Source organism: Castor canadensis, chromosome 8 (genome assembly GCF_047511655.1).
Source record: "Castor canadensis chromosome 8, mCasCan1.hap1v2, whole genome shotgun sequence".
Taxonomy (NCBI): Eukaryota; Metazoa; Chordata; class Mammalia; order Rodentia; family Castoridae; genus Castor; species Castor canadensis.
In genome coordinates this window covers 84250684-84322772 of record NC_133393.1, presented here as the reverse complement: position 1 = coordinate 84322772, position 72089 = coordinate 84250684, and positions in this window count along the sequence as shown.

Here is a 72089-nt window from a genome sequence, read left to right as displayed (position 1 = left end):
TAGCTACTCCACCCCCTCAGCTTTCATTTGAAACCTGTCTGAGGGAGAGGTCAGGGACGAGTGGCATCACCCACCTCCATGTAAGAGGGCATCAGAACCATGTGCCCTGTGTGATGTTAATCAACACCTAAGATGTCACAAAGGGGGACAAATCAAATCCAAACAGAATTCTCTCCACCTTTTAGCATTGAAATTCTTTCTGAAAGATGGTGGAAGAATGTCCTTCGGCCTAAATACAAACAAGAGCACTGAGAGCTGGTGGAGTGGCCCAAGATAGAGAGTGCCTGCCAAGAAGTACAAGGCCCCTGGTTTAAATCCCAGTACCACCACAACCAAAAGAAAAGAGAGAGAGAGAGAGAGAGAGAGAGAGAGAGAGAGAGAGAGAGAGAGAGAGAGAGAGATAGATTTAGTGAGAGTATTGAGGTAAAATATGGTTATTTGTCACAAAATAAAAACAGACTTTAATATTTCCAACAAATACACTTTCTCTCAGTTTGATGCATAAAATAATAAAATAAAATCATATTTACTTTAACATTAAAATGATAACAATTGAAAATAGTATTTTTAGATTGACAAGAAGACCAATCTTTCACCTGGGGTTCTACTCCTCAAATTATTTCTAGAGCTCCTCAACTCCATCCTGATGGTTGCTGGTCACCATGACCAGAAATATATTCTTAGGCCCCCTCCTGATCAGCTCACACCATCCCTGAAATTGTTTCTCAAAGCTGTTTTCTTTAAATAGCTATTGATTCCATGTTTCTACAGAGTTCCCTCTCTTAATGTTCAGACAAGGATGTTAATGACCACTTACAGCTGATGTAATCAGAAATCTTTGTTTTTGGGGTACCCTCCAACCCCTGAGTTTAACCTCAGCACTCATGCCTACTTCCTGGGAGGGTCCCACATGGCATAGGGGTAACAGTGCCTTTCACCAGTGAGAAATCTCTGTGTCAGGAACTTCAACCCCTCTGTTTCTTGCTTCCAGTCCAAGGTATAAACAGCCACAGTAGGAAACTCCCCTTAATACAAAACTCTTCTGCTCCCTTTCTAGCCTTGAGACACACAGGGAAGATGCTCTTCCATGGCTCACACAAGTCTAAGTCCATAGTTAGAAGTCTTTTGATTAAAGATAGTGTGTTGAACACATGCTTATATCCTCTCCCTTCTTATAGTCCAGTAAAGTAAAATAAAGAAGAAAACAACATGTTAAACACCCAACAAAGAGAATGGGAGGTAGGCTCTGGAGAATAACTACTTACACAAAATTCTAAATATCCCAAGTGAATGAGAGCTGTGAAATGAATTAAAAATGTCATTATTAGGAACACTCATACGGAAGCATATAGACAACATTGTTGTCCAAAGCTTTGGACAAGTGATGAATTGGAGATATCAGATATATTGGAGATGTCAGATATAGTGGAAGGCAAGAAGAAAGCTCAGAACTTTATTGACAAGGGATTAGTTCACAGTCTGGATATGGAAGAGTCAAACTCTACTCTCTCCCCATCCCACCCTTAACACTAAAACACCTAGTGTTGGCAGCTCGGTTTCTCCCTCAGGCTAGAGACTAGAGTTTCTTTTGGTTGGAAATTGAATGTCTTTTGAGAATCTATTTACACGCCCCAGCATTAGAGGTCTTTCCACACAGAAGATGATTTCCCAGCTGATAAAGCAAACTCCAGCAATCCACAAGTCTTTTCTTGCATACATAGAGCTCCAAACCAACTTTTCATTGCATGATTCTGATACATGAGCAACCAAACAAGGACTCCAACATACTTGAAGGAGCCCTCCAATGATACAGGGATTATGGGTGGGTGAACTAAAGAAAAAAGTGAAAATACAGGGAACAGAAGAGAATTTTTTTTTGTTCTGCTTTCTCCCTCTTGTCTGTATATTTGTTTTCCCCTTTTCTTTAACTTCTTGTTTTCCATCTCAGCTCACCCTTCCATTCTAAATATTACCATTGTTATTACTACAAGCTAGAAAATACTTAATTGCACACAGTACAGGGACAGTTACAACACCAAGGACAATGACAGGAAGACAGAAAAAACAGGGAAACCAGTTTCCCCACAGCAAAAAATTAGTACAGGAACCAGAGGGGAATGAAGAGAACAGAAACTCAGATCCAGACTCCAACAAAATGAAGATAAACTATGCCAAAGGACCCAATGAAGCCCACAAGAATTATTTAAAAGAAGACATACTACAAGTACTCAATGAGAATTTTATAGAGATGATACTGGATAGGGTCAACCAAAATGGACAGGAGACACTCAAGAAATTCCAAGACAATAAAAATAGAGAATTTGAAAAAGCAAAAGAAGAAATAAAGGAAACCATAGAAGCACTGTATAAACACCAAAGTGAAAGAGAGAACACAATGAATAAATGGATAAATGAACTCAGGACAAAAATAGACAACATTAAAGAAGAAAACTGCCAGGATATGGAAAACCTCAGAAAAAGAACAAAACAGAACTGCAAAACAAAACAAAAAGCCAATCCAGCAGAACAGAACAAACAGAAGACAGAATCTCAGAACTTGAAGATGAAATGGTAATTAAAGGAAAAACCGAAGAACTATTAATTAAACAACTCAAGACCTGTGAAAAGAAAATGCAAGAACTCACTGACTCCATCAAAAGACCAAACTTGAGAATCATGGGCATCGAAGAAGGAGAAGAGGTGCAAGCAAAGGGAATGCATAATATATTCAACAAAATAATAACGGAAAATTTCCCAAATCTAGAGAAAGATATTCCCATACAAATACAAGAGGCCTCCAGGACACCAAACAGACCAGATCAAAATAGAACTACTCCACGACATATCATCATTAAAACAACAAGTTCAGAAACTAAGGAAAGAATATTGAAGGCTGTAAGAGAGAAAAAACAAGTAACATACAAAGGTAAACCCATTAAAATCACAGCAGACTTCTCAACAGAAACATTAAAAGCAAGAAGAGCTTGGGGTGAGATCTTCCGGGCACTGAATGAAAATAACTTCAACCCCAGGATACTCTACCCAGCAAAGCTATCATTCAAAATAGATGGAGCAATAAAAGTCTTCCATGATAAGCAGAAACTAAAACAATATGTGACCACAAAGCCACCATTACAAAAGATTCTGCAAGGGATCCTGCACACAGAAAGTGACACCCAACTTAACCATGAAAAGGCAGGCAGCACCAAACCACAGGATAAGAAAAAGCAAGACAGTAGAGAGTAACATCAAGTTAGGTACACACAATCAAACCTTCAAACAACTAAGACAACTAAATGGCAGGAATCACCACATACCTATCAGTACTAGCGCTTAATGTTAATGGACTTAATTCACCCATCAAAAGACACCGTTTGACAAAATGGATTAAAAAAGAAGATCCAACAATTTGTTGCTTATAGGAGACTCATCTCACTGACAGAAATAAGCATATGCTTAGGATGAAAGGCTGGAAGAAGATTTACCAAGCCAATGGCCCCCGAAAACAGGCAGGAGTAGCAATACTTATCTCTGACAAAGTAGACTTCAAACCTACATTGATCAAATGAGATAAAGAAGGACATTCCATACTAATAAAAGGGGAAATAGACCAAAAGGAAATAATAATCATCAATCTGTACGCACCCAATGTCAACACACCCAATTTCATCAAACATACCCTGAAAGACCTAAAAGCATATATAAACGCCAACACAGTGGTTGAGGGAGACTTTAACACCCCATTATCATCAATAGACAGGTCATCCAAACAAAAACTCAATAAAGAAATTCAAGATCTAAAATATGCAATAGATCAAGTGGACCTAGTAGATGTCTACAGAACATTTCATCCAACTTCTACACAATATACATTCTTCTCAGCAGCCCATGGAACCTTCTCCAAAATAGATCATATCCTAGGGCACAAAGCAAGCCTCAGCAAATATAAGAAAATAGAAATAATACCGTGCATACTATCTGACCACAATGCAGTAAAAGTAGAACTCAACAACAAAAGTAAAGACAAAAAACATGCAAACAGCTGGAAACTGAATAACTCATTACTTAATGAAGAATGGATCATCGATGCAATAAAAGAGGAAATTAAAAAGTTCCTGGAAGTCAATGAAAATGAAAACACAACCTATCGGAACCTATGGGACACAGCTAAGGCAGTCTTGAGAGGAAAGTTTATAGCCATGAGTGCATATATTAAAAAGATTGAAAGATCCCAAATCAATGACCTAATGATACATCTCAAACTCCTAGAAAAACAAGAACAAGCAAATCCCAAAACAAATAGAAGGAGAGAAATAATAAAAATAAGAGCTGAAATCAACGAAATAGAAACCAAAAAAACCATACAAAGAATTAATGAAACAAAAAGTTGGTTCTTTGAAAAAATAAACAACATCGATAGTCCCCTGGCAAACCTGACTAAAATGAGGAGAGGAAAAAACCCAAATTAGTAGAATTAGGAATGCAAAAGGGGAGATAACAACAAACACCATGGAAGTCCAGGAAATCATCAGAGACTACTTTGAGAACCTATATTCAAATAAATTTGAAAATCCAAAAGAAATGGACATATTTCTAGATACATATGATCATTCAAAACTGAACCAAGAAGAAATTAATCACCTGAATAGACCTATAACACAAAATGAAATTGAAATAGCAATCAAGAGTCTTCCCAAAAAGAAAAGTCCAGGACCTGATGGATTCTCTGCTGAATTCTATCAGACCTTTAAAGAAGAACTGATACCAACCCTCCTTAAACTGTTCCACAAAATAGAAAAGGAAGGAAAACTGCCAAACACATTTTATGAAGCCAGTATTACACTTATCCCCAAACCAGGCAAAGACACCTCCAAAAAGGAGAACTATAGGCCAATCTCCTTAATGAACATTGATGCAAAAATCCTCAACAAAATAATGGCAAACCGAATTCAGCAACACATTAAAAACATTATTCACCACGACCAAGTAGGCTTCATCCCAGGGATGCAGGGGTGGTTCAACATATGAAAATCAATAAACGTAATAAACCATATTAACAGAAGCAAAGACAAAAACCACTTGATCATCTCAATAGATGCAGAAAAAGCCTTTGATAAGATCCAACATCATTTCATGATAAAAGCTCTAAGAAAACTAGGAATAGAAGGAAAGTACCTCAACATTATAAAAGCTATATGACAAACCTACAGCCAGCATTATGCTTAATGGAGAAAAATTAAAACCATTCCCTCTAAAATCAGGAACCAGACAAGGATGCCCACTATCTCCACTCCTATTCAACATAGTACTGGAATCCTAGCCAGAGCAATTAGGCAAGAAGAAGGAATAAAAGGAATACAAATAGGTAAAGAAACTGTCAAAATATCCCTATTTGCAGACGACATGATCCTATACCTTAAAGACCCAAAAAACTCTACTCAGAAGCTTCTAGACATCATCAATAGCTATAACAAGGTAGCAGGATATAAAATCAACATAGAAAAATCATTAGCATTTCTATACACTAACAATGAGCAAACGGAAAAAGAATGTATGAAAACAATTCCATTTACAATAGCCTCAAAAAAAATCAAATACCTAGTTGTAAACCTAACAAAAGATGTGAAAGACCTCTACAAGGAAAACTATACACTTCTGAAGAAAGAGATTGAGGAAGACTATAAAAAGTGGAGAGATCTCCCATGCTCATGGATTGGTAGAATCAACATAGTAAAAATGTCGATACTCCCAAAAGTAATCTACATGTTTAATGCAATTCCCATCAAAATTCCAATGACATTCATTAAAGAGATTGAAAAATCTACTGTGAAATTTATATGGAAACACAAGAGGCCACGAATAGCCAAGGCAATACTCAGTCAAAAGAACAATGCAGGAGGTATCACAATACCTGACTTCAAACTATATTACAAAGCAATAACAATAAAAACAGCATGGTACTGGCACAAAAACAGACATGAAGGCCAGTGGAACAGAATAGAGGACCCAGATATGAAGCCACACAACTATAAGCAACTTATCTTTGACAAAGGAGCTAAAAATATACGATGGAGAAATAGCAGCCTCTTCAACAAAAACTGCTGGGAAAACTGGTTAGCAGTCTGCAAAAAACTGAAACTAGATCCATGTATATCACCCTACACCAAGATTAACTCAAAATGGATCAAGGATCTTAATATCAGACCCCAAACTCTTAAGTTGATACAGGAAAGAGTAGGAAATACTCTGGAGTTAGTAGGTATAGGTAAGAACTTTCTCAATGAAACCCCAGCAGCACAGCAACTAAGAGATAGCATAGATAAATGGGACCTCATAAAACTAAAAAGCTTCTGTTCATCAAAAGAAATGGTCTCTAAACTGAAGAGAACACCCACAGAGTGGGAGAAAATATTTGCCAACTATACATCAGACAAAAGACTGATAACCAGAATATACAGGGAACTTAAAAAACTAAATTCTCCCAAAACTAATGAACCAATAAAGAAATGGGCAAGTGAACTAAACAGAACTTTCTCAAAAGAAGAAATTCAAATGGCCAGAAAACACATGAAAAATGCTCACCATCTCTAGCAATAAAGGAAATGCAAATTAAAACCATACTAAGATTCCACCTCACCCCTGTTAGAATAGCCATCATCAGCAACACCACCAACAACAGGTGTTGGCGAGGATGTGGGGAAAAAGGAACCCTCTTTTACTGTTGGTGGGAATGTAAACTAGTACAACCACTCTGGAAAAAAATTTGGAGGCTACTTAAAAAACTGGTCATTGATCTACCATTTGATCCAGCAATACCACTCTTGGGGATATACCCAAAAGACTGTTACTCCAGAGGCACCTGCACATCCATGTTTATTGCGGCACTATTCACAATAGCCAAGTTATGGAAACAGCCAAGATGTCCCAGCACTGACGAATGGATTAAGAAAATGTGGTATCTATACACAATGGAATTTTATGCAGCCATGAAGAAGAACGAAATGTTATCATTCGCTGGTAAATGGATGGAATTGGAGAACATCATTCTGAGTGAGGTTAGCCTGGCCCAAAAGACCAAAAATCGTATGTTCTCCCTCATATGTGGACATTAGATCAAGGGCAAACACAACAAGGGGATTGGACTATGAGCACATGATAAAAGCGAGAGCACACAAGGGAGGGGTGAGGTTAGGTAAGACACCTAAAAAACTAGCTAGCATTTGTTGCCCTTAACGCAGAGAAACTAAAGCAGATACCTTAAAGCAACTGAGGCCAATAGGAAAAGGGGAACAGGTACTAGAGAAAAGGTTAGATCAAAAAGAATTAACCTAGAAGGTAACACCCACGCACAGGAAATCAATGTGAGTCAATGCCCTGTATAGCTATCCTTATCTCAATCAGCAAAAACCCTTGTTCCTTCCTATTATTGCTTATACTCTCTCTACAACAAAATTAGAAATAAGGGCAAAATAGTTTCTGCTGGGTATTGAGGGGGTGGGGAAGGGATGGAGGGGGTGGAGTGGGTGGTAAGGGAGGGGTGGGGGCAGGGGGGAGAAATGAACCAAGCCTTGTATGCACATATGAATAATAAAAGAAAAATGAAAAAATAAAAAAATAAAAAAAATAAAAGAAGAAGCTACAGTTATCTATGGCACAGGCAGGTAACCTGGAAGAGTGTTGGAGGGTGTGTTAAATAAATCAGTCTGAAGTCTGTCCCTCTTAACAGGCGTAGAAAACAATTGAATTTGACATTCAGTTGATCAGTAAGTGTGAGCATCTACCCTCTATGTGTGAAGTTTATCCTGCATATGGATGAACTTACTTATTTTATTTTTAATGGCACGAGATCATTTTATTCAGGGTAGTAATCAATTTCATCTGTACATTGCCTCCTTTACCAAGCACAGCCTGCAAGATGAAGAATAAGAATTATAAGACTAAGAAATCATCCTCTCTCACAGACATTGAAAACAGATGCTAGAGACGAAATGATGGAAAACAGTAAAAATAAATACCATTTAACAGACTTGATAATGTTTATGGCTTACAAATCGCTTCACTAAATCACATTATCATTAAACAACCCTGTAAAGCAGAACAGTTTTACAGCTGCCCTTTCACTCCAAGTCAATGTTGATCCTACTGGAAAATGAAAAGATGTAAAGAGGTAACACATGCACAGAGTTTCCTGTGCCTGGTACATAAGTGCTCCATAAGAGATAGACACTACAATGAAGATTAGAGCCAGAAAAATTGAAAAAATGGACCAAAATCTGCCTTTTCTCTTCAAGTCCCTTCTTTCTGTGCATGCCTTTCTTCCTTCACCTCCCCGCACCCTTGTTCATTCTAACTTTTTTAGCACCTGGATGCCTAAAGTCCCCAAGGTATTTCCCAACTAGCTTTCAACTTTTACTCTTATCTTCCCATGTCTCTGCGATATAATATAATGTGACAATCACTGATATTGAACCTCAAAAGTATTATTTCAGAGTCCCTAAAAAGTCTTTAAGATAGGAAATTTCAATCTTTTTGCAAACTGAAAGGTATGAATATAAGTTGCAATTGCTGAGGTATTCAGGAAGGTTGGGATCTCTCTTGACATTTCTGATTATACTACGTAGGCAAATGTTTACATGCTTTGTTGTCCCAAATAACTTGCCACAGGACATCCATTTAGCTGACTTTTTCTCCCCTGACTTGCAGAAGTATGCCTTAAGGACTGAAGGAAGAAAATGGTTGCCATTGAGAGCTAAGCACTAACCTGTAGAGTGAACTTTCACTTTCTTTAAACAGAAAAACAGCTTTTAGCCTCTTTCATGGAAAACTCTGCCTCCTAGCCTGGTACCCAGCAAATTTTGTAGGTTGAAGAGAGAATAGTCAGAGCTTCATGGTAGACCCTTGGGTGAATATTTGCCTAGAATAAGTCTGATTCCCATATAAAGATCGTGTAGTATCTAATGTAGATGATGGTGTCACAGTGGTGATCACAATGGTGGTGGTGGTGGTGGTGTATAGATACACACCTATCAGAGACAGAAAGAAGAGAGCCAGTGGAATGAATGAGTTAGCTTATATATTTACATTTACAGAGCTATAAAATTCATCTCTTAAAAACATAGAAAAAACAAAACCAACTCTATTTTTTGGATCCTATTAAAATCATTTTCAGCCAAATAGTGCTTGTTTCACTTTGGTTTTACAGGGAATAAACTCATCATCCCATAGAGTTTGATGATTGTGGAGTGCTACTGTGATAAGAATGAACCATCTGCTGAATATCTAAGAGTTGTTATAGCCCAGATTCTAAGACAGAGCTTCATGTGGATTCAAATGATTTCAGAAGAATTTTTGTGATGAGAATTAACTCTAAATGGCCCATCTGCCATGGTCCAAATTAGAGCTGCCTCAGCCACATTAATCATACACCTCTGAGTAGAAGGAATCCTTGCAAGGTGTCAGTTCCAAGTGAATGTGGTCCCTGAATGCTTGATTGCTTGCTTTTATCCTATATGAGTTGCAGTTTTTCACCAACACTATATTAATGAAAGGGAAGAACCAAAGTGATCATTTACAGATGATCTAATTTTATACTCAGAAATCTGAAAGAATAAATTAATATGCTAGAATAAAGTGGCTAAATAATTAAAATCAGCACGTATCCTTGTGATCAAAAAGATGGAAACCTCATTCAGCCATAGTGATGATCTTAAAGGAGCGACATTGCCAGCCACTGCCCAGAGATAGCTTGTCATATAAACTCTCTCATAACCTCTCAAAGTGTGGGGGAGAATCTATATGTAGTTAAATTATTTCCTTTGAAAATCCCTCCTCAGCCTGCTTAAGAACAGACTGTCCAGACAGACTTCTTTGCTAGACATGATAATCAATTTATCTAGAAATTGTGCAAAACAGACACACTGTCTCAGACTATCTTCAGTTTTTTTTCTCTTCCCATCTTATAAATTCTGTTTTTTTCCTTCTTTCCTTAACAACAGTCTATTGATTATTCTTCCTCTTATGAATAAATGTGTATGCATATGATAAACTAAACACTATGCCTGTCAGTCACTACTTGGAAAGCATAACTTAAGAGATCACATAGGAAAAATGAGTCAATCAAAATTGAAGAGTATGACACAAGAATTTCTCTTTGAACACAAGAACTTCTCTTTTTTTAAAAAAAATAGTACATTGCTGTGGTTTTATTGCTATGTAACAAACAACCCCCAAACTCCTAGTGACTATGAACAACAATAGTCCCAGTGAGTTCTTTGGGACTTGGTGGGGTCATTCTTCTGCTGGGGGTGGCTCGTGCCATCTAGATGGTGGATGGGCTGGAATATTCAAAGTGGCTGTGAATTCTAGTTGGAAGACTAGAATCTCTCTCTCTCTCTCTCTCTCTCTCTCTCTCTGACTAACCTGGACTTAGCACATGATAGAAAGGCCTTCAAGTAGAAGTATCAATCATCGGCATACACCATGCATGCTTCTGTCTCATTGGTACAGTCAGTGTGTCAGTGTGGACAAGGCTATCACAGAGGTATGACTACAGAAGGCATGACATTTTGGGGACCACTAAGTGGCTTTCTCTGCTCATCCTTCAGTGGCATGAAATTATTCTGTAATTGCTAGTTTATTATCAAATTGTTAGTGCTCTGAGTTACAATCTTATATAGGTATCCTCAGAGCCTACCTTAGTACAAATATGCGTTGGATAAAGGAATGAAGGAATGAACCTGCTGAATAACACACTTCAGTCAGTGCTGGAAGAACTAAAGATGAAGCCAAGTAACATTGATTCTTACCCTGGTCTCCCTAATACCTGCACCTCATCCCTCCTGAGCCAGGTGTGAGATGTCAAAATATACAGAGAGAACTATCTTAAACTAAGCTCTGCCTGCATCTGTCACAGCTTTACAAGTCACTGGATTATGTCTCTTCTCACTGTTTTTAGAGAACATCTGAATGGTGCAAGCTGGCTAGTGTGGAGTAGTTTTGCATAGCAATTTTTTTTCTTTAATGAGATGGCTTAAGGAAAGAAATCTCACATTAGCTTGAGACTTCATGGATAAACGTGAGTTTGTACAAATGTGAGAAAAGCACAGGGAAGGTGGTGAGTTTGGGACAAGGCTAGCTGGGAGGACCAGCCATGCTGGAGAGGAGGCAATGTGACCACCAGCAGAAGATGGCAAGATGCGATTGTATCTTGTTAATCTGGAGAAGCCTGGTGAGACCAGCAAAGCAATCTGTCTTTGGATATTTCACTCATTCTTTTGAGAAGTGCTATGGTTGAGTTGAAAAGATGGTATTTCCTTACTGGCCTTTGTGATATGGAAGCATTTTCCTTCTCATGGTCTGTGAAATAAGACAGGCTAGATCTGGAGATTTCACTCTGTCCTTGGACTTCACTCCCAGGAAGATCTCCATGTTGGTGGGGAAGGTAGATTCCCTGACTCCAAGGAGATCACTGAGATCACCACTGCTTTCATCTTTCTTACATATATTTGCATATTCTTTATAAAGCCTTGTTTAAACAAACAGTTCTGCTATTTTAAAAAAAAGTCATTAAAAATCCTTTCATCTCTGGGGTTCTTTGACTTTTCTCAAAATTCACAGGCTTTTTTGTATGCTCAGTTATATGATTTCACTTTACTTTTCTTTCTAGAAAGAGAAAAATATGTAAATAAGTTATGTTAGAAAATCGATCCCTGGTTTTTGATGTTGTTTTGTGTTTATTTTGACATCTATTAGCAGTGGTTAGTTGGGTGCTCAGAATGTCAACTACTTCCTGGTTTCAAGGATGGAAATGTGATTTACAAACATCCCTTTGTTTCCCGTGAAAGTTGCTTTCCAAATTATCAATTTTAGAGCTATGGAGTCTGAAGACTAAATATACCATTTGTGTTTTATTTTCTCACCTATTCTTTGTTTTCAACCTTTTGGGTTCCTAGACTTATTAGATAGAAGATTTTTTGTGTGTGTTTGGAGAACAGTCTTTTGAAGTATATCTCATTGTTGATTTCCAGAATTCCCTCATGACTGTTGCGTGTGGATGTGCTTTCATTCATTCATTCCACATTTCAGTGAGCACCTGCTATGTGCCCAGTGTTCTAGGCACTGGGGGTACAACTTTGAGCAGGACAGTCCCTACCCTCGTGGAGTTTACAGTCTTCATGCACGAGCAAGAGAGGGAGACAAACAAAGAAGCCAATCAATCAGATACTTTCAAATAATGGGAAGCACTGTAAAGAGAAGGAACAATGCAGGGTGAAGACACTGTGTAGGGTATTTTTTGTTTGTTCTTTTGTTTTTAGTGGTACTTGAATTCAGGACCTCATTCTTTGCTAAGCAGACATGGTACCACTTGAGCCATGTCACCAGTCCTACAGGGTGGTGTTTTAGTGGAAAAATAAGGATGAATCAAAGAGCTGGAGCCATGGAAGAAGTCAGGGTGGGGAGAACGTCCTAAAAGAGGGAGCAACTGGAGAGGGGGTGGAGACTTATGCTTTTGAGGTGCGGAAAGAAGGCCACGAGGACTGATGATGACTGGAGGAAGGCAAGGATGGTAGCAGAGGAAGCTGGTGGGAGACCAGATCATGTAGAGGCTGGAAGGACATGGAAAAGTGTTTGGATTTTATTCCAAGTACGATGAAATTAACAGGTGTGAAGCAGAGTATGAAATAACTTGATAGCCATTTTAGAAGCTCACTCTGTTGGCTGTGTGAAGAATTACTCCATGCTATTGCCCTACTTTATAATCTGGAATTAACCTACCATCGACATGCTGATTTGTTTATTGTGTGTCCCCTCTACCCCCACGCGGCAGAGTGTATGTTCCTAACGTGATGGTTTTGCCTGTCTGGTTCCCTGATGAGCACCCGAGTGTCTATGACAGAGCCTGGCACATCGTGATGGCTAAAAACCTTTGTGGGATGAATAAGTGAATGCTCATTTTTATAATTAAGACTGAGAGTGATGTCTATGGTACACGAAAGGGTGACAAAGTAGGAAATAAAAAAAGACTTGGTAACCCTTTTCTAGCTGTACTTGGGGCCAAAGGGACTGTATGATTCCCTGCACATCCTCCACTCACCCCACATTACATAGGTGCAATGTGATGACAGTGATTGCTAAATCCATTCTCTCTCTATATATATATATAAATGCATATTATGTGTATAACACATATGAGTGATATGCATGTGCATGATACATAGAGCTGAAGGTGGGAAACACAGACATTTGACGTTGGGTAGGCCTGGGTCAAACTTCCTCTTCTTTCATGCAAGCTGGATTATTTTGAGTAAGTTATTTTAAATCTACCACACTGACTTCACACCTTTCTCATGAATGCATTCTGTGAGATGGTTACCCTGCTCTCTGCTTCCCTCCCAATGTGAGAAGAGTCCTGCCCTGGTGATTCAGTCCTAGGTATGGAAGGCAGTTGTGTTTGGTACCAGCTCCATCTCACCTGCTGTGTCTTGAGGCCACTGCATGGCATCCACAAAAGCATCCTAGGAAGGGTGATCCAGCTCAGGACCTGGGTTTTTGCTTCCTGAGAATGCAAAATCAGAAACCATGGTAATAAGCTGGGTGCCTGTGGCTCACGCCTGTAATCCTAGCTACTGGCAGAGATCAGGAGGATGGCAGTTAGAAGCAAGCCCAGGAAAATAGTTAAGGAGACCCTATCTCAAAAATACCCAACAAAAAACAGGGCTGATGGAGTGGCTTACGTGGTAGAGCACCTGTCAAGCAAGTGTGAGGCCCTGAGGCCTGAGTTCAAACCCCACTATTGCCAAAGGAAAAACAGATAAAAAGAAAACGTGATAATAACAAATACAGTGAGTGCTTTTTATACGCCAGGCACTATTCCAAACATTACTCGTATCAATTAACTTGATCATTTCTCATGGAAACCTACTTTATAAATGAAGGAACTGTGTTAAAATTACTTACCTTGTGGAACGTGAATGCTGAGTGGCAGAAACAGAATTTCTAGCCAGAGTGCCTGGCTCCAGAGACTGAGCTCTTAAACCACCTGCCTGTGGAGCCAGAGGTGCCCTGAGGAGTGGGAAGCTGAAAATCTGCACCCATGCCTGAGGTCTGAAGGGGCACAGTAGCACCCCCTATACCCCTGCAGGGACACTGCAGCCCAGGCTTCCAGGCAAGTACACTGGGTCCCATGGCCATATGGCTCCAGAAAGAATCTGCCACACTATTCACATTCTTCTTCTAGGTAAGAGAGAAAGCACACGGTTTCCAGTGACTGGTATCTGTCCTGGTCTCCCCCTTCCTCCCTCTGCATGACAGCAGGGCCACCTTCTTCCCCAGAACACCTATGCTACTATCATATACCATCTGCTGGTCAGTTACCATCTAGTTTCATCTCCTGTATGAGTTGCATTCCCACCCTAGACTCTGTGTGGATCTAACGTATAGTGGGTGCTCACTGCATGGTCAACAAACAAGAAAAAAAGTGCTCATTTCAGACAATGATGAAGAACCATTATAGAAAATGAACTCCTGCCTTCTGCAAGTCTGGGAGCCATTCCAGGTAAAAGAGCTGATGTTACGCCATTGGCACAAACAGAGAACCATTTTAAACTGCAATGGCAAATTTATACATTCAGGCATGAGGAATATTTTTATTACTGCACCTTGCCAAATGGAACTGAAGCAGATTTTGATATAAAAATTGACAGGAAGCAAAAGTGGAATGGGTAAAAATAGAAAAGAAATTACTAAGCCTTGAAAGGAAGTACACAAGAAGAAAATGGAATTAAAGCTACCTTGACTGGAGGAGATTATATAAAAAAATGAATAAATTGACAGTAAATTAACATGTAGCACATCTATGGTCTGTTTTTAGAGGAAAACAAAAGATATTTTTATTTTCTGAACACAGAACTTCGTTTGATTGTTTTTTCCAATTGGCTCCTGAAATGAGGCTTAGTTTTATATAGAACTAAACACTGTGCTTTGCCCAGCTGCTGGGGTGCACATGGAGGATTCTGTGCTGTCTTTCTCTGCAAATCATCCTGGATGCAAGTGTTTGCTTGCACACCACCAACAACAGGTGTTGGCGAGGATGCGGGGAAAAAGGAACCCTCTTACACTGTTGGTGGGAATGTAGACTAGTACAACCACTCTGGAAAAAAATTTGGAGGCTACTTAAAAAGCTGGACATCGATCTACCATTTGATCCAGCAATACCACTCTTGGGGATATACCCAAAAGACTGTTACTCCAGAGGCACCTGCACATCCATGTTTATTGCGGCACTATTCACAATAGCCAAGTTATGGAAACAGCCAAGATGTCCCAGCACTGACGAATGGATTAAGAAAATGTGGTATCTATACACAATGGAATTTTATGCAGCCATGAAGAAGAACGAAATGTTATCATTCGCTGGTAAATGGATGGAATTGGAGAACATCATTCTGAGTGAGGTTAGCCTGGCCCAAAAGACCAAAAATCGTATGTTCTCCCTCATATGTGGACATTAGATCAAGGGCAAACACAACAAGGGGATTGGACTATGAGCACATGATAAAAGCGAGAGCACACAAGGGAGGGGTGAGGTTAGGTAAGACACCTAAAAAACTAGCTAGCATTTGTTGCCCTTAATGCAGAGAAACTAAAGCAGATACCTTAAAGCAACTGAGGCCAATAGGAGAAGGGGACCAGGAACTAGAGAAAAGGTTAGATCAAAAAGAATTAACCTAGAAGGTAACACCCACGCACAGGAAATCAATGTGAGTCAATGCCCTGTATAGCTATCCTTATCTCAATCAGCAAAAACCCTTGTTCCTTCCTATTATTGCTTATACTCTCTCTACAACAAAATTAGAAATAAGGGCAAAATAGTTTCTGCTGGGTATTGAGGGGGGGGAGAGGGAGGGGGTGAAGTGGGTGGTAAGGGAGGGGGTGGGGGCAGTGGGGAGAAATGAACCAAGCCTTGTATGCACATATGAATAATAAAAGAAAAATGAAAAAAAAAAAAAAAAAACAAGTGTTTGCTTGCATGGGATATCCTGTGAAGCTGAGGACATGTGGTTACCTAGGAGTTGGGGTGTCTGTGTGAAGTTCGGGATGTTGGCGATGTTAACATTACAGAGCTGAAATCTTTACCAGAAGCCTGATATTCGGGCTGGGAGTAGAGCACTTGGTTAGCATGCACAAGGCCCTGGGTTTCATTTCTAGCAACATAAAAGTAGTGTGATATTGCAAAAGCAGAACTCAGCTAGCAATGGAAGCCTTGAGGAATCAACCATGACTTAACTGGGTTTCAGTTTCACTAATATAAAGTATAAATGCTATTTCCTGCTTTTCCCATCTCATTAGCAAGGATCCAATGAGAAAATGGAAATGAAAGCACTTTGAAGAATCTCTATGTGACACTAATGCAAGGAATTCTGTTATCATTTTTCTAAGTAAGAAATTATTGTATGTGTAACCCTAAGGTAGAGGAAATGTGGTACTTAATAATTCCTTATGTTTACACATATTTTACAATTTAAACAATCCACAGTCTACATTCACCTACCAGGCTTGCCCAATCACCTTTCATGTGAAACAGTTCATGGGGGTGGGGTGTAGCTTAGTGTAGAAGGAACAACTCTTTCCACAGAGAGAGAAAGGTTGAATGAATTGTACAGGGTCTCCCTGCTCTTGGTGGGAGGAACCAGTGCTAGAACTCACAATCCTACAGCTGGCCCAAGTGGCTACCAGGCTGGAGTAGCTTCCATTCTTCTAAGTAGTGTGTGTGTGTGTGTGTGTGTGTGTGTGTGTGTGTGTGTGTGTGTGTAAATAAAACTTTCTTTTAAATATTGCAAAAGAAAACCACAACTCATTATCCTAAACTTTCCTCCTTGTCTTGTTCTAATATGTCCTTTTGCATGACATTTGGTGGCGTTTATTATATAAATGTGTATTGTGCCAGACCCCATGCTGGATGCGGGGGAGGCACTGGTGAAGGGACATTGCTTTGGTCTTCAGGAAACTTCTGGTATAGAGAAGACAGACTGTGAGCAGCAGGTATGCCACACAGTAGATGTTCTGACTGAAGCAAGATGTCTGTGGGGGCACTGAGAAAGAACCCTGCCTCCACTTTGTGTGGGCCAGTGCAGGCTCCAGAAAGAAGTGACATCTCAGATGAGGCCTGAGCATGTGCAGGAGTTAGGTGGGTCAAGAAGAAAAAAGCACCAGCAGAGGCAGTGGCAGATCCAAAATTCTGGAAGGAATATCAGGGTATTTGGGGACAAAGGCTGAGACATTAAGGTGTGGGAGTAGAGGGTAGCTGCTGTGGAGAGATGAAGCCGGCAACCTGGGGATCTTGATCAGTTTTATCAGGAGAGGGACATGATCAGAATTATGCTAAAGAAAGATGACTGAGCTGGGCACCGGTGGCTCATGCCTGTTATCCTAGCTACTAAGGAGGCAGAGATCAGGAGGATTTCTGTTTGAAGCCAACCCTTGGCAAATAATTCATGGGACCCTATCTCGAAAAATTCCAACATGAAAAAAGGCTGGTGGAGGGGCTCAAGGTGTAGGCCCTGAATTCAAACCTCTTTCTTTTACTGCAAAAGAGAGGGAGGGAAGGAAGGAAGGAAAGAAGGATGGAAGGAAGAAAGAAAGGAAAGAAGGAAGGAAGGACCATGGAGTACTTGGCAGAAGAGACTTGGTGAGCTAACAAGTTGGCTAGCGGTCCAGGCAAGAAAGACTGATGACTTCCACTGGGGTGAGGGTGGTGGAGTGGAGGAAATTTACAGGAGATGGAGGAAGTAGACTGAGTGATGGGCTATGGAAGGTAGGGAGAGAGGTCAGGAAGCGAAGAGTGGATGAGGCACCAGATCTGCCATCCACATAGAAGGAGCCTTCACATATTTGCAAACATCTCAACAATTGAGTGGCTTTTTCATCAAGTGTGTCAAATGCATGGAGTTGCATTCCTTCTTTGGTCAGTTTTTTTTTCTGTCATCCAATCCAGTGAGCCAACCATTCTAGTTGGGTCATAACTATATTCATTTCCTCTTTTCCTCCTGGGAAGATGAATTCCCTGCTGTGTCCTCTTTCTACCCTTTCAGCTACCACATTTCTCCTCTCCAACAGCTCCTTAGTTTTGAAGCTGCAGGAATTTAAATCAGAGCATTATTGACTAATTCTGTTTCCACTTAGAAGATTTGCACTAAAAAAAAAAAATTCTGAAAAGACATGAAAGCTTGTCCATGCAAAGACTTGTCACGAAGTTTTGCAGAGGTTATTTAGAACTAGTGACAATCCAAACGTCCATCAACAGTTAAATAAAACATGGCATATCTATTCAATAAAAAGGAATGAACTCCTGATACGTGCCACAACATGGCTTAAAAACAGAAAGCTAAGTGAAAAAGGCCAATCACAAAAGACCACATATTGTATGACCCTGTGTACATGAAATGCCCAGAAAAGGTAAGTCTACAAAGATAGAAAGTGAGTAAGGGTTTGCCTGAATAGGGAGTGAGAATGGACATGGGGAATCTTTTGGGAGTGATGGATGTGTTCTAATACTGGAATGTGGCAATATGTGCACAACTCTAAACTTACCAGAAAGATCGTTGGATATAAATTACCTCTTTAAAGTTCTGAAAAGAAGGAAAGAAAGAGAAGAAATCTTAAGGAAGGGATGGTAGTATAAATGTGCCTGTGAAAGGCAATGTCAGAGAAGGAGGTCTGGAGTATGAAATTTGACTTTTGCACAGGTATCAGAAAGTTCAAAGCTAGCCAGAATCCTTGGGAAGAGCAAGGTTAGTTTGTAAGTTCTGCAAGCTGGAGGACCCTGGGATCAGATGGCTTGTACCAACATAGACAGTGATAAGTGGATATCCTTAGGCACGCAGGCTGAGGGTTCAGGCTGGGATCCCAGTGTGCCACACTAGAGACAGGACTCAGGACAGTCTTCTAATACAAGTAACTACAGCAGAATTCCCGCTGTAAGAACTAGAACATTAGGGGGTGACTGAACTCTGAAAGGTCACCAAACCAGGACTTAGAATGTGGGCACTCAGAGATCCCTATCAGCCCAGGGACCTGAGGTGGAGGGGTAAAGTCAGGTTCAGAAAGATGGCAGGCACCAATGACCAGAACTGGGACACAAGGGCTGGGTCTGGTATCAGTGATCTTGATAGGCTGGGGCTGAGGCCAGAGCACTTAATCTGGTTTCAGTTCTGACCAGATTAGGAATTCTAAATGCTTGGCTCTCTCACCTTAATATGTAATTTGAAATATAAAATATACCAAGCCTCATAATGAAAGTGTTTAAAAGGTTGATAAAATTCTGCTTTTTCCTATGATTCTGCTGTTTTCAGTGCTTAAAAAACAAAACAAAACAAAAAATTTGTTCACCTTCCGGTATACTATATAATGTGCTATATAATGTGTTTATTATTTTATTACTTGTCTGTCTTCCATCATGAAAATCTAATCGCACAAATTTACCATATCCCCAGCAACCACAACAATGCCTGACGAAGTATAAATATTTTTCAAATGGCTCAATCAGACATAAAGGTCTCTCCCCACTTCCTTTCTCAGCTTTGCAGATACTCTGAGCCAGTTTAGGTTGCTGTTTTGGGGAATCCAGCACCACCTCAGTCCCAGTGGATTCTGGGAACCAGTGTGAGGCACTTCTGAGCCAGGAGCAACCCTGACTTTGGGGGATGGGTGCTGCAGAGGTGAGGGCCAGGCTGACCCTGACAGAAAGTACTGAGATGTGCCAGTGAGGGTCTTACTAGTGGGACATTGTTCTGTCTTTTAAAAATTGTTCCCTGCAGACAACTGCTTAGTGTGCCTGCTGGCACGGAGGCCAGAAAACCTGTTTTCATTTTGTCATTGTCAGCCAACCAACCATTGAGGCTTGGTGGAGGGCAGATTCCCACCTTCAAACCAGACTGGCTGGGGTAATCTCCAGGAATCCACCCAGAAAGATAGACTGTCAAGTGAGGATGTCTCTGGGTTGGATGTTTCCCTTTTTAAACAATCAGAGAATGGGAGATCCAGTTGCCTTGTTTTGTTTTTTTTTAAGGAAAAGTGGCAAGTCTTTTTTGTGGAAGTCTCAGGGTAAGTTTGAAAGGCTAGGTTGAGTATTGGTTTTTGTTATAAAAGTCATGACTTCTACTTCAGGCAGTTTCTACCCAAGTTTTTGTAGCATTTCTCACATTTTAGATGATTCTACAACTTCCCAACATACAGTGGTGATTGATTCCTATTTTTCTTTTAATAAAATTAAAAGTGCAAGTGGTTTTGTGCTATGGGAGGAACAATTTGGGTTGAAAGAGGATACAATTTTTATCTCTGTAGGCACCAAGGACTAAATCACCCTATTTTCAAAATGCAGACACTTTTATGTTCCTAGTGGTTTACAGACATCCTCAGCCCAGAATTAACTGCTTACCTTTTTGCAAGCTTTTATATAAGCAAAGATTTTATTACAGAATAACATGCATTCAGAAATTAGCACAAATCCTAGGTGTACACCTTGATGAATTTTCATGAAGTGAACATATTTCTGTCACAGCATTCAGATCAAAAAACAAAACACAACTGGCTTTCTGGAAGACCCCTTGAAACTCCTTCCAGTCCCCCCCACCACCAACACCATCGTGGTGGTAGTAGCTTGCAAACTTTATATGAATGGAGCCATATAGGGTATACTTTTTTGTGTGTCTATGCTCTTTTCCTCAACAATGTTAGGAAAACGCAGCTCGAAAAAGAAAGTTCAGAGAGACCCTCACGTCCAGCAGGCAAAGTTTAACGACAGGCTCAAGCTGCCAGGCTGCCAGTGAGAGTGGTGCAGCGCTGGACTCAGAGGTGGGGTTGTGTTTATGTCTGCCTTGGGTAAGAGAACGAGGAAGTGGTCACTGTGAAAATTTACTGAGATCATTGGGGCGGAAAGTACTCAGTTGGGCAAGGGGCCTCTGGGGCGTGCCTTCTGGGAACAGGCGGTGGTTTCTTTGAGGTGCATTCTCCTGGAACGGGAGGGTGGTGTTTGGTTTTATCATTTACCGGGAGGCACAATGGAGATCACAATGGAGACCCAGCTGGGCCCAAAATGGAGGCACTTTTGCCTGCGTGTTTCTATTAAACAATATTCAGTTATGTATGCATAATGTTTTGGTCAGTTATTGTGGTAGAGAGCTTTTCATTGCTGTGACAAAATACCTGAGAAAACAAAGGGGAGGAAAGGGTCAAGTGTGGTGGCTCATTGCCTGTAATCCCAGCTACTCAGGAGACAGATTAGAGAGGCCAGCCCAGGCAAAAAATTCATAAGATCCCATCTCAATCAATAAAAAAACTGGTCTTGGTGGTGGGTGATGCACACCTGTCATCCTAGCTATGTGGGAGGCATAAATAGGAGGACCATGGTCCAGGCCAGCCTGGGAATAAACAAGAGACACTATTAGAAAAAATAACTAAAGCAAAAAGGGCTGGTGGAGTGGCTCAAGTGATAGAGTGCCTGCATAACAAGTGCAAGGCCCTGCGTTAAACTTCAGTACCACCAAAAAAAAAAAAAAAAAAAAAAAAGGAGAGAAAGAGAGAGTGAAGAAAAGAAAAAGGAAGAAAGATAATCTTTTGGCTCACAGTTTCAGTCCATGGTTGGGCAGCTCTGTTGATGAGGCAGAATATCATGGTAGAAGGGCATGGAGGAGCAAAGTTGCTCACCATGGAGGACAGGAAGCAGAGAGCACAATAGGAAGGGGCTAGTGACAAGGTGTGTCTTTCCAGGCATGCCCTCAGGGACCTACTTCCACAAACGAGGCTCCTCCTCCTAATAATTCCATCATAATATAAAACCATGAAGTGATGACTCCATTGATTAGGTCAGAACCTTCAGGATCCTATTTCTTCTCAGTGATTGGATTCACCAGCGAGGGACCAAGCCTTCAACCATGAACCTGTTGAGGGTCAGTCACTTCATATCCAAACCATAACAATGACAGATCACATGTATGGCAGGATCCACCATAAAGTCTTGGTGAGTAATACATTGTACCATAAGTTTGCAGAACTACATTTTATGAAGTTCCACAATGACAAAATCATCTAAAGATACACTTCTCAGAACTATCTGTGTTATTATTCAACACATGATTATGTTTGTGAAGATAAAGTATGACATGAGGACAAGGCAAGTGGAGCAAAAGAAGAGATAGCTCTCTGTTCTAGAGGTTGAACCTGAGATCCTGAAAGGCAGTGGCCTTGGACCCTGCAGCAGGGACACCAGGGAGGTAGAAGACTTGGAGTGTAGGTTCTTAGATTTGAACTAACACTAAGTTCTACATGCTACTATTCCTGAGGAAGATTCCCCATCCCATCCCACTTCCCTAGGGCCATTTTTATTGTATTTAGAGGTCCAACTGCTAAGCCTTGTGGAAGGAGTGGTTACAAGTATAGAGAGAGAAAGGAAGAAATGAGGGTGACTCTTCTGGTTTTTGCTTAGAAACTGGGTTGGTGGTATTTATGAGAAAAGTCAGAGGATAAACACGTTTTGTTTTGTTTTGGTGGAGGGCGTTAATCAGATGCTTTGTTTTGGACATGTTAAGTTGGAGGTGCTTCTTAAACAAAATTCAAGTGGGTCTGGATCTCTGAGGAGCAATCAAAGCCTGAGTTAACAATTTAGGAACTGTTAGCATGCTGGTGGCTTTTAACTCTATGGGGAAAGTGTGATGTCACACAGTGTGCCTCAATTTGAAACCAGAGTTTTAGATCTCAGGCCCAAACTGCTGGGATTCCACATGACAGGTCCAGCCACTTGTCCTTATTTGCCAAATAAAGGGACATGGTGAAGGACAGAGAAAGGAGGTTTATTACATGGCACAGGCATGTGACGGAAGACAGCACTTCAGTTCATTGTCAGCCATCTTCAGGGTGTAAACGTGAGCTTAGGTTTAAATAGATGAAGAACTGGGAGTAGGGGAGAGAGGTGTGTATAATTATTAAGCAGCATAGGCATCATTGTCTCATTATCCCAGTCCTTGTTTTGGGAGAGGTCTGGGAGAAGTTGTCATCACTGTCATCACTGGTCAGAACAAACATGTTATTGTTGCCCAGTGGGTGGTCTGTCCTGAAGGTCTCTGCTGTTTCTTAATGGTTTTGGACCCTTGTCATAAAGATGTTATGCCTTGCTGGAACCCAAAGGGGCTGCTGGAGGGAATGGCCCAGAGATAGATACAAAATGGAGGCTGGGATGTCAAGGTTTTCTCCTGCTTTCAGTTACTGTATGGGCCCAAGTACCAAGTCAGAGCCTTTCAGCAAAAGCAATTTTAAGTATCTGTTACAAATTCGCCCTCTATGCCCATCTCCTCCCTATTTCCTCCTGTCTCTTCTGTCCCTGTCCTTCCCCTACCTCTTTTGTTTAGTCAGAAGCATAAAAGCCCAATAATTACGGAAGAGGGAAAGAGGGAAGATGGAAAAGGTGGGTTGGAAGGTGGTGGGGCTGGCTGTTGAGAAATTCTCTTTGACTATAAAAGCAGAAAGGCTTAGTACACATGCCAATTTAGCAAGGTGTTGGAGTGCACATTCTAACAACTTTTGTCCTATCACACTCTTACTGTAGTTGTTCATAATGAATTGTCCTTGGGATTTTCTTGACAGCAAGAAATTCCTCTCTGGGTTTCTAGAGAATCCCACTATTGTGTACCTAGATAGTTTCGCAAAATGTATTTATTGGATAAATTCCCTCTTTGCCTAAAGGACTCAATCACTTATCGATATATTTATTTCAATACTTAGCAATTCGATTCAATTAGTAGGATATGTATTTACTGGACCTGTTGTGTGTGTGTGTATATTTTTGACTTAAGCAGTTGTAAGCAGACTCCTGCATTGTGGAAGCAATGGTGTTTGGAAGTAGAAAAAAATCATTTCAGATTAAATCCTCTCTTCATTGTTAAGTGTTGGCACCCATCTCTAGTGAATACTTGTTTTTCAACCAAGGAAAGGATGCTGGAATGAGGCCCTGGCAATCCCTGGTGACTAAAGTGAGGAACAAACATGTGCCTTCCCCCTCAGATATTTTTGGCAATTAATTCACTTATACCCAATCTTCAACAGATGCAGCACTTAGGGGAAAAATAACTCTTCCTTCATGCCTAGATTCCTCATCTTCTCATAATTAAACCATAAACAAAATAAAAGACAAAATGAAATATACATCATTGCCTTAAGAAGAAATAGAAATGCAAATGAAATGGCTGATCTGCAGATTGACAGCCTCACCAGGACTCTGCATCTTGGACTTGGACAGCTTCCAGTGTCTGTTTGCTCATCTCTGCCTTGCCCTCCTTCCCTCCCCTCCCCACCTCTCTGCTTTGCCCTGACTTGAGTCCCTCTCTGTTCTTTCCCATCTCTGCCTGGATGGCACTTCTTTCTCTTACACTTGCATTTTCACATTTGCTTAGGACAGTACTGTGAAATAAGATCACATTAAAAAAAAATCATAAATTTTGCCAGCAAAATAACAGATTGACAAGTTGATGAAGGCCTGAGCAAGTTGGTTCTTGATAACTAAGATCTGGATAATGTAGCTGCCTTTTCTTCAGTCACACAGACGCACACACAGGGGACACTTGTGTGGGTTCTTAACCTTGAGACCCTTAGAGCCCCAAAGACACAGACAAGTTGAAATAGGACAGGTTTTGCTCACAGATGGGGACAGAGAACCACAAACCCTAAGATAATCTCCACTTCTGCCTCAGTAACTAATGTTTCGTATTGGTGCTATTGGCTCTATTGCTGTAACTGTGTATTTTGTCTGCCTATCCCTGGTTATGGACTGTCCTCCTGTGTGCTGCACTGAGACACAGCGCTGGCTCTGTCTCACCTGGTTTTCACAACCTGGGGAGGGAGCACATTTAACACATGGGAAACTTGTCTAAGTTGGGGCGTTTTACATGTGCAGAGCTGGCAGTTCTGCCTGGACCTACCTTGCCTTCTAACCCAGCCAGGGTCTGACTATTTTAGAGACTTGTTGAAGGTTCCTATTAAACACAGGTATGTCAGGACAGCCTTTCATGAGTCCTGGCTCATTCATCAGACTGGCTTTATTAGAGACAGATCCTGAGGAAGGGGTGGGGCCAGGGAGGGAAAGGAAGAAAGCAGACTCAATGGGGAAGGCTAAATCCACACCAAGAGTAGCCATAAGGCACCAATGGTCCCAGCATGTTCCCACAGGAGTGGGAAGGAAAGAGAACTGATACAGCTGTGCTAGATGTAACAATTAGCCTCCTTTCGAAAAAGGTGACAGATACTGTCAGACCTCAGGACACACATGCCCCCTGAAGCCTCTCTCGCTTTAACACTCAAGTCTGGACAGAACAATGTAGCGTATCAAGACTAACCTCTGGGTGCCCCAGACTCCTGCTGGGAGGTACCTATAGCCAGTGTGCTGGTGAATGAGAGTGGGTGGGTGGGGTGCAAGGGAACCACAGTGGGACCAGTTATTGGCTCAGTGTTGGCCTGATCCTAAGAGTTGAAATTATGCCTTTCAATTAGAGATCCCCAAATGTGGGAGCAGTTGGCTAAAAGTCCCTCTCTTCATCCTTTGTCTCCTTTATGCATTCTGGTACACATGATCTCAGATGCTTTCATATTAGAGTGTCTATAGGATCTTCTGACTAAAGAACAGAGAATATCTTTGAACTCTGTTCTATCCAAAGTTTTCTTCCTTCTCTCCTTCTTTCCCTCCCTCCCTCTTTTCCTCCCTCCTTCACTCCCTTCCTTCTTTCCCTTCTTTCTCTTCCTTTGCCCTTATCACTCTCTTTTTCCTGTGTTAAAAAAATTAATTCGGGGCTGGGGGTGTGCTCAAGTAGTAGGGTGCCTGCCTAGTAAGTGCAAGGTCCTGAGTTCAAATCCAGGTACCTTAAAAAAAGAATCGGGAGACCATTATACCGAGAGGGTTCAGAATCTATGTTCCTACGTAAGCCAACTGAAGCTCAACCAAGTCAATGTAAGCAGTAAAAGGAAAATTAGCCTTTAAGTAAAGACTTTCCACTTAATCTAACAAGTACATTTTCTTTGACTTGCTTCTAAGAACACCTTATAAAAGTTTCCTCTCTTGCCCCCACAGGTTTCTCGCGCTCCCTCCCTTGCTGGAGCGAAGTTTTCTCTCTTGCTCCTTGGTTATTACTGGACCTAACTGGGCTTAATTGGGCAACTAGAGATTTTAGAAAAGATACAATTTGACAGACAGACAGACAGAAATTTGGGGTCAGGTCTCGGCTGGAGACATGCAACCCTTATTGGTTCTTTTTCTCTATTTTGATTCTTTAAGGCTTTCCTCCTTGCAGTTCTTTAAAACCTTGCTTAAAACCTCTTTCCTTGGCTCGCACTGTCACATGTTTGCTCTCAGCTTATCTTTAGCTTAGTTGCTCTGAAAGTCTTTTGCCCCCAGGCTTGCACTGTCCCATCTCTCCTCAGCTCTCTAAAAGCCTCGGTGCTCAAAAAACTGCACATACATATCTCTTAAGGTCTCGGTCCTTAGACCTGCACTGTGGACTGTCCCATGTTCTCTTTGGCTTTTCTTTAGCTTTAGCTTTCCTCAGGCCTATGTATGAAGTTCTTTCTCAGCTTTGCTTTCTGAAGCCTATGTTAAAGTTCTCGGTGCAGACTTTCTATCAACCCCTCTTTAATAATTCTTTTCCCTTCAACAATTTTTCCCTTTTCCCTTTAGCATTTTCCCTTCAACAATTCTTTTCCCATCAGCAGTTTTTCTCTTCAATAATTCTTTTCCCTTCTAAAAGCTTCCCACACCAAAAGGCTCATAGTAAAAGTTTCTTCCCAATATTCAAAGGCAAAAAGCCCCCAAAGCAAAAAGCCAAAAGCCAAGCAAAAAGGCCAAAAGCACAAAGTAAAGCCCCAAAAGGCAAAAGCCCCTCTTCCACCTTCAGGGGTCTTTTATAGCAGCAAACAGGGTGGCACCACAGGGAGGGGCGTGACATTGTAAAGGAGAAACCTGTGTTCCTGATTCTCTGAACACAATTTAGGAGACGCAGCTGTTCTGCACTTCCCTGTTTGGTGGCCAGGGGCTGTGCCTATCTCAGCCTACAGGTAAAAGCAGTTAACTGCATCTCACCTTGCTTGTATCCAGTTCTCATTGGCTGTAATCCGCTCCCCACAGTGGAGTGTTCAAACACCAGTGCATGCTCAAATAAGCCCATTAAAAGTTCCATACGTGTAAGTCTATCTTTTTAACACCTGCATTTTAAAAGAAATTGTGTGTGTTTCTTTTTTACTTATGCATTTATTTATGTATGTGCTTTATTTATTTATTTTGCTTTTTTTTGAGACAAGGTTTTGCTATATAGCCTAGGTTGAACTTGAACTCTTGATCCTCATGCCTCAACCTCCCAAGTATTGGGATTACAGGCATGTACCACACCTGGCTCTTGCTTTTTTTTTTTTAATTATAAAATCTATCTGCCGGAAGTGGTGGTATGCACCTATAATTCCAGAAGTCGGGAGGAAAAGTCAGGAAGATTGAGGGTTCAAGGTTAGCCTGGGCTACATGGTAAAACTGTCTCAAAACAAAACAAAAAAATCTGTTGTGGGATCCATATGCAAGAATCATTGCAAGGAAAGTTTGTCTCACACTGGTCATCATTTCAGTATGACCTGAACTCCGCAAAGGGATTTCCCACAATTACTATGTTTCAGAAAGCTTTTCCTTGTAGGTTTTGTGATGTCCACTGCAATATATAATAGGGCATGGTTTTATGTCCCAGGTCACATATGGATTCACCATGTGACCCAAGGCCTCCACAGTGATTTCTCATTTTTGACGATCTACCTTAGGTTAACTGCTTCTGCCTCTCTCTTCCCAAGCTCTCTCCATCATCTAGTGTCTTACCCTGGGTGAGGTGTGATTTGTAAGTAAGCACTTTCCCCACTCACACATTTAAATGGCCTCTTTGGAGTAAGAATTCTCTGATGTCCAATAAGGTGAGGGTTCTGCCTAGAGGATTTTCCACAGTGATCACATTTAGATAGTTCTCCCCAATTGGTATTTTTCAATGTCAAACAAGAACAGAGCCTTTGTAAAAGCTTTCCCGTGCTCATGACACAAATCGTTTGGCATTTTTATATGCATTTTATGGTGGGATTTTTTTTCTGGCATGACTTTTGACACTCATTACACATAGAAGTCTTCTTTGCTTTTCCAAATTTTGATATTTTCTAACAGTTAGGGGTCCACATTAAAAGTCTTTAGGATCCTCCTTTCAGAATGCTGACTTTTTTTCTCCAACATCTTATTTCCTGTACTTTCTCTCTGCTATAGATTTTCTTTGCTCAATCTCCACTGTGCTGGAAGCAATGCCTGGGGAAGGGACTTTTCCTGTCCTTTCTCCTTCTTCTGACTTTCTAAGCCACTACCATCTCCAAGGGACCCTCTGAGGGTCTGGCCCACATCCGCTGCTGCACAGACACCATTCTGAAGCAAATGGCTCCCTCTTGGTTTTCGTGTTGGCATCTGACCCAGTAGATAGAAAAATCCCAATGACATCAAAGCTCTTGTGCTTCAGGAACTCTGTCTTCTTAGCTGGGAAAGCAGGACCCAGGGTTCTCACATTGTTGCAATCGTAGCATCTGGAGAGTTTGGAGTGAGACTCGACCTCTCCTCTGCAAACTTGAACTTCAAGGAATCACAGAACAATTCATCTCACTGTGCAGAGGCCCATTGCTGATGAACGCTGACTGTAGCTTGACTGAGAGAACAGCAGTCTTTACTGTGAACCCTGGGCTTTTCCAGGTGCCTGGGATGTACCAAGGATGCAGCGATTCACATGAGTCCTGTAGTAACTGGCCTCCTGACTGTGATCCCAGCACTCTGGAGACAGAGGCAGGACAATCACGAGTTCCAGGCCAGCCTGTGTGCTGGGGTTGGAGGGAGTGCAGGTGCCTCTGGAAGCTTCTCATCTGGGTGTTTGCACTTGAAGGGCACAAGCCTTAGCTTGTAACAGGGCCTCTCAGGCTAGAACCAGCAGGGGGCGATGTATTTCTTCTGGTAACCGTGCTGCTCAAATGACCTAGTCCACCTGTGTGTGCCCCTGTTCAAAGTCACAGGTGCAGAGATGAGCCCTAAGCTAGTCAGACCTGAGCCTGAACCCTGGGCTAGTGTCACTGTTGGTAAGCTCTTGGAATGTCACTTAATCTCATGGATATGCTGGAGCTACACTTTTCCTCCCTGACTCATGGGACTGCTGGGGAAATATGAGTACTTACAGGAAAAGAGGCAAAATCTGTGGAACTGAATTTTGCAGGGGTGTGTATGTGCAAATTGGGTGCTTTTTGTAATGCCGACCATGTTCTAGCTGAATCATTTGACACTATTATCTGCCGAACATTCTGGCTGATGAGCTTTATGGGAAAACATAACCAGGCCTGGCTGGAGATGGGAATTAGAATGGACTGGATAGTGTGGATAGCAGCTCAGGTGGAGATAATGGCATGATGTATTTTGGTGACTTCTTAGGATAACACTGAAATAAAACATAAAAGTCTCTGTGCAGTCATCTGTTTCATTGGTGGCAGATGGCTATATAGGGAAGAGGTTGGAAGAAATGGCCTTAGGATTCCAGGCAGGGTTTTTCTGGTTTTCTCCCTAGAGAAGATGGACAGCATCTTGGTGACTATAGGCCTCGCTGTAAAATCTTGGGCATGCGAGGGTGAAGAGCAGCTGAGAGGAATGTCAGGAATACCCTGTATTCATCTCCTACAGCTCTGTCACCAATTTCCACACACTCGGCAGCTATAAACAACACAAAGTATTCTCTTACAGTTTGAGAAGTGTAAAACCTAACTTAGTTTCACTGGGCCAAAGTCAAGGTGTCAGCAAGACTGGCTCTTTCTTGAAGCGTAAAGGGAAGATTTCGTTTCTAGTGCAACCTTGGTTTGTGGCTCCTTCCTGTATCTCTGAGTCACACCTCAGCACTCCACTCTCTGCTTCCATCATTACCTCTTCTTCTCTACCTCTGACCCTCTGTGTCCCTCTTAAAAGCACCTTGTGATGACATCCAGATCATCTGGATAATCCAGGGTGATCTCTGCATCTCAATTAATTTAATTACAGCTGTAAGTCCCATTGGCCATTTAAGGCGATATCTGTAGGTTCCGGGGATCAGGGCTTAGATGTATCTGGAGGTCATTATCCAGCTCACCATATGACATACCCTTCATCACTAGTAAAAGAACAGCAGAGACAGCTGACTGTGGATCAAAAGCAGAGCAGAGTTTCTAAGACATACTGAATGAACGCCAGGTCAACTCACTGCATTTCTGTTTCCTAATAACCAGTTTAACTTCTAAATTTTAATGTTGCTAGGTCCCAGTTGTGTGGCTGGTGCAAGGGGTGTGACAGATTTTAGGAAAACTGGAATTAAAGCAGAAGCAAAGTTTTATTTACTTGCCAAGGAAGGAAAGGGCCAGATGCCATAGGCAGTGTTGGCGCTGTAGGATGATTGGAGTGAGGGTTTAAGGGCTGTTGTTAGGCAGGGGTTGTAGGAACGTTGGTAGGGGGAGCGGAATGGGCATTTATTGGTTCCTTTGACAGAAGGCAGAGTGGGTACCCTGATTAGACCAGCACATTGACCAGGATGATGTGAATTCTGGGGACTGTGGTTTCTCAAAATAGAAGAGAGAAATTACTAGCTGGGTCTGGTCTGAAAAAATAAGGAAGGTTAGGTGGAAGGCTACACAAAATAGAGTCTAGATACAAAATGGAGTTTCTTAGGCCCATTAGTTTTACAACTATAATTCAAATGCTTCTTTCTGTTAATGATTTGAATGTCATTTGTCAGTTTTCCAATCCTTAGCACTCCCTTCCTCCCTTCCTTCCTTCCCATCTTTTCATTCTTGGCCCTGGGAATTGAACCCAGGACCTCACACAAGCGCTCGACCACTGAGCTGCATCCCAGCCATTCAATGTTCCAATGTTTAGTATTCTTTTGCAAATTCTACAAATAGCTTATCAGTCTTAATTTAGAACTTCTGGAAATTGAAACTCTAAACTAAATTATATTAAGTCAAACTAGATTAAAATATTAAAGGTTTAAGGTAAAGGGATGGAGTTTAACTGGGAATTTTCAGGTAAGAAATAGTTGATGTAGCTGTTTTAAAATTCAATTTGAAATTTAATTTCAAAAACACCTGAAAAATTAATAGTAACCCAAACTATCCTGTAAGAAATGATTCCATCTTAAATTTCTAACTATATCAATTTGGGATAAAATATGCCAAGGCAGAAGAAAGGAAGTAGGGGAGCCCAGAAGACTGCAGTACAGTGATATGTGTAACCAGTACCTTAAGTTTGGTATTCATTGCCATAAATACAAAATTGTCATGATAGAATTTTGTTTTAATGATTTTTAGAAATCCTAAAAATGCTGCAAAGACCGAAAGGGAAAATGAACAAGAAACTGTAGGAACAACCATTTTACACTTCAAACTTGAATGACTAAATTCTTAGAAAAGTCAGGTTAGAAGAATAAGTTACTGAAATATAATGTCCAACTAGAGAAACAGGTAGAGTGACCACCAATACAAAATGCTGGCCAAAACCCAAAAGACACAAAAGATATTGGTGAAAAATGTAAAATTCCTGTGGGGAGCAAGCATCGAGGTTTTGGTTATTTTTGAATTTTTAATACAGTTTTCAAATACTTAAAGATTTCTTTAACTTGCTGCCATGAAGACAAAATGCAATCTTGTCAATGAAAACTATAGAAATCCTCCAAAACAATGAAAATGCTTCCAGTGCAAACAAATTACTATAATCAGTTGTGGGGGGGTGGAGTTTGAGCCTTGCACTTGCTAGGCAGGCACTCTACCACTTGAGTCATACCCCTAGCCCTTTCTGGCTTTAGTTATTTCCCAGATAGGGTCTTGCATTTTTGTCCAGTCAGCCTCCGACCACAATTCTCCTCCCTATGCCTCCTTTGTAGCTCTGATTATAGTATGAATAACCATGCCCAGTTTATTTGTTGAGGTGGGTCTCACTAACTTTATCCCTAGACTGGTCTCAAACTGTTATCCTTCTGTGATTTCTGCCTCCTAAGTAGCTGGGATTATAGGTGCAAGCTACCATGCTGGCAAGAAACAAATTCTTTTTAAAATAAAATGATAAATTTGGTGAATTGATGGTTTGACACATTTTGTTTTCAGCAAGCTGGCTTTCAGTAATTTGAGCTTCCAGGGCCTGCCTTGCTTCCCTTGGTGACTGGGGCTTCTAGTGGGAGACCCTGAGCTGCTCCTGCATCTGGAAGAGGAAGCAGGGTCAGCCCTTGTCTATCTGTACACTTCCTCACCTCTGCTGCTGGGGAATTTGAGTTGCCTGGGCAGTTTTCCAGTGGGAGTCTGATCTCCTACCAGGAAACCCCTCCCTGCATGGTCCTCTCCCATTCAGGGCATGCTTCCAGTGCACCTCCAACACTGTGCCACCTGTCACTGTGGTTTTAGCTCCTTCAAGCAGACCTTAAGGGTCCGGAGCCATGGTAATCCTACCCACCTCTTTCTCTCCAGCCCAGGCCTGGCATGGGATAAGTACTTAGAAAGTGGTTACTGAATGGCTGGATGGATGGAGGTGAGAAAGACTTTCTTGATGTGTTATTTTTCCAGGAGTGTGCTCCTGGCTCCTTCCATCCGGGGTCACTGTCCTATGCTTCCTCTCTTCTGATAAAGTCATGCTTGTTTCCTCGCCCACCTCCCCTCTCTAAAGCCAGGCAGCTTCTTCTCCATCTCTGCACTGCCATCCCTAGCAGTTGTGAGCCCTCAACACAAAGTGGTGTAGTAGACTAGTTAATGATCCAATGTCACCCCCAAAGATCACAAGGCAATTCTTGGTGTATGTTCCTTCCAAAGTGATGTTCCAAAGTCCTTTTGAAAGATGTAAGGCTCTTCAGAGCCTTAGTTACTATCTTGTAGCTGATGGGCAATGAATTTATTCAACAGCTTCTTCAGGATGTGCTTCTTACCACAGTCCTAATCAAACTCTTTGTGAACAAAACAGACAAATTTATTCATACACATTATATTCCAGTAATTTCTTTTCTTTCTAGCTACCTTCTTTCTAAAAGTAACATTAGGGAACTGTTTCTGTGTTTTTTACTACTACTGTAAAAATTTCCCAGACTATCCATATTTATTGCTGAAATAAACACATTTAAAAAAATTAATAGCTTTGTTCATCCATGAACACTTAGAAATAATTCATCATTGCTTCACATATTTTCTTATTTCCATTTTCACAGAAGTAAATTATTTATTAACCTTTTAAATTTTGTGCTTCTCTCTTGCCTTTTGCATTCTTCATTTAATATTTGAAACCTCTGTGTTGGTTCTTACAGTAATGAAGAGGGCATGATTTTGTCATAATAAAATATAAAAAAGCTGCTGTTGTAAAACCTGAGTCTCAGTTAGACGAATCAAGATGACAACTCCAGACTTCTATAAATATTTTCTTGACATCTTCCCAGAGGCCTTTCCCGCAGATCCTTCCTTCCTGCTCCTGGAGAGGGCTGTGGTGCTTCTTGGAGGACATTTCAGCCACACCTGGCATTATGTTTATTCTTCACGGCACTACAAATGTCTTACTTTCGCACCCTCAGGACCTCGTGCACTGTGGATGCTTGGTCCATGTCCCAAGTTCATTTTCCATAGTTTTAGTTATTTATGCTCAGCTGAAGACTGAACAGATTAAATGGAAAACTTCAGATATAAACAAGTCATGAGTTTTCAATAATTTTTGTTAGATTACACTGTTATAGTTGTTTTGCTTTAGCATTCTTTATTGCTGACAATCTGTTTGTGTTTAATCTGTGAGTTAAACTTTATCAGAGGTATGTACGTGTAGGAAAAAGCATAGTATATGTAGGGTTCAGTATCACCTGAGGCTTTGGGCGTCCACAAGGTCTTGGAATGCATCTCCCATGGAGAAAGGAGACCACTGGTCCAACAATAATGGTCAGACTTCATGACTTATCTCATAATCTCCACTGCTGTTCGATCCTCATGCAGATATTAATATTATCACCCCCCTTTTCTTTCAGGCTAATATATTTATTGACTACATACTGCTTCTCTTTTACATTTACATTTATTTTTAACTGATACCCCAAAACATAAAAGTTGTACATATTTATGGAGTACATTGGGAAGTTTTGATGCATGTGTACATCTTACGGTATTATCTCCCCTTTCACAGGTGAGGAAATTGTTGCCAGTTTAGAGAGGTAAGTTAGCTTTCCCAGCATTAGAAGCAATCATGAACCCAAATTTAACCAGTCTGGAAGCCCATGTTTTAATACAGTTCTATATTGCTAAGGCATTTCAGCTCACCATAACTTGAAACTAAAGATTTTACTCCACTAGTGTTCTTTTTAGATAGGACATGGATAGCTTCATCCCATGGGCAAAACATGATGGTGGATGAGAGGCCTCAATACTAAAGCCAGGCTCATGGTGAGGAACGTATAGAAGAAACCATAGAGAAAGGAAATAGATGGTACAATGAAAGGATGGTCTAGGTGATGCTAGATGGGTAATGAGAATGAAATTTTTATCCAGCCATTGTGATGCCTCTAGGAATCCATCCCTAAATACCCAGTGATTATAACCTGATAATGAGTGAAAATGACTATCTTTTTTCTAGGATCCAAAGTTTTGGACAAATGAAAGACAGAAAGAAGAAGGTGAGAGGTTAGGCAGTCATTCAAACCACAACATCTCAACCTCAGCTGTATTGTAGGGTAAATTGTGTCACACTAAAATTCTTATTTCAAAATCGTAACCTTCAGTACCTCATAAGGTGACCTCATTTGGACATAAGATCTTTCTAGAGGTAATTGGATTAAAATGAGGTCAGTAGGTGGACCCTGATCCTATTGCCAGTGAGTGTCCTTTAAGAAGAGGAAATTTGGATACAGAAAATCATGTAGAAATAAGATGATAAGAGAGACAAGGAGAAACCACCACCTACAAGGCAAGGAAAGAGGCTAACCATGAGATAATGGATTTTGTTCTTTAATCCACCCAAATTGTGGTGCTTTGTCATAGTCTTGGCAAAGTAATACAGGCCATAAGTACAACTCTTTTGCCTGAAGTGTGGGCTGTCCTGTATATTATAAAATGTTTAGCAATGTCCCTGACCTTTATCCATTAGAAGTGGTAGCATCCCTTGTACCTGCAATGCCTCCAAATATCACCAAATATTACCCTGGTGCAACCAGAACTGAACTCTTCTCTGCAGATTGGAGACAATTGTTGGTCTCAGCCATTATAGGCACATCCACTGCCAGTTTTGCAACACTCTCCAAGGCCTGAATGCCCAGGCAGAGCAATATACATAATTTGGAACATTTAATTTCAGCTGAACAGGGACCACTTACAAATCATGCACACAGTGGGAAAAATTCAATTAACTGAAGGTCTACATAAGCTAGTGAAGGAGACTATAACGTGCCACCTCAACTATGCCACTTTGACATAAGGACTGTCTGGAGCTGAAGGCATTTGAGATTCAGGAGATGCAGAGAGAAGCCTTCTGGGAGCTTCCATTAGTGACTCAAAGCTGAAACTCCTGAGAAATAAGAATGGCACTAAATGTCCTCTCCCAAGGAAGTTTTATGGCCACAAAGAAGATGGAAAATTGGCACCAAAATGGAGGCACACAAATAAACGTCCCTATGATGGCCCTTATCTTTCACTAGTTTTCTCATAGTTTGCTGCTCTTGGAAACAAACTTGTGAAGTGTCTAGTTTAACCTTCTTTGTTAAAAATAGCCTACCTGTTTCATTGGGTTTTTGTATTTTTTCTAGGGAGCCGTTAGCATAAAATAAGATTTATGTGCCTTTTTCCTGTTCATTTTCATTTGCCTTTTGACAGTCTAATTTGCAGGGCCCCAATCAATGGGTCTCTGAGGGTGGAGGGAAAAAATTTTTCCTCCCCTACAATAGAAAATCCCTCAGTCACATTCAAGGAAAACCTGTGGGGTTTCCCTTCCTTCAATCCAGATGGTGGGTTAGTGGGAAGACAAAGGCACTTATAAATACCACCTCATGCAGAAGAGCTAGTGTTATATATGATCACACTTTTTAATCATACACAAACTCAGATGCAGAACAGGTTTGTAACAGAGGAACTACTCTATAGAACTCGGGGAAGGAGGGAAAGGAAAAGAGAATACTAGAGTCAACAATATCATAAAACAACATCTGGGCAGGTAGAGGATATAAGTATACATATTGAAAGCTGCTGAAAAATTGGGGGTAATAGGGAAGGGGTAAGGAAGAGCAACAGAGGGGGTTAAACTGACCAAAGTAAAGTATACTCACAGCAGGGATACACTGAGAAACCCCTTTGAACATCAACTTAGATATCAATAACAAAAGACAGGACTGTAAAATAGGTACAGTGCGTGTGTGTGTGGGGGGTATTACTGGGGAGGAGGGTGAATGAAGGAGATTAAGATGAGGGTATATGGTTGATGGACTTCATATACCTATATGAACTAGAACAAAGAAACCTCTTGCAGTAGTTTTAAGTGGGGTGGCAAGGGAGTCGAGGGGGAGAGACAGTGGAGGTGATCTAACCAATGTACAATATAAGCCTACTTGGAATTATCACAATGAATCCTCCCTGTACAAAGAATATATCCTAATAAAAAAATTAATGAAAGAAAGTGCTAGTTTTGCTATTGTAAAGGAGTGATTAGAGATGGAAAAGAATGCTCTGTGCTCTATGGAAACACAAAAAATCAACTACTTCAGTATAAAAGCTGTCGGAGAGACACCTAAGGATATATTCAGTTGAGAAGTGAATATTTTAATAAACTATCCTGAGGGCCTGAATGCATTGCTGCTTATTTGCATGCAGGTGGTTAGAAACGAGTGGAGCAAAACAGAACCAAACAACAGCAGGCACGTTAGCAATGGGGCTAAATCCTTTTCACAGCTTTAGTTCCAGAGGGATTCCAAAAGGTCACCTCTACAGAGCTTCCATAATTCTATTTTTCTCACAGCATGAACTCTTCCTAATGACAATTCTGAAAGTTTTATTCACCCCAACTGGCCGATTAGTCCTTTTAAGCAACAGCAAACTCCTCTTTTACTAATAGGATAAGCATGTTTCCAAGATCTGGATAGGAAACAGGTAAAGGATTTTTAAAAATAGGTTCACCTACTAATTTAACTCTCTTGAACATCTACCTGAAAGTCTAGTCCAGAAACATTATTTGTTTTTTTCTCATATCTTAAGTGTCTTTGACTTTTCCTCTTCTCAGATACACACATACATGTGCCAGTATTTTCTCTATATTTTTGTGTTTGTTTTGCAGTAAATGGAAATAACTGAAAAGAATGAGCCATTCCAATGCCTGGTGTCTCTTTGAGTTGGGAGTTCAGAGATCACCCCTATTGCTGACCCACTTGGTGGGACAGAAGGGTCACAGCAGCAGAAGACAGAGAATGCTATCTGTATGGCTCTTCTACATCCTGGGTGTGTGCCTAGCTCCTATTTCCTCATCTCTGATGCAGACCACTGATCCGACCTGCCCACATCTTAGGATGGTGAGAGCCAGGTAGAAGAGTACACGGGAAAGTCTTTGTGAACTGGCAAGTGCTTCCATATGGGAAATGTCATAGTGAATGGGGAGGTCAAAGGCCCGTGAGCTAGGGAGGATTGCTGATTCCAGTCTCTAGCAGCAAGTTGAGTTCTGGAGGAACACAGGACAACCTAAAAAAGATATGCTTTTTGGAGTTACAAGGTTGTATTTATATTTCTGACAGTCAAATTTATGACCCAATAATTCTAAAATAATTACTTTCCAAAGCTTCATCATTTATGGTAGAGGACTTGCTAAACACCAACTGATTTTATGCTACTCAGATAGGAATTGCTTTACTTTATAGTAGTGAGGCAAAATATATCTGAATTCCCAGATAGGTGCTTTGTAGGCAGGACAGATCTTTAAGGGAGTCTTAACATGGGACAGGCATTTTTTCAGGAAGAGGAGGGAAGAAGAGCTTTATAGAGAATCCAGACAACCGAAGCAGAGGTGAGGAGGAAATGCCAGACTTGGGTGAGGCTGGGTGGGGGTGGGTGCTCACGCAAGAGCAGCGCAGGCCTCAGCCTCTCCCTCCCTGGCTTCACCCGTCCTGCCCAGCTTTTCCAACATGGGTCAGTTCCCCCTTTATAATCCTCCCTCCTGCTCTGGTGGAAATGCTACTACTATTGCCCCTTCACTGTTCATCCTGCACTCCTCCTGGGAGGTGTGCAAGGTAGGTATTCTTTCCCCCAATTTATGACAACAACAAAAAAAGGGGACTGATGGTGAGATACTAAAAGCAGAATGCTGAAGAAATATTTGTGCACCTCTGTTCATGGCATTATTCATAATAGCCAAAAGGTAGAAGCAACCCAAGTGTCTTAATAGGTGAATGGATAAAAAATAATGATGTAGTATATGTATCCAATGGAATATTACTAAGCCTTTAAAAAGGACACATGCTGCAACACAGATAACCCTTGAGACCATTATGCATAGTGAAATTGTACCAGTCACAAAAAATCAAAAACACAGACCTTCTGACCTCCATGATCCAGGGACTTTGACAAGAAGCTGGAGACTTGCTTGAATGAGGTAAAACACCAGGGAGAGCTGAAACATCAGCACTCTGAACCCCTAGCTCCTGGGAGGCCTCGCCACCACACCATATACTAAAAGAATAGCAGGCGCTGCTCGCTAAGTCCCACCCCATAGGCCTGCGAGCTGCTGCTCCATACGCTGTGGGATCTCCGATCCTCCAGCCCTGCTCCTTTGCCCCACCAGGGCTGTGCTACCCCAAACTCCCACCCCTCAGACCCACAGGATCTCCATGGGATGAGCCCTTAAAGCCAGGGAACCACAGACATTTATGATCTCCACCAGGCCACGCCTCCCCCGCCCCAGGCCTGCACAGCCCTGTAGGAGCTCTGTTTCACTGGGCCATGCTCCCCAGCCCTGCATGATCTCTGCTTTGCCAGCCACACTCCCAAGGCCTTCACAGCACTGCACAATATTCACTCAGCAAGCCTGTGCCCCTAAGACCTGCCAAGCCAGGGAGGGACACACACACACACACACACACACACACACACACACACACACATGATCTCCATTCTGCTTGATTGCACCCCCCAAGCCTGTCAAGCCAGGTATCCATAGACATGCAGGATCTCCACTCCTCTGGCCTGTGCCCTTCAGGCACAGGAAGCCCACACTCCAAAGGCCCGCTACTTCCTCTCAGCTAAAGGTCTCCACCTGAAGGCCTGTGGGACCCCACCCAGCATCCATTTGCCACAGGAAGGCTCCAAACCTTCCTAAGAGACACACACAGACTGGTCTGGATGCTAAAGAACTAGCAGCAGAACAACTAAGATTTCAATTCTACTGCTCCAGAACTGGTGATTCTTTTTTTTTTAATTTTTAATTTTTATTTTTTGCCCTTCTTTAAGGGATTTGCTGCCTGGTTTACTGTTTGATCATCCACCATCTCTACCATTTTTTTTTCTCTTTTACTCTCTATTTCTTTTATCTTTCCATCTCTCTCTTTTTTATCCTTCTCTCTTGGTTTTGTTAGTATTAATATTGCTACCCAGCTAATACTAAATTACACATAGCTCAGGGATAGAAACATTACCGAGTGGTAATATGGGAAGAAGAAAAAGGAAAGGAAACTGTTCCCCCCCCCAAAATGAAGTACTGCAGGATTTAGAGTGAAATGAAAAAAAAGGATATCCAGACCCAGACTCAAAAAAACAAAGATAAACTATACCAAGGAACCCAATGAAACCCAAAAGAACATCCTTAAAGAAGAAATCCTATGAGTAATTAATGAGAATTTCATAGAGATGTTACTAGACATGGTCAACCAAAATGCAAAGGAGGCACTCAAGAAATTCCAAGAGGACAAAAATAAAGAATATGAGAAAACACATAAAAAAATCATAGAAGCCTTAAATAAATGCCAAACTGAAACTGAGACCACACAAACAGAGAGATAAAAGAATTAAGGTCAAAAATTGGCAATATTAAAGAGGAAGTAACCCATGATATGGAAAAACCTCAGAAAAAAGAATGAAAGAAATACAAAACAAAATGGAAGGCCATTCAACAGAATAGAACAAACAGAAGACAGAATCTCAGAACCTGAAGATGAAATGGCAATTAAAGGAAAAACTGAAGCACTGTTAGTTAAACAAGTCAAGACCTGTGAAAAGAAAACTCAAGAACTCACAGGCTCCATCAAAAGACCAAACATGAGAATCATGGGCATTGAAGAAGGAGAAGAGGTGCAAGCAAAAGGAATGCATAATATATTCAACAAAATAATAACAGAAAACTTCCCAAATCCAGAGAAAACTATGCCCATTCAGGTACAGGAAGCCTCCAGAACACTGAACAGACCTGACCAAAATAGAAATGCCCCACAACATATTATCATTAAAACAACAAGTTCAGAGACTAGAGGAAGGATACTGAAGGCTGTAAGAGAGAAAAAACAAATAACATACAAAGGCAAACCCATCAAAATCACAGCAGACTTCTCAACAGAAACATTAAAAGCAAGAAGAACATGGAGTGAGGTCTTCCAAGCACTGAATGAAAATAACTTCAACCCTAGGATACTCTACTCAGCAAAACTATCATTCAAAATAGACAGAACAATAAAAGTCTTCAATGATAAGCATAAACTAAAACAATATATGACCACCAAGCCACCACTACAAAAGATTCTCCAAGGCATTCTGCACACAGAAAATGAAAGCAAACAAAACCATGAAAGGGCAGGCAAAACCAAACCACAGGAGAAGAAAAGACAAGAAAGCAAAGAGTAACACTGATTCAGCTACACACAATCAAACTCTTAATCAACAAAGACAACTACATGATGGGGATCACCATGTATTTATCAATACTAACACTGAATGTTAATGGACTAAATTCCCCTATCAAAAGATATCAACTGGCAAACTGGATTAAAAAGGATGATCCAACAATCTGCTGCCTACAGGAGACCCACCTCATCAACAGAAATAAGCACTGGCTGAGAGTGAAAGGCTGGAAGAAGATTTACCAAGCCAATGGTCCCCAAAAACAGGCAGGGGTAGCAATACTTATTTCAGACAAAGTAAACTTCAAACCTACTTTGATCAAATGAGATAAAGAAGGACACTCCATACTAATAAAAGGGGAAATAGACCAAAAGAAAATAACAATTATCAACCTATATGCACCCAAAGTCAATGCACCCAGTTTCACCATTCATACTCTGAAGGGCCTAAAAGCATATATAAACTCCAACACAGTGGTAGTGGGAGACTTTAATACCCCCCTATCACCAATATATCGGTCATCCAAACAAAAAAATCAATAAAGAAATCCTAGAACTAAATCACACCATAGATCAAATGGACCTAGCTGATGCCTACAGAACATTTCATCCAACTTCTGCACAATATACAGTCTTCTCAGCAGCCCATGGAACCTTTTCCAAAATTGATCATATCTTAGGGCACAAAGTAAACCTCAGCAAATATAAGAAAATAGAAATAATCCCATGCATTCTATCTGATCACAATGCATTAAAACTAGAAATCAACAATAAAAACAGCAGTAAAAAACACACAAACAATTGGAAGCTGAACAACACATTACTCAATGATGAATGGGTCACTAATGAAATAAAAGAGGAAATTAAAAGGTTTTTGGAAGTTAATGAAAATGAAAACATGACCTACCAGAACCTATGGGATACAGCAAAGGCAGTCCTGAGAGGAAAGTTTATAGCCATGAGTGCATATATCAAAAAGACAGAAAGATCTCAAATCAATGACCTAACACTACCGCTGAAACTTCTAGGAAAACAAGAACAAACAAACCTCCAAACAAGCAGAAGGAAAGAAATAATTAAGACAAGGGCTGAAATCAAACAAAAAAATCCATACAAAGAATCAATGAAACAAAAAGCTGGTTCTTTGAAAAAATAAATAAGATTGACAGACCCCTGGCAAACCTAACTAAAATGAGGAGAGAAAAAACCCAAATCAGTAAAATCAGAAATTCAAAAGGAGCGATAACAACAAACACCATGGAAATCCAAGAAATCATCAGAGACTACTTTGAGAGCCTTTACGCTAATAAATTTGAAAATTTCAAAGAAATGGACAGATTTCTAGAAACATACAATCACCCAAAACTGAACCAAGAGGATATTAATCACCTGAATAGATCTATAACACAAAAAGAAATTGAAGCTGCCATCAAGAGTCTCCCAAAAAAGAAAAGTCCAGGACCTGACAGATTCACTGCTGAATTCTATCAGACATTTAAAGAAGAACTAATACAAACTCTCCTTAAACTGTTCCACAAAATAGAATGGGAAGAAACCCTGCCTAACTCATTTTATGAAGCCAATATTACTCTCATCCCAAAACCAGACAAAGACACCTCCAAAAAGGAGAGCTACAGGCCAATTTCCCTAATGAACATCAATGCAAAAATCCTCAATAAAATAATGGCAAACTGAATCCAACAACACATCAGAAGGATTATTCACCACAACCAAGTTGGCTTCATCCCAGAGATGCAGGGGTGGTTCAACATACGAAAATCTATAAATGTAACATAGCACATCAATAGAAGCAAAGACAAAAACCACTTGATCATCTCAACAGATGCAGAAAAAGCCTTCGACAAGATCCAACACCACTTCATGATAAAAGCTCTAAGAAAACAAGGAATATACCTCAACATTATAAAGGCTATATATGACAAACCTACAGCCAACATCATACTTAATGGTGAAAAACTGAAGCCATTTCTCCTAAAATCAGGAATGAGACAAAGATGTTCACTATCTCCACTCTTATTCAACACAGTACTAGAATTTCTTGCCAGAGCAATTAGGAAAGAAGAAGAAACAAAAGGAATACAAATAGGTAAAGAAACTATCAAAATATCCTTATTTGCAGATGATATGATCCTATACCTTAAAGACCCAAAAAACTCTACCCAAAAACTCTTAGATACCATAAACAGCTACAGTAAGGTGGCAGGATACAAAATCAACCTACAAAAATCATTAGCTTTTCTATACACCAACAATGAACAAACTGAGAAGGAACACATGGAAACAATTCCATTCACAATAGCCTCAAAAAAAATCAAATACCTAGGAGTAAATTTAACAAAGGATGTGAATGATCTCTACAAGGAGAATTACAAACTCCTGAAGAAAGAGATCGAGGAAGACTACAGAAGATGGAAAGACCTCCTGTGCTCGTGGATCGGTAGAATCAACATAGTAAAAATGGCTACACTACCAAAAGCAATTTATATGTTTAATGCAATTCCCAACAAAATCCCAATGGCTTTCATCGCAGAAATTGAAAAATCTACCCTAAAGTTCATTTGGAAACACAAGAGACCGTGAATAGCCAAGGCAATACTCAGCAAAAAGAGCAATGCTGGAGGTATCACAATACCTGACTTCAAACTATATTACAAAGCAATAGCAATAAAAACAGCATGGTACTGGCACAAAAACAGACATGAAGACCAGTGGAACAGAATAGAGGACCCAGATATGAACCCACATAACTACACCCACCTCATTTGTGATAAAGATGCCAAAAATATACGATGGAGAAAAGCCAGCCTCTACAACAAATGCTGCTGGGAAAAGTGGTTACCCATCTGCAAGAAACTGAAACTAGATCCATGTCTATCACCCTGTACTAGTATCAACTCAAAATGGATCTAGGACCTTAATATCACACCTGAAACTCTGAAGTTACTACAAGAAGGAGCAGGAAACACTCTGGAACAAATAGGTGTAGGCAAATACTTCCTCAATAGAACCCCAGCAGCCCAGCAACTAAGAGAAAGGATGAATAAATGGGACTTCATAAAATTAAAAAGCTTCTGCACAACAAAAGAAATGGTCTCTAAACTGAAAAGACCCCCCACAGAGTGGGAGAAAATATTTGCCAGCTGTACATCAGACAAGGGACTGATAACCAGAATATACAGGGAACTTAAGAAACTAAACTCTCCTAAAATCAATGAACCAATTAAGAAATGGGCAACTGAACTAAAGAGAATTTTTTCAAAAGAAGAAATTCAAATGGCCAAAAAACACATAAGAAAATGCTCACCATCTCTGGCCATAAAGGAAATGCAAATCAAAACCACACTAAGATTCCACCTCACCCCTGTTAGAATAGCCATCATCAAAAACACAAACAACAAGTGCTGGTGAGGATGTGGGAAAAAAGGAACCCTAATCCACCGCTGGTGGGAATGGTGCAACCACTCTGGAAAAAAATTTGGAGACTTCTTAAAAATCTAAACACAGATTTGCCATATGATCCAGCAATCCCACTCCTGGGGATATACCCAAAGGAATGTGACACAGGTTACTCCAGAGGCACCTGCACACCCATGTTTATTGCAGCACTATTCACAATAGCCAAGTTACGCAAACAACCAAGATGCCCCACTACTGATGAATGGAGTAAGAAAATGTGGTACTTGTACACAATGGAGTTTTACTCAGCCATGAAGAAGAATGAAATCTTATCATTTGCAGGTAAATGGATGGAACTGGAGAACATCATTCTGAGTGAGGTTAGCCAGGCTCAGAAGACCAAAAATCATTTGTTCTCCCTCATATGTGGACTTTAGATCTAGGGCAAATGCAGCAATGCTGTTGGACTTGGATCACAAGAAAAGGGGAGAGCACATATGGGAGGTATAGGAATAGGTAGAAAAACCCAAAACATGAAAGTATTGATGTCCCCACTCCAGAGGAACCAATATAGAAACCTTAAAATGACAGGTTATCACTAGCAGGGGATCAGGAACCAATGTAAAGATCAGTTAGAGTTGAATCAACATGAGTCGTAACACATGGGTACATGAAAGCAATAGTAGGAATCTCTCTGCATAGCTATCCTTAACTCAACTAACAAAAACGCTTTGTCTTCCTTACTATGCTTATGTCTTCTCTTCAACAAAATCAGTCACAAGGGCAGAACGGGACCTGCCTGAAACTGAGGAGGGGAGGGGAGAGGGGGGAGGCAGGGTGGAGAAATGGCCCAATGTACGAACATAATAAAAAATTTAAAAAAATTTTAAAAATCAAAAACAAATGCTGTGTGATGTCAATTATATGAAGTGTTTAGAGTGGTCAAATTCATAAAACAGAATTACTTCTACAGAGGTAGAAGAGAGGAGCTGTTAAACAGGTACAGAATTTTAGTTTCCCAAGATGAAAAAGTTCTCGATGTTGGCTATACAGTGAGATGATACTTTTAAAATCGGTAATCGGTGCTCTTAAAAGGCTTAAGATGGTAAGTTTCGTGTTTTGTATATTGTAAAAGAAGGCACTAGTGCCAAGCCAAATGGCCAGGGTTAAAACTATTTGAACACCACTTGTGACTTAAAGGAGGTAAGACTGTGTTGTTGTGCAGGGAAATGAAAAAGGAATCAACAAGAGAAGGATGACGGCGACTCCCCTTCTCTTCTTCCTCCTCATTTTCAAAACACTGGCTGACAACTGATAATCATTTGAAGGGCTGAACGTACCAATTCCCCTCACCTGGGCGTTATACTCTGTGTCCGTGCACTGGAATGTCACACTGTGTCCCATAAACGTGATTATTTTATACCAATAAAAAATAATTTTTAAATTGTAGAGTTCAGAGTCTGGATGCCTGCAGAACAAAACTCCTTTCTAAAAGATAGGAGTATGGGATATTTCTTTTCCTTTTCTTTGTCTTTTTTTTTTAGCATGTTTTTATTATCATATTATCATTGTACTGGGGCTACATTGTGACATTTACAAAAGTTCTTACAATATATCATAGTTGAGTTCATCCTCTCCATTCTCCTTTATCCCCTTTTTCCCCTTTTCCTTCCCTTTGTGTTAATCTATATTTCCCCAAGCATCTATAATGATGATGACTTTGTAACTGGAATGAAAAAAGCACCAAGGCTCTACTGCAACAAGAAGACGTGCAAACACAGAGACCCTGGGGTGGATCATGTTTGACAATGACCCGTGGGGTGGGACAGCCCTATTGCTTCCTGTGGTCCTCTGGCCAACCTGAAAAGGAACCCGGTCCCATTCCAAAGCTGCTCTAGTTCTTGGAAGGAAGAGGATCGGGAGATGGCAAATGACCATCTCCAGGCTGCAAACCTGTCATCATATCAGGACTAGAAATCAGGCCCTCAACCTCTGCTGCCCCGGTACCCTTTGTTGCCCTACCTCACTGTTTCTCTGAAAGCCAAGGTGCTTCTTGGACAATTAAGATCAGGTTTACATGTAGCTCAGCTTCATTTACGCCAGAGTTTCTCAGCCTCTGCACTGTGAATAGTTGGACTGGATAATTCTTTCTTTCTTTCTTTTTTGACAGTAGTAGAGTAAAACTCAGGACCTCATGCTTGCTAGGCAGGGCTCTACCACTAGAACCACTCCATTAGTTCTTTTGTGTTTTAGGGATAGAGTCTCTCGAATTGTTTGCCCAGACTGGCTTTGAACTGCGATCTTCCTAATCTCTGCCTCCCAAGTAGCTAGAATTACAGATGTGAGCCACTGGTGCCCGGCTGGGCTGGATAATTCTTTGTTGTAAGATGCTATCCTGTGCGCTGCAGGATGTTCAGCAGTATCCCCAGACTCTACCCACCCAGTGACTTAGCATCCTTCCTGCTCTCTGAACAATAACCAAAAATGTCTCCAGACATTGCCAGACATCCTTGGGAGACACAGCCAGCCCCAGTTGAGAACCACTGATTTACTCCTGGTGAAAAATCATATAATCAGCAGACTTTTCTTTTGGATCTTTGCCTTATCAGTTCTTAATACTGGGGTTTGGAGTCTGAGAAATTCATGAGAAAAACAAAAGAGCTTCCTAATAAAGAAGTTCTGGCTTGTTCCCCGGCCCTCACTGCAGTGTAGCCTCACTCATACTGTGCTATGCAGGAAACAATGGGGGAAGGGGTGTGTGTCAGAGAGAGAGGCTGCAATGAGGGTGTACTGTTTTCCTGACACCACTCTCTGGCCTCATCCTCAGCCACTCTTCCTGGTGACTCACCCACCAGCATTCCTGCTGCTTGTGCCCCTGTCCTAACCCCTTCCTGCCAGAAGGTAGTCCTTGCCCATTTTTCTCTCCCCAGTTGACAGCCATGTCTGCCCTTTAGATGACCCTAATGCTAGGGGCTATCCTGGGGGAGTCAAGTTGGGGACAGGAGCCAGCACTGCACTTGCATCAGAAAACCTGGGTTTGGTGAAATGGATGTGTCCTACTTAGTGAGACCATAATGAGAACAATATCAGTGTATGTCAAGTGCTTACCGCAGTATCTATTGAAGTCACCCTTGCTGTTATCACTGTTACTGAGATTTTGAGCAAGCCACTTCCTGTTCAGGATCCTCATCTGAGAAAGGAATAGGTTGGGCTGGTCTAATTTTTTTCTTTTTGGTGTACTAGGATTTGAACTCAGGGCTTCACACTTATGCTCTACCTCTTGAATCATACCGCCAGCTCTTTTTGCCCTGGCTATTTTGGAGATAGGGTCTCACGTTTTGCCTAGGCTGACCTGGATGACAATCCTTCTTTCTTAAGCTTCCCACCATCATTGGGATAACAGGCATGTGCCACCAAGCCCAGCCTCCCTTCCCCCACACAGCTTGGGATGACAGGAGTTCTCTGCTGTGCCCAGCTGTTGGTTGAGATGGGGGTCTCCTGAACTCCATGCCTGGGCTGACATTGAACTTCATCTTCTGTATTTCAGCCTCCAAAGTAGTTAGGAACACAGGCATGAGCCACCAGTGCCCAGCTAGACTTGGGCTAACTTCTAAGGTTTTTTTCAATGTTAGTTTTCAAAACTATTCAGTTTTTTTTCAGCTATAAAATGGAATAGCTAATAACTGCTTACAATGTTGAAGTGAAAATGAAATATTATGAAAAACACTTTGCACATAGTATATCATTCATGACAACAGGTGGTGAGTATTGTCAGTTGTGTGGAAGGACTGTGGGTAGATGGGACAGACAGGAGGCTGTGGGGGCTGCTGAGCATTACGTCTGCCCAGGCCACCCATGAATCAGAGCCGATGGCTGGCCAGTCAACCCCACCTGTCATTTGTTCGCTGGGTCTACATGGGGTGGGGGAGGAACTGAGGAACCATGTCATTCCTCCCCAAAGAAACTTGTCTTATCATTTCCAGAGGGCTCAAAGGACCAAAATGAAGGTGATAACTACTATATGTGATGAAGAGGTCACACTTCCCCAAATTCTGAGAGGTTGGATTCTCAGCGTGAAGATGAAGAGACCCAAGGCAGGTACAGACGAATCCTCACAGTGCTGATGAATCCCTAGGGAGAGGGCTGTAATGCCCACTGACCAGGTAGCACCCAGCATACTTTATGTTCAGTGGTCATAGTGCAATTATCTCTAGTGGCATTTCTAGTGATGGTAATGATGAGAACTCTGGACTCCACCAGTTCCTGTATTAAAAGGCTTTACTGATATTAATATATGTTAAGCCTTATTAATTAATAAGTCTTGTAAGTATTTCACTCCCACTTTATAGAACACAATTTCAAGCCAAAAGAGGTTCAACATTAGCCCCAATTTTCCCAGTATAGACCAATAGGAGTGACCTTGAAGTCTGAAGTGGGAGCTGGACAAGGAAGGTTGACTCCGACCTTGTACCATAGCAGTCATGGGTGCTGGGGAAGCCTTTCTCCTCCCTTAGTTTCACTTTTGAACTTGGGATTCTATCATTCAAAACTGTGTTTATTTGTATTGCTAAAATGCTCTCCTTTCTAACAAGGAATATTTAGCAATGGTCAAACTGTTCTCATTAAATCTTTAGCAAGAGATTCCAAGATGGCAGCTAGAGGTAGGAAGCAGAAAGCGACCCTCCTATAGTGAAATCTTGGAGAGACGCTGGAGACACACTTTGCAGGCATAATCACTGAGAAAAGGCATAACTTTGACTCCTCCACACCTCCAGCCGGCGCAGAGAATCTCCACTTCACGTTAAACGGAGAACCGAGGAGGCCCCCGGGCCGCCAGTGGCCGGCGCCCATACGGCTTGGGAAGACGCGGACCAGGTGAGCTTCGCGGTACCGGGGTTCCCCCACAGACAAACCTGGGCCAGAGCAGCATACCCCCTGGACAGACTGACCTCCACCCGGGAAAAAAAAGAGAAACTGAGTACTAAGCAATAAGAACAGTTAAGACACGCTGGAAAGAGGGTGGGGCGCCCTGAGCGCTGAAGATTGGGGGAAGGGAATCCTTCCTGGGACTGTAAATAAACGAGCCGGGTGGGCCGGAAAGGCTCTGGCGGGAGCGGGGCACGCCAGCAACCAGGAGCGGGGACGCTTGTGAGAGGAGGGAAGACCCACTTCCCACGTGAACTGTAAATAAACACGCAGGCCTGACAACGCGGGGCAGTGTCGCCTTTCCCAGTGCTTGGAAAGGGAAAAGCCTGTAGCAGAGGCCCCCCTCCCCGCACAGGAGAACTCTGAGCAAACAAAGCCTGTGGGACCAGGTGAGTGCTAAGCTCACCCCAGAGATCTGCATAAATAACGCCGCCAGCTACAGGCTGAGAGCAGCAGGCAGGCAAGCCACAGTTGCAGATACCACTCTCAGAACTGCCTCCAGACGCTTTTTTTTTCTTTTTCTCCCTACCTTTGATGAGAGAACAACCGAATTACACCTGCAAGCCGAAAAACTTACTGAAACTGTATTGCATTTGAACTGGGGACACTTGGTGGGGCTTTTTTTTTTTCTTCTGTGTGTGTGTGAGTGTAGTTTTGTTCTACTTTATGCATCCCCTTTGATGAGACAACTACAGAACAACATCTGAGGCACCAACTCCAGGACTGGAGATTGAGACGGACATCCAAATTATTAAGACTGAAATTGCATTGCATATAAACTTGGAAGTTTTTTGGTTTTTTGGTTTTTTTGTTTTTTTTAATTTTCTATTTTCCATTTTATTTTAATTCATTTTTATAAATAGATATTACTTTCATATACTTATTTTTTATTTTTTTTATCTTTGATTTTCAATCCTCTCTCTGTCACTCTATTGTCTGTTCAGCTTACTGTCGATTAGTACACTAACACTCCCTGTTTATACCTTTGAAACTCTCTTGTCTGATACCTTGTTCTGCTTTCTCCCTCTTGTCTGTATATTTGTTTTCCCCTTTTCTTTAACTTCTTGCTTTCCATCTCAGCTCACTCTTCCGTTCTCAATATTACCATTGTTATTATTACAAGCTAGAAAATACTTAATTACACACAGTACAGGGACAGTAACAACACCAAGGACAATGACAGGAAGACAGAAAAAACAAGGAAACCAGTTTCCCCACAGCAAAAAATTAGTACAGGAACCAGAGGGGAACAAAGAGAACAGAAACTCAGAGCCAGACTCCAACAAAATGAAGATAAACTATGCCAAAGGACCCAATGAAGCCTACAAGAATAATTTAAAAGAAGACATACTACAAGTACTCAATGAGAATTTTATAGAGATGATACTGGATAGGGTCAACCAAAATGGACAGGAGACACTCAAGAAATTCCAAGACAATAAAAATAGAGAATTTGAAAAAGCAAAAGAAGAAATAAAGGAAACCATAGAAGCACTGTATAAACACCAAAGTGAAAGAGAGAACACAATGAATAAATGGATAAATGAACTCAGGACAAAAATAGACAACAATAAAGAAGAAAACAGCCAGGATATGGAAAACCTCAGAAAAAAGAACGAAACAGAACTGCAAAACAAAACGGAAGGCCAATCCAGCAGAATAGAACAAACAGAAGACAGAATCTCAGAACTTGAAGATGAAATGGTAATTAAAGGAAAAACTGAAGAACTACTAATTAAACAACTCAAGACCTGTGAAAAGAAAATGCAAGAACTCACTGACTCCATCAAAAGACCAAACTTGAGAATCATGGGCATTGAAGAAGGAGAAGAGGTGCAAGTGAAGGGAATGCGTAATATATTCAACAAAATAATAATGGAAAATTTCCCAAATCTAGAGAAAGATATTCCCATACAAATGCAAGAGGCCTCCAGGACACCAAACAGACCATATCAAAATAGAACTACTCCACGGCATATCATCATTAAAACAACAAGTTCAGAAACTAAGGAAAGAATATTGAAGGCTGCAAGAGAGAAAAAACAAGTAACATACAAAGGTAAACCCATCAAAATCACAGCAGACTTCTCAACAGAAACATTAAAAGCAAGAAGAGCGTGGGGTGAGATCTTCCGGGCACTGAATGAAAATAACTTCAACCCCAGGATACTCTACCCAGCAAAGCTATCATTCAAAATAGATGGAGCAATAAAAGTCTTCCATGATAAGCAGAAACTAAAACAATATGTGACCACAAAGCCACCATTACAAAAGATTCTGCAAGGGATCCTGCACACAGAAAGTGACACCCAACTTAACCATGAAAAGGCAGGCAGCACCAAACCACAGGATAAGAAAAAGCAAGACAGTAGAGAGTAACATCAAGTTAGGTACACACAAACCTTCAAACAACTAAGATAACTAAATGGCAGGAATCACCACATACCTATCAGTACTAACACTTAATGTTAATGGACTTAATTCACCCATCAAAAGACACCGTTTGACAAAATGGATTAAAAAAGAAGATCCAACAATTTGTTGCTTACAGGAGACTCATCTCACCGACAGAAATAAGCATATGCTTAGGATGAAAGGCTGGAAGAAGATTTACCAAGCTAATGGCCCCCGAAAACAAGCAGGAGTAGCAATACTTATCTCTGACAAAGTAGACTTCAAACCTACATTGATCAAATGAGATAAAGAAGGACATTCCATACTAATAAAAGGTGAAATAGACCAAAAGGAAATAATAATCATCAATCTGTACGCACCCAATGTCAACGCACCCAATTTCATCAAACATACCCTGAAAGACCTAAAAGCATATATAAACGCCAACACAGTGGTTGAGGGAGACTTTAACACTCCATTATCATCAATAGATAGGTCATCCAAACAAAAACTCAATAAAGAAATCCAAGATCTAAAATATGCAATAGATCAAGTGGACCTAGTAGATGTCTACAGAACATTTCATCCAACCTCTACACAATATACATTCTTCTCAGCAGCCCATGGAACCTTCTCCAAAATAGATCAGATCCTAGGGCACAAAGCAAGCCTCAGCAAATATAAGAAAATAGAAATAATACCATGCATACTATCTGACCACAATGCAGTAAAAGTAGAACTCAACAACAAAAGTAAAGACAAAAAACATGCAAACAGCTGGAAACTAAATAACTCATTACTTAATGAAGAATGGATCATCGATGCAATAAAAGAGGAAATTAAAAAGTTCCTAGAAGTCAATGAAAATGAAAACACAACCTACCAGAACCTATGGGACACAGCTAAGGCAGTCTTGAGAGGAAAGTTTATAGCCATGAGTGCATATATTAAAAAGATTGAAAGATCCCAAATCAATGACCTAATGATACATCTCAAACTCCTAGAAAAACAAGAACAAGCAAATCCCAAAACAAATAGAAGGAGAGAAATAATAAAAATAAGAGCTGAAATCAACGAAATAGAAACCAAAAAAACCATACAAAGAATTAATGAAACAAAAAGTTGTTTCTTTGAAAAAATAAACAAGATCGATAGACCCCTGGCAAACCTGACTAAAATGAGGAGAGAAAAAACCCAAATTAGTAGAATCAGGAATGCAAAAGGGGAGATAACAACAAACACCATGGAAGTCCAGGAAATCATCAGAGACTACTTTGAGAACCTATATTCAAATAAATTTGAAAATCTAAAAGAAATGGACAGATTTCTAGATACATATGATCATCCAAAACTGAACCAAGAGGAAATTAATCACCTGAATAGACCTATAACACAAAATGAAATTGAAGCAGCAATCAAGAGTCTCCCCAAAAAGAAAAGGCCAGGACCTGATGGATTCTCTGCTGAATTCTATCAGACCTTTAAAGAAGAACTGATACCAACCCTCCTTAAACTGTTCCATGAAATAGAAATTGAAGGAAAACTGCCAAACACATTTTATGAAGCCACTATTACACTTATCCCAAAACCAGGCAAAGACACCTCCAAAAAGGAGAACTATAGGCCAATCTCCTTAATGAACATTGATGCAAAAATCCTCAACAAAATAATGGCAAATCGAATTCAGCAACACATCAAAAAGATTATTCACCACGACCAGGTAGGCTTCATCCCAGGGATGCAGGGGTGGTTCAACATATGAAAATCAATAAACGTGATAAACCACATTAACAGAAGCAAAGACAAAAACCACTTGATCATCTCAATAGATGCAGAAAAAGCCTTTGATAAGATCCAACATCATTTCATGATAAAAGCTCTAAGAAAACTAGGAATAGAAGGAAAGTTCCTCAACATTATAAAAGCTATATATGACAAACCTACAGCCAGCATTACACTTAACGGAGAAAAATTAAAACCATTCCCTCTAAAATCAGGAACCAGACAAGGATGCCCACTATCTCCACTCCTATTCAACATAGTACTGGAATTCCTAGCCAGAGCAATTAGGCAAGAAGAAGGAATAAAAGGAATACAAATAGGTAAAGAAACTGTCAAAATATCCCTATTTGCAGACGACATGATCCTATACCTTAAAGACCCAAAAAACTCTACTCAGAAGCTTCTAGACATCATCAATAGCTATAGCAAGGTAGCAGGATATAAAATCAACATAGAAAAATCATTAGCATTTCTATACACTAACAATGAGCAAACGGAAAAAGAATGTATGAAAACAATTCCATTTACAATAGCCTCAAAAAAAATCAAATACCTAGGTGTAAACCTAACAAAAGATGTGAAAGACCTCTACAAGGAAAACTATACACTTCTGAAGAAAGAGATTGAGGAAGACTATAGAAAGTGGAGAGATCTCCCATGCTCATGGATTGGTAGAATCAACATAGTAAAAATGTCTATACTCCCAAAAGTAATCTACATGTTTAATGCAATTCCCATCAAAATTCCAATGACATTCATCAAAGAGATTGAAAAATCTACTGTTAAATTTATATGGAAACACAAGAGGCCACGAATAGCCAAGGCAATACTCAGTCAAAAGAACAATGCAGGAGGTATCACAATACCTGACTTAAACTATATTACAAAGCAATAATAATAAAAACAGCATGGTACTGGCACAAAAACAGACATGAAGACCAGTGGAACAGAATAGAGGATCCAGATATGAAGCCACACAACTATAAGCAACTTATCTTTGACAAAGGAGCTAAAAATATACGATGGAGAAATAGCAGCCTCTTCAACAAAAACTGCTGGGAAAACTGGTTAGCAGTCTGCAAAAAACTGAAACTAGATCCATGTATATCACCCTATACCAAGATTAACTCAAAATGGATCAAGGATCTTAATATCAGACCCCAAACTCTTAAGTTGATACAAGAAAGAGTAGGAAATACTCTGGAGTTAGTAGGTATAGGTAAGAACTTTCTCAATGAAACCCCAGCAGCACAGCAACTAAGAGATAGCATAGATAAATGGGACCTCATAAAACTAAAAAGCTTCTGTTCATCAAAAGAAATGGTCTCTAAACTGAAGAGAACACCCACAGAGTGGGAGAAAATATTTGCCAACTATACATCAGACAAAGGACTGATAACCAGAATATACAGGGAACTTAAAAAACTAAATTCTCGGGGGATTCCAAGATGGCGGCTAGAGGTAGGAAGCAGAAAGCGAGCCTCCTATAGTGAAATCTTGGAGAGACGCTGGAGACACACTTTGCAGGCATAATCACCGAGAAAAGGCATAACTTTGACTCCTCCACATCTCCAGCCGGCGCAGAGAATCTCCACTTCACGTTAAACGGAGAACCGAAGAGGCCCCGGGCCCGCCAGTGGCCGGCGCCCTTACGGCTCGGGAAGACGCGGACCAGGTGAGCTTCGCGGTACCGCGGTTCCCCCACAGACAAGCCTGGGCCAGAGCAGCATAGCCCCCTGGACAGACTGACCTCCACCCGGGAAAAAAAGAAACTGAGTACTAAGCAATAAGAACAGTTAAGACACGCTGGAAAGAGGGTGGGGCGCCCTGAGCGCTGAAGATTGGGGGAAGGGAATCCTTCCCGGGACTGTAAATAAACGAGCCGGGCGGGCCGGAGAGGCTCTGGCGGGAGCGGGGCGCGCGCCCAGCAACCAGGAGCGGGGACGCTTGTGAGAGGAGGGAAGACCCACTTCCCACGTGAACTGTAAATAAACACGCAGGCCTGACAACGCGGGGCAGTGTCGCCTTTCCCAGTGCTTGGAAAGGGAAAAGCCTGTAGCAGAGGCCCCCCTCCCTCGCACAGGAGAACTCTGAGCAAACAAAGCCTGTGGGACCAGGTGAGTGCTAAGCTCACCCCAGAGATCTGCATAAATAACGCCGCCAGCTACAGGCTGAGAGCAGCAGGCAGGCAAGCCACAGTTGCAGTACCACTCTCAGAACTGCCTCCAGACGCTTTTTTTTCTTTTTCTCCCTACCTTTGATGAGAGAACAACCGAATTACACCTGCAAGCCGAAAAACTTACTGAAACTATTGCATTTGAACTGGGGACACTTGGTGGGGCTTTTTTTTTATTTTTTCTTCTGTGCGTGTGTGAGTGTAGTTTTGTTCTACTTTATGCATCCCCTTTGATGAGACAACTACAGAACAACATCTGAGGCACCAACTCCAGGACTGGAGATTAAGACGGACATCCAAATTATTAAGACTGAAATTGCATTGCATATAAACTTGGAAGTTTTTTGGGTTTTGTTTTTTTTTTTTTTAATTTCCTATTTTCCATTTTATTTTAATTCATTTTTATAAATAGATATTACTTTCATATACTTATTTTTTATTTTTTTTATCTTTGATTTTCAATCCTCTCTCTGTCTCTCTATTGTCTGTTCAGCTTACTGTCGATTAGTACACTAACACTCCCTGTTTATACCTTTGAAACTCTCTTGTCTGATACCTTGTTCTGCTTTCTCCCTCTTGTCTGTATATTTGTTTTCCCCTTTTCTTTAACTTCTTGCTTTCCATCTCAGCTCACTCTTCCGTTCTCAATATTACCATTGTTATTATTACAAGCTAGAAAATACTTAATTACACACAGTACAGGGACAGTAACAACACCAAGGACAATGACAGGAAGACAGAAAAAACAAGGAAACCAGTTTCCCCACAGCAAAAAATTAGTACAGGAACCAGAGGGGAAGGAAGAGAACAGAAACTCAGAGCCAGACTCCAACAAAATGAAGATAAACTATGCCAAAGGACCCAATGAAGCCTACAAGAATAATTTAAAAGAAGACATACTACAAGTACTCAATGAGAATTTTATAGAGATGATACTGGATAGGGTCAACCAAAATGGACAGGAGACACTCAAGAAATTCCAAGACAATAAAAATAGAGAATTTGAAAAAGCAAAAGAAGAAATAAAGGAAACCATAGAAGCACTGTATAAACACCAAAGTGAAAGAGAGAACACAATGAATAAATGGATAAATGAACTCAGGACAAAAATAGACAACAATAAAGAAGAAAACAGCCAGGATATGGAAAACCTCAGAAAAAAGAACGAAACAGAACTGCAAAACAAAACGGAAAGCCAAATCAGCAGAATAGAACAAACAGAAGACAGAATCTCAGAACTTGAAGATGAAATGGTAATTAAAGGAAAAACCGAAGAACTATTAATTAAACAACTCAAGACCTGTGAAAAGAAAATGCAAGAACTCACCGACTCCATCAAAAGACCAAACTTGAGAATCATGGGCATCGAAGAAGGAGAAGAGGTGCAAGCGAAGGGAATGCGTAATATATTCAACAAAATAATAATGGAAAATTTCCCAAATCTAGAGAAAGATATTCCCATACAAATGCAAGAGGCCTCCAGGACACCAAACAGACCAGATCAAAATAGAACTACTCCACGACATATCATCATTAAAACAACAAGTTCAGAAACTAAGGAAAGAATATTGAAGGCTGCAAGAGAGAAAAAACAAGTAACATACAAAGGTAAACCCATCAAAATCACAGCAGACTTCTCAACAGAAACATTAAAAGCAAGAAGAGCGTGGGGTGAGATCTTCCGGGCACTGAATGAAAATAACTTCAACCCCAGGATACTCTACCCAGCAAAGCTATCATTCAAAATAGACGGAGCAATAAAAGTCTTCCATGATAAGCAGAAACTAAAACAATATGTGACCACAAAGCCACCATTACAAAAGATTCTGCAAGGGATCCTGCACACAGAAAGTGACACCCAACTTAACCATGAAAAGGCAGGCAGCACCAAACCACAGGATAAGAAAAAGCAAGACAGTAGAGAGTAACATCAAGTTAGGTACACACAATCAAACCTTCAAACAACTAAGATAACTAAATGGCAGGAATCACCACATACCTATCAGTACCAACACTTAATGTCAATGGACTTAATTCACCCATCAAAAGACACCGTTTGACAAAATGGATTAAAAAAGAAGATCCAACAATTTGTTGCTTACAGGAGACTCATCTCACCGACAGAAATAAGCATATGCTTAGGATGAAAGGCTGGAAGAAGATTTACCAAGCTAATGGCCCCCGAAAACAAGCAGGAGTAGCAATACTTATCTCTGACAAAGTAGACTTCAAACCTACATTGATCAAACGAGACAAAGAAGGACATTCCATACTAATAAAAGGGGAAATAGACCAAAAGGAAATAATAATCATCAATCTGTACGCACCCAATGTCAACGCACCCAATTTCATCAAACATACCCTGAAAGACCTAAAAGCATATATAAACGCCAACACAGTGGTTGTGGGAGACTTTAACACTCCATTATCATCAATAGATAGGTCATCCAAACAAAAACTCAATAAAGAAATCCAAGATCTAAAATATGCAATAGATCAAGTGGACCTAGTAGATGTCTATAGAACATTTCATCCAACCTCTACACAATATACATTCTTCTCAGCAGCCCATGGAACCTTCTCCAAAATAGATCATATCCTAGGGCACAAAGCAAGCCTCAGCAAATATAAGAAAATAGAAATAATACCGTGCATACTATCTGACCACAATGCAGTAAAAGTAGAACTCAACAACAAAAGTAAAGACAAAAAACATGCAAACAGCTGGAAACTAAATAACTCATTACTTAATGAAGAATGGATCATCGATGCAATAAAAGAGGAAATTAAAAAGTTCCTAGAAAAAAAAAAAAAAAAAAAAAAAAAAACTAAATTCTCCCAAAACTAATGAACCAATAAAGAAATGGGCATGTGAACTAAACAGAACTTTCTCAAAAGAAGAAATTCAAATGGCCAGAAAACACATGAAAAAATGCTCACCACCTCTAGCAATAAAGGAAATGCAAATTAGAACCACACTAAGATTCCATCTCACCCCTGTTAGAATAGCCATCATCAGCAACACCACCACCAACAGGTGTTGGCGAGGATGCGGGGAAAAAGGAACCCTCTTACACTGTTGGTGGGAATGTAGACTAGTACAACCACTCTGGAAAAAAATTTGGAGGCTACTTAAAAAGCTGGACATCGATCTACCATTTGATCCAGCAATACCACTCTTGGGGATATACCCAAAAGACTGTTACTCCAGAGGCACCTGCACATCCATGTTTATTGCGGCACTATTCACAATAGCCAAGTTATGGAAACAGCCAAGATGCCCCAGCACTGACGAATGGATTAAGAAAATGTGGTATCTATACACAATGGAATTTTATGCAGCCATGAAGAAGAACGAAATGTTATCATTCGCTGGTAAATGGATGGAATTGGAGAACATCATTCTGAGTGAGGTTAGCCTGGCTCAAAAGACCAAAAATCGTATGTTCTCCCTCATATGTGGACATTAGATCAAGGGCAAACACAACAAGGGGATTGGACTATGAGCACATGATAAAAGCAAGAGCACACAAGGGAGGGGTGAGGATAGGTAAGACACCTAAAAAACTAGCTAGCATTTGTTGCCCTTAATGCAGAGAAACTAAAGCAGATACCTTAAAGCAACTGAGGCCAATAGGAAAAGGGGACCAGGAACTAGAGAAAAGGTTAGATTAAAAAGAATTAACCTAGAAGGTAACACCCACGCACAGGAAATCAATGTCAGTCAATGCCCTGTATAGCTATCCTTATCTCAACCAGCAAAACCCGTTGTTCCTTCCTATTATTGCTTATACTCTCTCTACAACAAAATTAGAGATAAGGGCAAAATAGTTTCGGCTGGGTATTGAGGGGGGGAGCGGGAGGTGGTGGAGTGGGTGGTAAGGGAGGGGGTGGGGGCAGGGGGGAGAAATAAACCAAGCCTTGTATGCACATATGAATAATAAAAGAAAAATGAAAAAAAAAAATCTTTAGCAATTTAGAGGAAAGTAAGAAGTGTTTGAAACAGGGACTCGCACATCTGAACAGGCTCTATTTCTCACTGGCTTTGCCATCCAAGGCCAGACTTCCTTTCTCTCCATCATGGCTGCTTCATCTGGAAGCAGAATAAATGATTTCCCCAATGTGGTGATTACAAAGTAGCTGTGACTAAAAAAAAGGACCTTGTAAACAGTAAATCCTCATTAAAAAAAAAAGAAGAAGAAAAGAAAAGAAACCACCAAAGTATTCTTTGGAGTTTTTAGGGTTGAGGGACCTTTTATTTTTATTTTCTTGTTACCAAATCAAAACTATTTTACATCTTTATCATTCACATGCATGATAATAAGCAAGAAATCAAATGAGCCAGGAGTGGTGGCACTCACCTACTTTTTTGGAGGGGGGCGGGGAGGCTGAGGCAGGAGAATTTCAATTTCTAGGTCAGGCTAGGCTACATAGTGAGACCTTGTCTCAAAATAAAAATAAATAAATAAATAAATAAAAAGGGATGGGAATGTATCTCAGTGGTAGAGCACTTTCTTAGCATTCACAAGGCCCTGGGTTATATCTCCACTAAAAATAACTAACTAAATAAATAAATAAACAAACAAATAAATCCATGATCTCTTCATACAAAAAAATAGTAGTTAACATTTTAGTGGAGCTCTTTCCAGACCTTTCATTAACATGAAGGGCACTTTGGTGTTTTATTTATAATTTTGTAGAACTGATTTTTACAGATGCTGTGCTGGGGCGGTGAGGGGAGAGGGACCTGGAGACCAGTAGGTTATCAGGGTGGCAGGGGGGCTGAAGGCAAGCAGAGGATGGTTCTACTCAGAAGCCACCAAGGTGGCAGCTAGTTGGGAAAACAGTAGAAGCAAGGAAAAATAAAAATGGAAAGTACCTTGAACATTTTTATGTTTAATTGTCTCACTTGTCTTGCATTAGTTAAGACTTGCTTTTTGGTTTGAAATGTGATCAATTTGGAGACAGTTCCATGGGCTGCCGAGAAGAATGTGTATCCTGCAGCTGTTGGAGTTCTAAGTGTTTCTGCGAGGCTGGCTTAGTGGTCAGGAATTGCTTTAGTTTGTACTTATCTTGGAAGGTTTTTATTTCTCCATTGATTTTTAAAGGATAACTTTGGTGGATATAGTAATCTTGGTTGGCAGTTATTTATTTTCAGAGCTTGAAATATATCATTTCATGCTTTCCTGGCTTTTAGGGTTTCTGCTGAAAGGTCTGATGTAATTCTGATGAGTTTGTGAATAAGTTGGCAGCCTTAAGTGTTTTTTCTTTGTTCTGTTACCTTGGCATTTTTAATAAAATAATGTGACATTGAGAGGTTCTTTTCTGGTCTTGTCTATTTGAGGTGCTAAATGCTTTCTGTACTTGGATGTTCGTATCTTTCCCTTTTCTGCTATAATTTCATTGAATAGGTTTTCTATGCCTTTAGTTTTTTTTTTTTTTTTAATCTCAGTTCCTTCTTATATGCCATGGATTCTTACATCTATGTTCCAGAATTCTTGAAAGTTGTGGTTGTGCTTGTTGTTTGTTTGTTTGTTTTCCTTTATTGCTATCTGAATGTACTTTTCTTCACTTTTTTTTTCGGTCCCTGATATTGTTTCTTCTCTTGGATCTAATCTATTGGTGATGGCTTCTACTGTGTTTTTCGTTTGATTTATTGAGTTTTTCATCTCCTACATTTACATTTGTTGGTTTTTTTTGTTCTATCTCAATTTCCTTGATGAATTTCTCATCTATGTTGCTGATTTTCTCATCAAGGTCTTGAAATGACTTCCCTACTTTAGTCATCTGTTTGTTTGCATCCTCCTTGAGGACATTAATCATTTTTAAAACTAGAATTTTGAACTCTTTGTCAGCATTTCAACCATATTCAGTATCTTTCGATTCAGTGCCTGAGGAGTTATGGGTTTTGGAGGAGTTATACTGCCTTGCTTTTTCAAATTTCTTGTGTTTCTAGGTTCAATCCCTTATACCAAGCAGAGAGGACAAAACAAACCTCCATAAGTGCAGGTTCTGTAAGTGAGCTGAAGGCTGGGCATGTCAAAGGTCAACTGTCATCTTCAGAACACATTCACTTTAGAAGCTTCCCTTCTTTGCTTATCCAGAGGTGCTGCTGGCACCAATGAACTTTATAGCCTGAGGCTGAGCAGTTTCCCGCTTGCTCCAGATTCCCTTCCCTGCGCCCCCCCATACCCATTGGCAGCAAGTGCCCAAGTCTAGGGATGTCACCTATGTATAGGAAAGTGGAAGAAGCAAACAAAGCACCAAGATCTTCCCTGGAGGAGTAGAGCAGAGGAGGAAACCTGGCGCTCTGCCTGCCTGTCTCAGAGCTGTGAGATTTCACCCAGCTATAAATCATCCTTAGTTGGGAGGAGGCTGGAAAAATAGAGTGATCTGCTGACCTGCAGTCAGAACTCTCAGTCCTGCCTGGCATTAAACCACACTCAGCAGGGAGATAGCTCTAGAGGTCACGCCATTCACTGGCCACGGGCTCTGTCATGGAGCTCCCAGTCTCTGTGATGATTCTCAGGTGTGGGGCTTTTCCTTGCCATGAGGGAATAGCCACTGACCACCACACCCTTCACAGCCTGAGCTCCCTGCTACCCAAACCTCTCAGTGGTCCATGTCTAACTCTCCTCTTTCCCACCATCTCATGGATATGTCCCACCAAGACACTATGGGAGGATATCTCTGACTTGTAATTGTTCCTTGTTTTCAGATCCTAGAGTAGCCCAGTCACAAGATGGCATGTGGCTCTATCTCTGGGGAGTAAACCAATAGTTTTATTCTCCAATGCCAGCCTGCCATGGAGGAAGAGTCACTGTGACACCAAATTCCACAGTGAATTTAAGGCTGTGTGTTTGTCCTATGGCTAGGACTGTCAGTCTATTGTCACCAGGGCTATCCAACTTACCTTGTGGTTGTGACTTTGTTCCTCTCTCCCCCAGGGAACCAGGGTTAGAGCTATTTCCTACTTTTCTCTAAGTAGCCTTTTGGATATTCCATGGCTTTTCACTTGTCCTGTCACTTGTGATTCCTCATGATCTTCCACTTTCTGTCTTTGGAATATAGCCTTTCTTTTGTTACTCCAACTTTTCTCATTCACAGAGTCACATGCAGAAACTTCTATGCTGCCATCTCACCCTAGAACTTTTGGTTGTTTTCTTATCTTGAACACTTGAGTAAAATAAGACATGTAGATATACTTTTACTTGACAGTATTTTAATGGGACAAGAACTCTTCAAAATATATGCCACTTAATAAAAAATTCTGTGTGGAAGCTGGGGGCTGGTGTCTCATGCCTGTAATCCTAGCTACTTGGGAGGCTGAGATCAGAAGAATTGCCTTTTGAGACCAATCCAGGCAAATAGTTTGTGAGACCCCCATCTCCAAAATAACCAGAGCAAATAGACTGGAGGTGTGGCTCAAGTGATAGAGTGTCTACTTTATAAGAGTGATGCCCTGAATTCAAACCCCAATTCCAGTCTGTATGGATATTTAGAAAGTAAAAAATGACTCAGTGTCAATGGTTTCCAGTCTCAACATGGGTAAAGTAGAACCAGAACACAAAGGCAGTTAGGAAACAATTTCAGTTCTACATTTAATAAAACTTTCCAGGCTGGAGGTCAAGTGGTCCTGAGTTCAAACAATCCCAGAACTGCCAAAATTTTTTTGTACATTTCTCATCTATAACCAACTCTAAGAATTTTTTGTTTTGTTTTTTTGAGTTGCTTTCCTTTACTATTTATTGAAAGCATTCAATTTGGAATTTATACATTTCAGTTCCTTTCTTTATTTCATTGGTTTACATAATTACAAAAACAAGTACAACTGGCAAAACCAGTTTGTGGACAAACATCTGTCCCTTGATGAACCTAAACTGGGAAAAGAAGTGCTCCAAGAACCTTCAACCTAGCCTCCTGGTCATAAGCATTCCTGTTGCCCTTAAGTAGCAAGCTCAAGTGAGAGACAAGTCTTCAGTGAACTCTGTGTTGAGGAGTTCTCAAACTTTGCAAGAACAATAGTGTCTATCAGGTACTTTTGCTGTAAGTAGCAGAAACACTGGCTGAGGCTTTTTTTCCTAAATGATGAGATTTATTATCTCAAATAACAGGAAATTTAGAGGTAAGAGAGTCTTCAAGGCTGGTGGATTCAGGGTTTGACAACATCACTGAGCACTGGACTATTTCCATCTCTTCATCCTTCTCCCTCAGCATCAGCTTTGTCTTGAGACGGGGTCATCAACATTACCCGTTGTTATTTGTGGAATCAATCTTTCCTTTCTGTCTGGTTGGTTCAAGTTGGGCCCCACACCTACTCTGGAAAAATAAATGGTCATCATCAAAGGGATGGCAGGTGCTGATTGGTTTAGATCTTTAGCATCCTTTCCTGGTGCTAGGGATGAGTTTGGTTTCCCATTATCATGGCTGTCATGAGTTGTGGAAACACCTCAACAAAGCAGATCCTGTTGAGGAGGAGAAAGGAAGGGAAAAATGCTAGAAGAGATGTTGTAGCTTCTCCAATAAACTTTCCCTGATTTCACAGCCTAGTTTCAGGCTGGCTCCGTTCTCTCAAGTGCTGGGAATGTATATCCCCAGACAACCTTCTTCCAAGTCAACAAGGTGTCAGTCTACCTGGAGCAGCTAAAAATGACAGCATGCAATATAGAATCCAGTCTTGTTTAGTTCATGTCCATAAATATTATGGGCTGTCCCTAGTGCTGGGAGAGCTGTCTACATTCTCCTTGGTTGTTCTCTTAATTGTTATTCTTCGAAGGCAGCATTTCAGTTTCTCATCCCTCAAAACGTCAATACCTGCTTCCCTCTCTCATACTCACTGGCAACGTTCTGTTAAACTTCACCTTAAAAGATGAAGCTGTGAGACTAGATCTTTCCTTCATCAACTGTACCACATGGCCTACCTCTGCCTGGATGCTCTGGGCATGTTTCTGCCTTCCTATAATCCATTAGCAAGTCCTGGCATCTCTTCTCTAATACAGGCTACACCTATCCACTTGTCTTCAACCACAGCTCCCAGGCTGCAACTGTCTTGTGCACTGTGGCAGTTAGTATTGCTGGTATTGATTCTAGTATTGCTTCTCTTCTCACTCTCTACACAGAGGCCAGAGTGCTCAAAGTAGATGAATTTGAGAAAGGAAAATTAGGGACAGTAAGTTGTTGTCACCTCAGCAGACTCTCCCACAGGGAACAGGTGACCTAACTCTTACCCAGAACCACCCCAAAACACCCTTTTTGTGGCTAACAATGTACAGCAACTGCTAACCACAGTATCCTGAGTGAGCAGGGTGGTTGACAACAAGGGACTTACTCAAATCAGATCATGTGCACAAGGCAAAATTCTTGCTCTTAAGTAACTATTTCATTCAGATCCCCTAATTATAGCTTTATAAATATGGATTATATCTCATGAATACAATTAAAACGGAAAGAATTCTGGGTAAGCAAATGCATAGTACACCAAATGCTATGTAACTAGTCCCTATCAATCAAGTCCATCAATCACCAAAGCCACTCGTAAGTACTGCCCAGATCTCCCCCTTTGTTCCCCCCTTATAATGTATAAATTTCCATCTAAACCAAATCTCAGGGCTCTTGAGCCACCTTGCTTGAGACTACTCCCAATTTCTTGCCCAGTGTACTCTCTACTTTCACTCTCAGTAAAATTTTGTTACTTTGTAATCTGTGCATCTCCATCCAATTCTTTGTTCAGGATCCCAAGGACTTAAGATCTTGGGACCAGGGTCTTCTGCAACCACACACTGGTAATAAAATTACATCATTTTACTCTCTTGTATAAAACCCTTCAATGGCTTCCTGTTGTGGGCAAAACAAAGTCAAGGCACCTTATGGTCCAAGAAGTTTAACCAGATCTGACCTTTCTGACCCCAGTCTGGTAAAATTGGAGTATAGGCACTTTGACCCTCTTCCTGCCTTTGAAAATGCAAGCTTGTTCTTGCCTGGGGCCTTTCAAGTTCCTCTGCTCTCTGATTGTTGCATAATTTGTTCTTTCCTGTCACCCAGGCCTCAGCTTAAGAGACCTTCCCTGATCATCTGATCTAAATTGGCCTCTTCCTTGCCTCCATTGTTCTCTACCCTTAACTTTGTTCTAGAATTTATTACTATTTTAATTATCTTCCCATCAGTTTCTACACTATAACCACCAGAGAGACGGGATTCTTGGTCTTATTAACCATCGTTAAATAAAATTTATGGGAGGCCATTGTTTTGGATTAAGGTCATGCATTTGACTATCAAAGATGTCATTTGTGCAAGGTGCTACAAAATCAAACTGAACAGTGTAATGGGCAGATTAAAAAAAAAAAAAAACTAGGACATTCACAGAAGAGGCCTGAGTAGGAAAAAAACCCCTCAGATTCAATTTTTCCTATGTACTCACAACACAGATCATTTCTGTGACCTGAAAAAGTGTGAGAACTTCCCCCCTAAAAGAGAACAGGAAATCAGTTCTGTAGGGACACTAGCCTCAGATACCAGCTCCTCTAATTCTTCATTTCTGTCACTATCTACCTGGAGATGGAATCAGATCCCACAGGTTGAGGGTTCAGTCCCCAAGACAAGCTCATCCCCACACTTCAGATGCCAATTACAGCCCCAAGTTTTTCTACTTATGCTTCTGACAGACCTACTATAAACTGGGGTTCCCACAACACCTTACTCAAGTTCAATTAATTTGCTTGAGTGGCTCACAGAACTCAGGAAAACACTTTTGTTTGCCAGTTTATTATACAGTATATTGCAAAGGATACAGGTGAAAAGATGCACAGGGTGAGGTATGGGGCAAGAGACACAGAACTTCTAGGCCCAATCCAGGTGTGCCTCCCTCCATGATCCTCTTTGTCTTAAGTTATCTGGAAGCTCTCTAAACCTAGGCCTTTTTGTTTTTTTATGAAGGCTTCATTTCATAAGCATGATTGATTAAAATCATTGGCCATTTGTGATCAATTTAACTGTAGGTCTTCTCCCCTCCTGGAGGTTGGGGGATGGAGCAGAAAGTCCCAACCCTCTAATCCTGTCTTGGTCTTTCTGGTGACCAGTCCCCATGCTGAAGCTGTTAGGCAGGGACTGCCAAGCCACCAGTCAACTCTTCACACTTTGGAGAGTCCAAGAATTTTAAGAGTCATATACCAAGAAACCGGATGGAGACAAAATATGTATTTCACAGTATTCACAGGATCCAGTTAACCTGGACTGGCATGATAACAAGGTACCCTCTGTTTTAACCCTAAAAGGAAAATAACTTCAACATGACCAGTCCGCTTTGTGTTCTGCTTTTTTCTGCCTATAATGCCAACCTCCTTTGCTCAACTCATTGGAATATACATTCTAATTTATACAATGAGGCTCTGAACCACAAAGAAAAGCCAATTCGATTTTTCAACTCAATTCACTGTAATTTTGCCTTTTGAGCTGTGGTGGTCTTGGTACCTAGAACAGTAATAACAGCAGCTCTTCCTCCTGTTTCTCTCTCTCTCTCTCTCTCTGTCTCTCTCTCTGACCCTCTCTTTCCTCTCCCCCCACTCTCTCTCTCTCCCTTTCCCTTTTCCCCCTCCCTGTCTCTCTGCCCCTCTCTCTCTCTCTCCTTCTTGGCTGCCATGAGGGGCGCAGCTTTGCTCCACTGTGGATTGCCTGCTATGATGTTCTGCTTCACAAATAGGCTCAGAAACAACAGAACGAAAGCACTACAGACTGAAATCGTGAGCCAAAATAAATCTTTTCTTCTGTTAAAAAAAAAAAAAGCAAATAATACTACTACTAATTTAATGAATAAATGGCTGTTTGCCTGGTATAAATCCCACTTTCTGAAAAGAATGGTCTTCTAGGATCAGTCAACAGAAGTCCCAGGACAAGTAAACATGGAAAGTACCTACTCTTTTTTTTGGCGTACTCCACCAGCCCTATACTTTTTTTTTTTTTTTTTGATGGGATCTCATGGCTTTGAGCTTACAAAGCAAGCACTCTACAGCTTGAGTCACACCTCCAGTCCCTACTCTTCTTCAAGAGTTACTACTTAACTCATTTAGCAAATACTTATTGTCAGGTTGTATGCTAAGCACTAGAGGAAACCAAATGTAGAAAACACAGAATCTGACTTTAAGAACTCACAGATTACTGGGTGGTGGCCTGCTGATAATTTAGGCAATGACAGTGTTGCAATGTGATAAATACAATGACAGACAGCAGAGTGGGGTGATACTGGACCTCAGGAGCCGCTCCTATCCCAAAAAGGAAGGTTTTCAGCAGAAAGTCTTCAGGGGAAGAAGGTGTGAGCCAAGTAAAGAGATGGAAGGTGGGAGCCAAGTAAAGAGATGGAAGGTGGGAATGAGCACTTCCAGCAGAAGGAGCAGCAGAGGCTCAGAAGCCCCAAGGAGCTGCTAGGAGGTCAGGAGTACTGGAGATTAGGGTCCAAACAGGACCTGAGAGGGGCATGGAGAGAGACAGAGGAAAGAAGAGGCCATAGTTTCAGAGGCCATAGCTTCAGAGGCCTTGTTCCAACAATACAAAAACAACGGCTGGCATTTGGTGAGAGCTTATTAAGTCATAGGCACCAAGTTAAACACAACTGTGTTTTATTGCATTTTGTCCCCAAGACATCCCTGTGGAGCAGTTTTTATGACTATCCTCATTTCATTGATGGAGAATGTTAAGTCACTTTGCTGAGGACACACAGACAGTAAGTGGAGAAGTCAGCCACCATCTCTGGTGCCATGCCCTAATTCCACACACTGATGGTCAGTTTCCTCAGAGGGAGAGAATATAGTGCCCCTCCCACATGGAGTCTGAAGACTCAGTGAAAACATTCGGGTGAAAGTGCCTGGGACTGCAACTTAGTCAGTACTCAATAAATATTGGCTACTAGGACTAACATTATTGTTTTTTTGTTTGTGTGTTGATAGAGAAAGGCTACATTAGAACCTGCAGTAGAAAGAGGACATGACTTTTGCTAATGACTGTGACCTCCTCTTTCATTATGATTGGTGACTTAGTTTACCCACTTGGAGCATGCTCTGAATGTCCAACTTTGTTCCTTTTTTGTATTTGCTAATATCTTTTTAGATACAGATGAAAGTAAAAAATATAGATTTGCTAATTGCATGGAAAGATTAATGGCTTAAACTATGATTGTTTTTTCTTTTGAGACACTGACTGTGTAGCCTAGGCTGTCCTTGAATCCATCCCCCTGCCTCAGCCTCATGAGTGCTGGGATTACCATGACTGGGTGAATTCTTTATTTTTAATCATGAAGTGATACATTCACAATTTTAATATTAACAATATAAATCAGTATAATATGATATATAAAAACCTGCCTTACTTTACATCACATATAATGTAATTATAGCTGGACAAAGTCATAGCTATCATTTCTTTTTCCCAGAAATTTGTATGTATACACATACAATGTACAAATATGTATGTAAATTATAATCCTTAGACTCTTTGCTTATAATAATACCATATTCTAGCTTACTTTTTACACTTAAATCTGTTTAGTTTAGTTTTCATATGACACATATACCTGTATTGGTTTCTCCAAATGGCCATGTAGCATTCCATTTTGTAATAATTCTCCTTTGATAGGCATTAAAGTTGCATCTAGTATCTGCTGTTATAAATAGTAGTGTGATGCCATCCCCGTAGGGTATATGTTCAGCTTCTTATACAAGTAATTCTACAGGAAAAACTCCTAGAAGGGAATTGCTGAGTTAAAAGTAATGTGCTTTTTAAATTTTAGTGGTCATTGCCAAACTGCTTTCCAGAGAGATCACAGCAATTTAGATCACTCTAACAATACATGAGCCTTTTATTTCCCATACCCATGAGTAAGACCAAAATTTTCTTTTTGCAAATATAAGTGAAAAATTGTATCTTTTAATTTACATTTCTCTGATTATTCATTATACCATGAGTGTCTCAAAAAAAAAAAAAACATTAATCCTTCCTTGCAATTACTTAAAGAGCTGAAAAATGCTGTCATATAGTTGTTAGGTTTTTGTTATAGCTGCAAACTGTTTATCTTTTGCCTCTTTCCCCACTGACTTGTTCACTGCTCTATTGATGATTTTTAGACCCCTTTTATGTTAAGAAATTGGCCCTTTTTCTGTTATATAATTTGCAAATAGCTTTTTTCTACTCTGTGGTTTAGCTCTTCACTTTGCTTATGTTATTGTCTTGCAAAAATTTTTTCTATTTATTTGTTTATTCAATATTTTGAGGCAGGGTCTTGCTCTGTAGCTCTAGCTGGCCTGGAACTTGCTTCTACCTCCTGAGTGCTGGATTTAAAGGCATGAACTGTCACACCTGGCTCAAGAGTTTTAATATTTATGAGTAAAGATGTCAATCTTGTTTGATATGTTCCTTGACCTTCCTCAGTTCAAAATTATGAAAAAAATTTATCAATTTGTTTCTAATATTGTTTTGGCTTCATGTCTTATATTTAAGCTATTGATCCCCTTGTAATTTATCAGGGTAAAGTACTTCACTTTTCCCCTAATGACTTTTTGTCACAACGACATTTCTGAATTATTCATATTCTTCCACTGACTTCACATACCATTTTATATTTTAAATTCTCAAATGTACTCAGGTCTGTTTCCAGGATCTCTGTTCTCTACTAGTAGCTTTCTTATTTCCTGTAATTTCTCTGTAAGGTAAATCTATATTTCCTATAACTTCACAACCTATAAAATATCTTAATATTGGGTAAAATTAGTTCTCTCTTATTACTGTGCTTACAGTTACATTGGGGTTCTCACTTCTTTATTATTCCATATGAACTTCATATCATTTTGTCAGTTTCCAAGCAAAAATCAAATTGATATGTTGATTGAAATTACAATTGCTTCCAGAGAAAATAAACTGTGTTGTTTCATTACTTTTTTATATTCCTGTATTAATCAGGACAGGTAGACTATGCTAGAAGACTAATTAAATCCCCAAATCACAGTGGGTTAACTCAACAACACTGTATTTCTCACTCATGTCAGTTCAGGAGGGGCTGCACTGTCTAGGCAATTTTTACAGCTCGGCTGTGTCAACAGAGGCCTTTGGGGACAGTGGGAGAGATAGTTATTGCTTGGTAGTTATGTGCTCACTCGAATTTCTAACCCTGTCCTTGTTAGGTGGGGCCATAAGGCTAATCTTGCCCAAATGACTGTGAGTAGCAGTGATGTATGTCTCTTCAGGGTCAAAGCTTAAAAAAGCTGGTGTAAATGTTCCCTTGTCAGTCAATTGAGTTGAGGTGACAGCGCTAAAGGCAGAAACCTTCTTACTAGCCCAATGACTTTGTCTTGGGGGAGCTGCCCTGGAGATTTGCCTGGCTCACATCAGAGCTGCTATGAATAGGGAAAAAAAGTCTTTACTGTGTCAAGGCCACTGAGATTCTAGGGCTAAGTTGTGACTGCAATGTAAAACAACTTCTGGCTAATAAGAAAAACGGTATCATAGTGATATGCTGCTGAAAAATTAAAATAATTAAAATTAGCAGTCAGTTGGTAGCGGTGAGGAAGAGCGCAGAATATTGCATAGAGGCTTTGCTTGCAATTACCTTGAACTTGTGGTTCGGGGGAAGATGTTAGAAAATAGAACCCTAGAGCTGATTTACATGGTTGCTACTGGTTGTATTTGGCAAAGTATCCAAAGAGAAGGAAAGTTTCTGAGACAAGAAACAAAGGGATAAAGCACATAGAAGAAATACAATGTGTCCCTTAAAGAGAACTGTGGACGTTGTTATTTGTTCATAGGAATGTCTGGAAGCAGATAGAAGGGTCTAATGGTTCTGAGTTCTGCATCAGTACCAAAGGAACTATGAACCTGTTGTAAAACCTGAGGTATCAGCCCTAATCCAGGGCAGATGTGGGCTAGGAGAGCTTACTTCAGATTCACCCAAGGAAGGAAATAGAATGGGAAGGACTCCCTAGAGGGTCAAGCCCAGGAACTCTGAGAAGTGCTTACAATCTGAGGGATGGGATGCAGAAGTCATGGTGTGAGCCTGACCTTGTCCTCTATCAGAACCTTGCTTGAACGTGTATTGTGCAATTGTCCAAATTTGACCAACCAGAGTCTCTCAGAAATGTGAGACTGAAACTGAAATGCTCTTGTTAATCTGAAATGTTTGCTTGTTCTGAGGTAATGACTAAAGATGTTGTGGGGTTGATTAACTTTCACACATTCAGTGTGCTGAGAAATCTGTAGAGAAAGATGGCCTTTTCTGTAGAGAACAGGAAAAATGTTTCCTGTGGAAAGGAAGAGATTAAAGATCCTATTTATAGTGGGAGGAGAGAGAGAGAGAGATAGAGATGCAATGATTCTGCCTGTGTCCTGAGAGCTTTTTAGTATCCCTGACTCCCCCTGCTTCCCCCCCAGCCGGGAGCATAAGCTGCATCTCTGCAGGTTCCAGGGGACATGCTAGCCTAATAGTTCACCTCCTTTTCTGTTTAAATTTGATTAAATTG